Source organism: Pogona vitticeps, chromosome 1 (genome assembly GCF_051106095.1).
Source record: "Pogona vitticeps strain Pit_001003342236 chromosome 1, PviZW2.1, whole genome shotgun sequence".
Lineage (NCBI taxonomy): Eukaryota > Metazoa > Chordata > Lepidosauria > Squamata > Agamidae > Pogona > Pogona vitticeps.
The window spans coordinates 280,099,780-280,171,868 of NC_135783.1; the positions used below are offsets into that span (position 1 = coordinate 280,099,780).

The following is a 72,089-nucleotide window of genomic DNA, read 5'->3' on the forward strand; positions in this document are numbered from 1 at the left end:
CAGTTTTACACATCAGTGTGACATCATTGGTGTAACTTTCAGCAGCAAAGTGCTGAAGTTATGAAGTTGGCACAGGTATTTCTATTACACCCCAGCTATGTTGATTTCTTAACTTGCAGCAATTCACCACAGAAAGTCATGCTGATCCTGTTCACTGGTGGAAACATGTGATGAGATTCCAGACAATATCTTAACAGCTTTATTTCTAATTGAACAAGTTAAAAAAAGAGTAAAGGATGGTCTTTCCCTAACAGCTTGGTTCAGGACATGGTAGAATCAACTCCAGAAGATTCATACGAACATAGACTTGAGCTCTAGAGTTGGGATTATAGAGCCTAAAGAAAACCTGTGTTATACATTCCCAAATGCTGAAATCATTTTCTGAAGGTCCCCCTGCCTTTCAAATGTAGCTGGGTGATAACCAGAGAGAAAACTTTGCTGCTGATGTCAGTCCATTCTTGGTGGATCTTCCCTAATCTTGTACTTTATTTTACCATATTGTATTATTTGTTAAAATATTTTTATTTCATCTTACAGCCAATGAGCTCTCAAGAATGCACAAAATAGTGTTTGAGGTTTTAAAAAAAGCAATTGAAAAACCAACCAGCATGATAACTGGTCCTCTTCACTATGAATGAACAAAAAGAAAGAAAGAAAGAAAGAAAGAAAGAAAGAAAGAAAGAAAGAAAGAAAGAAAGAAAGAAAGAAGAGAAAAGAAAAGAAAAGAGAAGAAAAACAAAGAAGCATCTTCACTGCTGGCCTGAAAGTGGACAGGGATAGAGCTAGCCTGATTATCCTGGAAAAGGAATTCCATAAAAGGGGCAATTCTAGTTGTATTGTTCTTTTCCATTGTAGAGACTAGCTGTTCCCTGATTTAGCCCAAACGTTTATTTTTATTCATTCATTCATTCATTCATTCATTCATTCATTCATTCATTCATTCATTCATTCATTCATTCATTTAACTTCTAGCCCATCCATCTACTGGCAAGCCAGTACCCTGGGCAGGTGAAAGAAACTGAGGGAATCCTCTTGAGCACAAGGACTGGACTGGAGAGCACTTTTACAAAGGTTTCCCAAGAAATTTCTGGGGGGGGGAAAGGTTGTTTTGGAGGCTGCGTCTCACAGCAGAATCTAAACCGCATGTCCAGTGGGCACACTGAATGGAGTACTGTCAAACGTGCAACACCAAAAGTTTTTTTTTCAAGCGCCGACAGTCATAATGGGGTTTCCATCTTAGTAGTCCTGCATGGAATTGCACTAAACTTCTGCATCATTTAATGATCTGATCAGTTAATTTGAAATAAATGCTACAGAAGCTGTAATTATCTAGCAGTTGTTCTAAGAAAGTAATTTGTAAGTGATTTCTCTTTCTTTTAAATATGTCCACCAAATTATTGGACTCATCCTGCATGAAATTATTGTCTTCAGTCACAAAGTTTAGATTATTGTCTGAAAGAGAGTTCCCTCAAAGTTCTCTAAACAGCTCTTCACTAAATATCCTTTTAGAGTCAAAAAGGAAGGCCGTGATTTTGTTGGTATATACTTTAACATGTCTAGAATAGTTGCTGTAAAGAACTGGCTGTGATATTGTTCTCTCAATCCAGCAACTATGGTTTCTTAACTGTGGAGTTTGTCACTGTGAATCATGGTTCAGGGACAGTTGAGGTCAAGAATTGAAGGTGAAAGGTCACCGGAAGCATCCTGCCAATGACAGCTAGAAATGACCTTTATTTGACAAAGCAGAAATAATTTGGAACCTGAAAGAATGGTAGTCAGCCATCTGAACATTTCATTTGGATTGATTTTAATCAGGTTTAAACTATAGCTCCAGTGGTCAATTAAAAAGTCATTTGAAAGTAAAATTAGCAGAACACACAACAAGAGAGATAGAAACTTACAAATAGCATGATTCAAATGTTACTAAAAGCCCCCTAAGATTGCACACTTGCAAGCAAAGAGCAAAAGAGATGGTGGTTCAGATTATTCAGTGTTCCTTTATCTTGTAACAAAAATAATTCATAGGAAGAAAAGCTCCAGGGTAAAAAGGCAAAACTAGATTTGACTATTCCAAGCCAATTCCGAACACCTCTGAGTCAGGATGCCATCACATCATACAATGTGTCTGAGACCTTATGCTCCTCAGAGGGTACTCTCACTAAGAAAGCAGCCATGTTGTTTTGGCTCAAGATATTTTACCATATGGCCTCACCGCCAGTTTCAGTGACCTATGGAGAAATGGGAAGGGACATTTGGGCAGCTAATATAGCTGCAATTATATCGAAACTGGCTTATTCCATAGGAGAGGATATGAAGCTGCCTGAGAAATTACTATTAAAAGACTATACAACATTGGCATACAGACTGCTGTGGCATCTGTAGTTAGTTTCTGTGCCAATAGAGTATACAAAGGCTCTCCCTTGCCTTTTGGAAAGGTGCCCTGTATTTGTCCACCATTACTTGCATAAATTGAGACAACTGCTAATTAAATGCAGATTGAACTTGTTGCAATTGAAAGAGACTTAGGGATGTTATATGGACTAACAGGGTCCAAGTAGATATTGCTCAGCAAGATGCTCTAAGATGGACGATATGGTACATTTTCTAACAGAATGCCATCTGTTATGTGGATTAGAGGGATCAATATCTTACACTCTTAACAACTGGCATCAAGAACAACTCCCTTTATGTACAGTTTTATTTCTGCTAGCTGGTACAGGCTATTGTATATGCTATAGGACCGCTAAATTTGTTAAGAGTCCTGGAAATGCAGAACCTGTTCCTGCTTCACAGTCTCTGCATGTTAATCTTACAACTCGATATTTGCTTGAGAATGCTTGTTTTATTATTACTGTATATGCTTTTCAGATTTATATTTATATGTATTTACATATACACATATTTTAATATGTATTTATGTCAGATATCAACTATTGACTTTTATGAGTGTTTAAATTCTGTTTATGCATACAGCCTGATTGAGTATGAAGCAATAAAGTAAAAATATACAATGTGTGTGATTTTTCAAGTGTCTGCTCATGTGTTACTATTTTTCATTTGCTCTACTTTTAAAATGTATTGCCCTATCTTTTATGACAGTATAATTGTTGAAGAGTTTTGAATTTTGGTTGAAAACCTCTAGCTGTGCAGCAGAAGTGCAAGGATGAAAAAACGCAGCATTAGCTGCATATTTCCCCAGAGCAGACTACCCCTTTTGATTCTCATCAACTGGCACTTAAGAGTCTCAATAGCTCACCCTGAGACAGATCTCAACAGATTCACAGCCTGCCTCCAGCAGATTCTTGCAGGCTACGTTCTAACCACACTAACTGCTAACTGTCAGGAGACTGGAGGGGGAAAAGAGAGAAAGAAAGGCCATTTAGCGGAGAGGCATGGCTCTCTTTCAAAGCTGAGGCAGGGAAGGAACAATTGGCTACTGCTGGGTTAATTGATAGTCATCCCATCTCAGAAAGGTCCCTCCCAGCCAAACTTACTGAAGCCGGCATACGAGGTTGAAATAACTCCAACAATAATCTGCCTTCTGGATCTCACTATTGACTAAAAGACAGGCTATAAATCAAAGCAGTTAGGAAAAGTATATTTGTTTGATAAAACAGAGATCAAGGGCAGCTTGTGGAGCAGAATGAGGGATACCTCTCCCTCAGATTTCAAGGGGTGGGTTCACACAAACACACATCCTGGTCACAAGCTGTGTACGACCGAGAAAAGGCCCCATGCTTAGTACTGCCCTTGTTCTTCCAATGATAATCATAGAATAATTGCATACATTTTATGTAAATAGCTGAATGGAAGTAGAATACAGAATACTTCTGGAGCTCAGGAGGTTGGAGAGATGTGGAATTTGGTTATTCCCTTCTTGGTACAGAGCAAAGCATGGAGAGATCTGTCTCGTCTCGCCCCTTCCCTTGGAAAAGGAAAAATAATCATCCTGGATGCTTCTCAATATTTTTACTTATAGCTCATGCTTGTGGTCTGTCCTTTTCATGTAGTGTGCTGCTATATCTCCATGAGTCTTGCTTGAGAGAGCAGAAAATACAGCACCTAACAAAAGAACAACAGGAAGGAAGGTGTGGTCCCAAGGGCTTTCAGGTGTGTGTGTGTGTGTGTGTGTGTGTGTGTGTGTGTGTGTGTGTGTGTGTGTGAGAGAGAGAGAGAGAGAGAGAACTCTATAGTTAACCACAAAAAGCACCTGGGAAGTACAAACAAAAAGGGCATGCCTCTCACTGTTAATGGAAAAACATGCAAGATTATTGTTCCCCACACCCAATGCAGAATATTTCCCTAGGTAGCATTTACCAAATTATCTCTTGTTCTCAGAGGTAGGTGAGAAGTCTGCATAATTCAAAGAAGAGGAGAATAAATGTCCCAGGTGTAGGTTATTATTAGGATTTGATGTACAAAAGTCCATTCCAATCCAAAGCTTGGATTCTTTATTTCCTCCAGCTAGCTGATTTCTTCAAGGCAAAAGCCAACTATGAGGGATGAAGAAAATCAGCATAGATCTCCTTCTCTTATTCCACCAAAGGAAACCTTGTGCCAGATCAAAAATCTTCCATGGAGAGAAAGGATCCTTCCATCCTGGATCTTGCAAGCAACAAAACCCTTAATCAGGCTAGATTGTTAAAAGGGGGTGGGGAGGAGGGAAGGGAGGAAAGCATGGAAATCTAAAAGCTCATCGTGATCAGTGATTCTCAAACTGAGGTGCCCATATGTTCTTGGACTGTAATTCCCAGATGCCTTCACCACTAGCTGTGCTGGCCAGGATTTCTGGGAGTTGCAGTCCAAGGACATCTGGGGACCCTAGTATGAGAACCACTGATGGAGATAGGCATTCGAACACAATCCCAAAATGGAAGTGAGAGAGCCTCACAGGTATTCCAAGACCTCTGGAAAAACCCTCTGTGAAGAAATCAATTTTATTTTATTCCTAGTTTCAAGATAGCTGCATTTTTTTTAAATTACTGTAAACAACAGAAGAACTACAGACAATCCCAGTTCTTTGAGCATGTATAATACCTTTCATTATTTTTTATTTTTCATCATTATTTGCCATTTAATTTCTATTTTCTTTTTTCAACCTTTAACAAAAGAGTGGGAAGCCTTTGGTCCTCCAGATGTTCTGGCTGAGAACTTTCGTCAGCCACATCCAGCAAGGCGAATGGAAAGGGACTGTGAGGGTGATGAAGGCCAAAGAAGGGAGGGAAGGTTGCATCACTCTGCTGTACTATGTTGTTTGTGTGAAGATGACACATCTTTGGCTTCTGCCTTGGCCTTTCATCAATCATAGTATGTCACTCCAGTTGTGCAGGACTGCTAGTGAGATTTTTTTTTTCATTTCCCCCAATGAAATGAAAGGGGAGGCACACTTCATGGCTGTGCTCTTCTTTCACTTCATTGTCATTCACCAGCTGGGACCAAAGGGAAAAGCAATCAGGGCTTCAACTTTTGATGCCTCCCTAGTCTCCAGCTGTCATCATCTTTCAGCTCTTTTGGGCTGATGCTGATCTTATCTGTTGCAGAGTGACTGAAAGTAATTTGTTTTGGTTGAAAGTAATTTGTTGTGGAGAGTAATTACATGATCTCTTTGGGGTTTTCCTATCTGCTGACCTGAAGCCTCTCTGTGACTTGTTGCTCATTAACATCAATTACCAAAGAGTTCTTCCTCAAAGAAAGGCTTATTAAGGAATATCCTTCTTGTTCCTGTTAGGAAATAATAAACCTTCTGATGTTTAGTCAGGGTCAAATGTACATGATCCCACCAAGACAAAAGGTTGTTTTGATGTTCATTAACACTCCTAAAATTGCAACAGAGCTTGTCCATGCAAGAGGGCAAGTATGTGAATTGTTGATTTCTTGGACTGCATCTACCAGAAAACCACAGCCAGTATGGCTGCTGGCTGTGAGATTCTGGGAGTTGTAGTCCAACACCCACAAACAATTCCCATTCTGCAGTGGGTGCACTTCATAAGGGTATTCTGGAGGGAGGCTTCCTACTGCTTGGATGCAAGTAGCCTTTGATTGTACCACAAAACTAACTTTGGGGACTAGAAATATCAATGAATTTAAAGTAGGGTGGGTTAGTGTGCAATTGGTATAAAATCTGGAATTGAGGAAGAATGATGTAGCTGGAAGGCTATAATTATGAACATGAAAGAAAATAGACAATGCCATGTATTGCAAATGGACATTTATACCGACATAAATATGATCTGCTTTTTGTTTGCACTCTGTATCAGTGGCAGTTTCACCCTAGGAATCAGCAGTTCTTATCAGAAGTTGGAAAATATTACTTTTTTAAAACTACACCATCCAGAATTCCCCAGTGACTTTGGTGCCTGCAGGGGTTTTGGGAACTGTAGTTCAACAACGTTTTCAAATCCTAGTTCCTATTTGTTTTAGTTCAGTAATAAAGTTATCTGTCAGTGTCTGCTGTCTCCTGAAACTTGTGCTGCCAAAACCAGTAACTCAATGCCTAGCTGATTGATTCAGATCTGCACCAAAAGCTACCAGACCATCCCAGGACAATTTTAAAAAGCACCACTGTTGAATGAACTTTTAGTTTGACATGTTTTACTAGGAGTCAGTACAAGCAGATCCTGCATTGGGGCAAATCAGAGTGAAAATATGAAATAGAAACCCAAAAGGAAGGTTTTTAAATCCTACTTTGACTCTGTTGCCATGTTTTTTTAATATCTGAGTTGTCTGGACAAGGGGATGCTGCACCAGTTTTAAGGGTGAAAGGACAGTTGAACAAATATTCAGTGTGGATGAGTTCATAGACATCTATTCTCTCCCCCCCACACACAATATTGCCTTATATTTTGAGGATTTTGAGCCAGTGTTTTTAGGGGGCAGCTTTTGACACAGAGATATCAACACAACAAGCCTTACTACATTGAGCAGATTTCAAAGCAAGTCTTCTTTCTGATCTCATACAAATGATAGTGCAGTTAAGGAGTGGAAAATGTCATGTTATGCAAATGGCAAAGTCATGAGGTTGGGGATAAAAGGGGGAGAAATATGAAAAGAGTACACTTTAAACACTGACAAAAACCTCTGTCATATCAGTTAAATGAAGGAGGCACGAGGGTTCTGGACTTCTCTCTGTATATTAAAAGCATGCATGACAGATTTTGACTATGACTGGATTGCCAAATTATCCCAGTCTAAACAAGGTTGCTTTGAGGTGTGGTATGTCATTTGGGACGTGGTGGCGCTGTGGGCTAAACCGCAGAAGCCTGTGCTGCAGGGTCAGAAGACCAAGCAGTAGTAAGATTGAATCCACGTGACGGAGTGAGCGCCCGTCACTAGTCCCAGCTTCCACCAACCTAGCGGTTCAAAAACATGCAAATGCAAGTAGATCAATAGGGACCACCTCGGTGGGAAGGTAACAGCGTTCCGTGTCTAAGTCGCACTGGCCATGTGACCACAGAGGATTGTCTTCGGACAAAATGCTGGCTCTATGGCTTGGAAACGGGGATGAGCACCGCCCCCTAGAGTCAAACACGACTGGACAAAAATTGTCAAGGGGAACCTTTACCTTTACCTATGTCATTTGGGGCAATTCTTGCATCCACATGCAAGGATGGGGTGGTTTCAAGGCAGGAAACCACACTGCACCTCAAAGCAACCCTATATGGCCCTTTCTCCCTGTAAAGAAAAAAAAAAGAAAACCACCAACTTCCCCTCCTTTCCCCCTCCTGTCTCCTCCTCTGTGGGGGAGGGAGAGGAAGCTATAAATTAAATGAATAATAATCTAAGAGGCATAACAGATAAGCACTGTCTTACAAGGGCTTGAAAAACAAACCACCTCCTTTGCATCCTCTCTTTCCCCCTCTTTGGGAAAGAGAGGAGGCTTTCCATTTCCCAATATCATCAAGTGGCTTAAGCTAAAAAGCCATCTGCTTTGATTCAGTCCCAGCAATGGCATATGCTGGAAACAAACCTTACTGGCGCAATCCTATCTGTACATAAAAAGCTGGTAGCCCCAGACAGGGACCCCCGAACGAGGTCCAGGTAGGCATCAATCAGGGATGAGCTAGTTTGCAATGGCATGTGCATCATGTAGCACATCAGGAAAAGGAGTGAACTGACCTGTCCCCATACTGGACCGAAACACAGGACAAATCCTCACCTGATTGCAGCCTTTATGTCTTTAAAGAGGATTTCCCAAATGACCAGGTGAGCAAGTCGCAGAAGGAAGGAAGGAACGAACGAAGGAACAAAGGAATGAACAAACAAACAATCAAACAAACAAACAAACAAGTAAACAACCAACCAAACAATTTTCCTTAATACAGTCTCCTTAATAGAAACGGGACATTCATATGCATCTCCTGGGAGAGATGAATTTGAATATTGCCATCACAGGTGGCTGGGCCCGTTTGACTCTCCATCCCCCAGAACCTGGCCATCCACTTACCACTTGTGGAAGTAGTTCTGACTGAAGCTTCCTCGCCTCTCTCCATTGCAGATCTCTCCATTAAGAAGCGCAAATTATATAACTTCATATTAAAATGCTAACCCAGTGAATTTTTTTCCTGCTTTCAAGCACAGTCTCCTATGCAGTTCTCAAAAAAAAGCACCATAGCTATGACAGAAAAACATCCATCAATTTGCTTACATATTGTATTCATATTATCCTTCTATTTGTGTTGTTTGTATAAGGAAAGTGTACTTGTATTTGTCATGTGCGCAGAATGTTGTATATCCCACATTGCACTGGGTGTACCACTTACCCTTTTGTACAACAACTCCCAGAGTCCACCACCCAACATGGCCAGGAGATTAACTTTTCGAAGTTTGAGGTGTGTATTGTTGTAGATTTGCACATTGGTCTGGTATCTTGCCATGCAAGCATACTGTTCAACATAAATATGTGTTCCAAGTTAGGAATTGGGACATAAACCACTAAATGAAGGTTCTGGGAATCATGGGACAAGCTGTCCTCCAATACAGTGACTGACAAATTCTTGTATTCCTTAGCTAAGGTTGTCAAGTCATGGTCAACTCAAAGGATTTGTCACAAGGATTTCAATGTTTCAAAGCATTCTGTGGTGTAGTTGCAATTTTGAATGAGTAACCAGCCATGCTAGAATTAAAATGCAGCATGGGAAGCATATTGTGTTATTCTGTCCAAGTATCTGCCTGGTCTTGGCCAGAGGTAAGTATTTTATTTAAAACAAACACATTTACTCAAAAGTAAACAAGTTGGTTCAATAATCTTCGTTAATTTCAGTCAAAATAACAATTTCAGTTGAACCTTCTGTTGAAACGATGCATGATTCATAGAGGAACTGTGCACATTTCTTTCCCGCTTTCTCAAATAATTCTTAGTTTGTGTGTAAATGAAATAAATAGCCTTCAGTTTTCATTCCCCCCTTCCCTCCCCCTCTTCTTTTGGCTATTTATGTGATTGTCTGTGAAAGTGATTGTTTCATGTGTGCCAAAACAAGAATAATAAAGACCTTTGAGGAGTCCAGTTGCGGGCGTGTAAATGGGGTAAAGGAATGTAGAAGCAAAGTGAATAAATGACCTTTCTGAAACAAACATTCTTCCTCAGCCACAATTTTGTCTGCATTAAAGCTGGTTAATAAGCTTATTCCCCTTTGTTGGTTTATTTACAGTTTGTCCCTCAACACTTCCTTACTTGATGAAATATACTTTGCTCAAGGCCCTTTTAAAAAGATGCCATAATCTCTGCAAATGTTCTTTAGGAAGTCCAAGAGAACTTCTGTGGAAGAGTTTGTACAGGCTGACTCTGAACTGTATAGTGTTGGCTTCTGAACTAGATGTTGCATCTTAGCTAGAGCTTGGAAACAGGGTTAGCTGTGCTGACTGGGGGATTCTGGGAATTACAGTCCAAAAAAGTGACATTTCCATGCTCTTATCTTAATCTTTCACATTTGCTCAGTTAGTGTAGGACTAAACTCACAATGCCTTTTCACTCTTCAAGGAGGCCTGCTCTACATCCTCCTTTACTCAGGTTAGCTTACTAAACTTTGCTGAAGTGTTATTACACTATTAGAATTAAACATTTCTGTAAATTTTGAGGAATGGTCGGTGTTTGGGTCCTACAAGTTTATAACCATTTGCATTTCCCCCCATATTCGTGCCATTTAAAAAAAAGGCAAAAACCAGATTCAGCAATGCACAGCTGATGTTATAGACCTGGAGACAGAGTAGGTTGAAATGTCTCCAAAAGGATGCAGGGCGAGCCTGCCCTGATTTGTATGCACATCTGCCCTGATTTGGGTGCAGAGTGGCTTTGGTGCTCCTACATCTCTCCACTTTCAATAGTATTAAAAAGCTTGTTGAGTTTCAGATAAATGTGTCTTGAAATTCCTGTGGTACAAGAGGTAATATTTTTCACTTCTCGGTGGGAAATAAGAATAGTACTGGCCTCTGCGACATATCCGCCTGTTCCATCTGGATGGAACACTAGGTCCCTTTTTCGATCTTCTGTGAAAGGGTTAACAAGATATGGAGTGGGGCATTATGTGAAAGGCAATGAGTAGCAGAGAGCTCCCTTGTCCTCCTGTATGGGTAGAGGCTCTCTGCATGATTGTTGTTTTTCTTGTAATCAAACCCACGATGGAGGGAGCATGGATGCAGTGCTCCCCTTCTTGCATCTTTCACTCACACTTTACTAGAAAGCCTGAAAAGGACTTAAGGTTTTGTCAGCTCCTGGAAGCTAGAAGAGCAGCAAGGGAGGAAGTGCAAAAATAATTCACTCTTGGCCAAAACTGGTAAGCATTTGCTGAGAGTGCTTCAGTTATAGGAAAGGTGGAGGCGCAGGCTTTTAGCCTGGTTTCTACCTGGTTCTTTAATCAGGAACACAGGAACATCAAGAAGCATAATCACATACTCTGACATCGTCCAGAAGGTTTCCCTATCCAGGGGGAATCCCAAAATGTTTTCTCATCCTTGCTATAGGAAATGCCAAACCTCTGCCCATTAAGGTCATCCAAAAAGTACTGTTCTGAATCCTGCATCTATCAGTTGAGTGGCTGTCTTCCAAATATTCTACTGCTGCTACTACTACTAATAGTAGGTCGTAACCCAACGGATTATAATCATAAAGCTGTCAGGATCACAACTAACCTTTACCTTACCAGGGTGAGGGCTGCCAGTAGAGCTTAGTTTGCTCTCTGGATAAGCAAAGCTTCAAATCAGCAGGCGGAACTTTTCCCTATAGTCCGCGATCTATCCGGAATTGGTCTAAGTCAGTGGTTCTTAACCTTTGTTACTCGGATGTTTTTGAACTGCAACTCCCAGAAACCCCAGCCAGCACAGTTGGTGGTGAATGCTTCTGGGAGTTGCAGTCCAAAACTCCTGAGTAACCCAAGGTTAAGAACCAGTGGTCTAAGTGATAGGCCTCCTACTAGTATTTCACCTGACCAATCTGCAGCATTTTTAAAATCTAAAGTGGAGGCCATCCACTGGGAGCTCTCTCCTTTTTTTGAAAACACTAGATCGAGCAGAGACATCCAGCACTCTGCCTTGCCTGATGAGACTTGATATTTTAAAATCTGTGACGCCAGATATGGTGGACAAGGTGCTTGATCGCTGTTGTGTCACAACCTCCTCCCTTGACTCTTGCCCGGCCTGGCTAATCAAAGCAGCCAGGCCTATAACAACCGAATGGGCCCCAGCGATAATTAATGTGTCTCTCCGGGAGGTTCCCTTTGCCCTCAAGGAGACACTCATTAGGCCCATTAGGAAGAAACCAAATTTGGTGGCGGATGATATTGGCAATTATAGGCCTGTTGCCAATGTTTCTTTCCTCAGCAAAGTGGTGGAGAGGGTGGTGGCAGACCAGCTCCAGGCCCTTTTGGATGAAACCAACACCCTGGATCCATTTCAGTTGGGCTTCAGGCTGTGCCATGGTATGGAAATAGCACTGTTTGCACTGTTTAATGACCTGCTGAGGGAGGCAGACAGGGGAAAAATGTCTCTGGTCCTTCTCGATATCTCAGTTGCCTTCGATACTGTCGACCATGGAATCCTCCTGGGGAGGCTTTCGAAGCTGGGAATCGGTGGTCTGGCACTAGCCTGGCTCTGATCCTTCTTGGAGGACCGTCCCCAGAGAGTACAGCTTGGGGAGAGTGTATCGGCCCCATGAAATCTTGATTGTGGGGTCCCACAGGGCTCAATTATCTCCTCAATGCTGTGTATTATCTACATGAGGCTGCTGGGTCAGGTTATCAGGGGTTGTGGGACTTCATGCCATCAGTACGCTGATGACACCCAGCTCTACATCTCCTTTTCTCCATCAACAGTGGATGCAGTTTTGTCCCTTCAGCACTGTCTGGAGGCTGTACTGGGGTAGATGCAAGTGAATGGTCTGAGGCTGAACCCGGACAACACGGAGATCCTGAGGGTGGGTGGCCCTGATATCAGTGGTTTGGGGAACTCCATCTCTTTTTCGGGGGATGATTCTCACCGCAAAGAATTATGTTTGCAGTCTGGGGGTCCATCTTGACCTGGCGCTCACCATGGAGACCCAAGTAGCATCAGTGGTCTGTACCACCTATTTTCATCTTCAGTGGATTGCCCAGCTGCATCCCTATCTTGATGTGGGGGCCCTCACCACTCTGGTCCACTCAAGATTAGACTACTGTAATGCGCTTTACTTGGGGCTACCTTGAGATTGATGTGGAATTCAAATGGTGCAGAATGCGGCAGCCAAACTTCTTACTGGGGTGGGAAAACACCAACATATCTCCCTTACTCTGGCTGCCCTGCATTGGCTGCTCATTTATTTCTGCATTGATTTCAAAATACTAGATGACATATAAACTCCTACACGGTTTAGGACCTCAATATCTGGTGGAATGCCTCCTCCTACCTAGATCTACCTGAATCACTTGCGTTAGTCAAGATGGGTGGCTGAGGGGCCTAAAGCCAAGGGAGCCTCAAAGAGAAAGAACAAGAAAGAACAAGAAAGCATCAGTGGTCTGTACCACCTATTTTCATCTTCAGTGGATTGCCCAGCTGCATCCCTATCTTGATGTGGGGGCCCTCACCACTCTGGTCCACTCAAGATTAGACTACTGTAATGCGCTTTACTTGGGGCTACCTTGAGATTGATGTGGAATTCAAATGGTGCAGAATGCGGCAGCCAAACTTCTTACTGGGGTGGGAAAACACCAACATATCTCCCTTACTCTGGCTGCCCTGCATTGGCTGCTCATTTATTTCTGCATTGATTTCAAAATACTAGATGACATATAAACTCCTACACGGTTTAGGACCTCAATATCTGGTGGAATGCCTCCTCCTACCTAGATCTACCTGAATCACTTGCGTTAGTCAAGATGGGTGGCTGAGGGGCCTAAAGCCAAGGGAGCCTCAAAGAGAAAGAACAAGAAAGCGGGCCTTCTTGGCAATGGCCCCTCACCTCTGGAACAATCTCCCCCCTGAAATTTGTCTGGCTCCCTTGCTGGGTGTTTTTAAGAGCCAACTCAAGACCTGGGTCTTTAAGCAGGACTTCCCTCCTGCCAATACTTAATTTATTGTTATCATTATGGTTTAAATGTTATTGTTTATTTTGTTTTATTATTCTTGTATGTTGTTAGCCACCCAGAGTAGCCAATGGTCTAGATGGGCGGGATATAAATAAAATAAAATGAAATAAATAATACTAATGCTACTAATAATAATAAATAAAAAATTTTAAAAATCTGTTTTTGTACTGGTGTTATGCATCTTGTTCCTAAGTGTATTTGGTGAAAGCATTTGATTAAACCGTTAGCATTTGCCCAAAACTTCTGTGGCATCATATTTTACTGGTTTTAAAATGTGACAGGTTTTTTTTAGCACATTGAATGTTAGCGTTATATTTAGTTATTTGATTTTCAATAAAGGTATTATATCATTATTTACAGCAAGAAGATTTTATGGGCAGAAAAATAGAACATCAGTGAGGATTTGTTATGTCAACTCTTTTTTTTACTACACCAAGCAACAGGATTTCAGCCTGTGATTTGTTGAAAGCAACTTATATCAATTATGACAAGAGATATTAAATTGACTGGCTAGAGATGTTTGCCTTCAGGTTGTGAGTACACTCTCTTTCTTCAACAAAACAAACATGAAACATCATGCAGACCTAATTATGGATTAATAAAATGGCCTTTTGGGATTAGTTTTACACCATAGATTCTGTTTCTAGCCTGCTTGTTAATGCAATCAGCTGAGTGGGTATTTCAGACCTGCCTTCGTCAAACACCATTATTGATACAGGCTGTAACAGTAGTCACTGGTGTGTGGCATGCTGACCCCTATGACATGACAAGGGTATTAACCTTTGTGATCTTGACCCATGTCTGGTGGCAGGGGCCACCACTGCTACTGATTACTCCCTCACAACATGAAATCACAAACAAATTTCATTCTTTTGAGAGAGAGAGAGAGAGAACACGAGAACCACAAAGCAAAGCAAAAATGTCTTCAGGCTTTGGGGAGGTGTGGTTGTGAGACACTCTTCCCTGACATGATTGGGTTGGACCCAGCAGGTGCATTTTCATCTGCAAATAAAATTCATCATCAGAAACATGTGCAGATAAATGGGTGAGCCAGGAAAGATGCCGGCAAAGCTGAAAAGAATCCTCCCCCCACCCCCAAAGATGGGGAGTGAGGAGAGTTCTGCATTTACTACTGGCCATTGAATGGTAGATGCTGGTTGCTTTGCATTTGAAGACATGTTTCTCTACATATCCCACAAAGCAAAAACAAACAAACAAACAAACAAACCCAGGTTACTGCCAACAGGCAAAGTTAAGCACGTAGTGGTTAATTTGCTTTTATATTTCTTAGCTACTTTGATCACTTTTCTCTGTGCGCTGGGGGATGAGATTAAAAGCTAATAAATAAATAGGTTCCTTTCAGCAGATGTGCTAAACATGGTCAAATTTGAAACTGAACAATACTATTTTTTTCTATGAAAGAGTTCAAAACCTATTTAGATTTGGACCTCAAAGCCTCACATAGCCCCTTTGCTGTCTGAGGAAAAGTAATCAGGTTTTGCATTTGTGTTATGCTTTAGACTGATTTCCTCCAAACCTGGAAAACATGTCCCAATGGTCACACTTACTGGGAAAGTGAATACTGTATTAGAATCTAAAACAGGGGAGGAGGTCTGGTTGGGGATGAATGCTTTAATTTGTTGAAATGTTTCATATACCCTGCAAACAATCTTATAAACCAGCTGTCAGAAAGCTTTGCTTACCTAAGTGACTCTACAGAGTTTATTACATATATATAACAGTTACCTCCCTTTCCAGGTATTCCGTGAGGAGCAAATTACAGCTAAAGTGTCCTATTTCTGTAGAAATTTCAGTAAAATTCTGTCTTTTAGAAGGTAGTATTTTGGTGATAAGGGCTTTGAATGTCAGCTAATCAACTCTCCTTGGTCTTTCTGGCTTATACAGAAAGGAAGCAACTTCTCTGTCATCATGGCAACTCTTTCTCACAGCTAGATTCACAATGTTTTGCTGGGACCTGCCTCTCTGGTAGGCATGGGAAAGAAATGCAAAGCTAGCTAATTCACACGTGACTATCCTTTTACAATGTAGTACATAGCTGAACAGTCAAAAAATAAAAATAGAATATATGTAAAGTGAGCACAAAAGACCATAACAAAAACAGAAAATTGCATTATATGTAGGAAGAATGCTTTCAGAAGTACGTATACTGTGAAAACATGAGTAGAATATTGCATATATTCGGAACAATGTTCACATAAGCTTAAAAAAATCATTCACCATCCACTGGTTTTCCCACACTTTTTTTAAAAAAAGATAGTGTTCTCATAATTAAGTCAGACTCAGAAGGCTGACCGCCGAAGAATTGATGCTTTTGAATTGTGGTGCTGGCGGAGGCTCTTGAGAGTCCCCTGGACTGCAAGGAGAACAAATTTATCCATTCTGAAGGAAATCAACCCTGAGTGCTCACTGAAGCTGAGGCTCCAATACTTTGGCCATCTCATGAGAAGAGAAGACTCTCTGGAAAAGACCTTGATGTTAGGAAAGTGTGAGGGCTAGAGGAGAAGGGGACGACAGAGGATGAGATGGTTCGACAGTGTCATTGAAGCAACTAAAATGAATTTGACCAAACTCTGGGAGGCAGTGGAAGATAGAAGGGCCTGGTGTGCTCTGGTCCACGTGGTCACGAAGAGTCGGACAGGACTAAACGACTAAACGACGACTGCATTGTTCTGGTGTTAACATTTTCCCGATAAGTCAGAACGGTACAATAGTTAGAACATCCAGTTAGGACTGCAGAAATTCAGATTCAAATCCTGATAACATCCACTGGTTGACCTTGTGGGCAGTCACACATTCTCAGCCTACCTGACACAATCATCTGAGGATGTAATGTGGAGAAGAAGCTACCTTGGGTCCTGGCAAGGAAATGTGAATAAACAAATTACTGATTCAAAAAGCAAAATGCCCGCAATACCAGTCAATCCACCATCAAACGGATTCCAACTTACAGTGATCTTTCTCAGATTTTTCTAAGAAAAAAGTGGTTTCCTAATCCTTTCTCCTGTGGGTGCTCTGGAAGCACACTGGGGAATTTAATTCCTGACTTCTGGCAGGGTTCTCCAATGGAGTGAGCTATCCAGCTGCTGTAAAAACCTGTTTCCTACTTTGGCACAAAGCAAATTCTGAAATCAATCTCATCATCATCATCATCATCATCATCATCATCATCATCATCATCATCATCATCATCATCATCATCATCCTAGAACTCCATTGCTGGAAGGGACCCTATGAATCATCAAGTTCAGCCCCTGTCAAGGAGGCACAGTGGGAAGCTGAACTCCCTAAACCACTGGTTCTTAACCTTTGTTTCTCAGATGTTTTTGGACTGCAACTCCCAGAAGCCTTCACCATCAGCTCTGCTGGCTGAGGTTTCTGGGAGTTGCAGTTCAAAAACACCTGAGTAACAAAGGTTAATAATAATGGGATTAGAGTGGTGATGAGCAGATGAAGAGTTAATTTTCAGTCTCTGTTGTCTATATGATGTCTTAAAATATAATGGAAGATAGGCAGTCAGTCAAAGAGGGCTCAGTTGGTGTGGGCCAGCCCATAGATTTTATCATTAAGTCTAATTACAAGTGAGTTACCATTCAGGGTTGTAACATTTATATCCCTCCTATTCCCCAGGGCTGCAAAAACAACTCTTTCCTTTAGTCTTTAATGTGCACATATCCCCATGTGATTGATTTGCCTGACAAATAGATTAGCCTGACAGATAAAATCACCCAGAAAGCTTCCTTAGCAATCTTCATGAATCCCCAACCTATGGAATAATATGCTTTTTCTGGATTGCAAAAAAATAATAATAATTTTTCAAAAATTTGAACAGTCACACAAAAACAGCCAGGCAGGTCAGGCAGTGGAGAAGTTCAACAGCCTGTCTCTTTCAGTGATTACTGCATTTTATGGGACTAAGCTTTCAAATGCTTAATTTTGCTCCTTTGAAACTCTTTGAACTTTAAATTTTATTTATTTATTTATTTTATTTATTTTTGCTAACAGGCTTGAGAATATTTGCCTGAGTGGGAAAATGGAGTGTTTGCTACTTATTGTACTATGTCATTAAATTGCTGAAGAATTAAGAAACAAATGATGTGTGAAACTTAGCATCTCCATCTGATGTTAACTTGTTGTTTGCCTATGCAATGAATGTATGCAATTCAATTATCAGGGTTGCACTTACTTTGCAAATAAACAAATCCGTAGCCTTAACCATAGAATATGCTGTAGTCTGGATCAAAGTTTTTACTGAATTTTCTTTGTGTTTAGTGCAAGTGCATTTGTTTTCCAATCCACATAACATTTTCCCATTGATGTCCATGGTACTTACTTCCAAGTAAATGTCCTTCATAGCCTAGTCATGTGTAGCTTATTCTGTATACTAATTGCCTACAACAAATATGTAAAACATCCTTATAATTGCACATGCATCTTTTTAAATTATACCATTTCACCTTTATTGGAAGAATGTAAAAAAATGTAATACAGAGTGCAGTTCTGAAAATGTAGAATTCTGTTTTTAAAATTCTGGTGAAATGAGCATTTGGCAAACAATACACAAAGGTTGTTCTGGGTTTTTCAGGCTCTTTGGCCGTGTTCTGAAGGTTGTTCTTCCTGATGTTTCGCCAGTCTCTGTGGCCGGCATCTTCAGAGGACAGCCCGAAAAACCCAGAACCATTAGATCCCGGCCGTGAAAGCCTTCACGAAATACACAAAGGCATTTAAATTTTTTCCTATTTCTTATGTATAATCCAACCAATATTATATTTCCATAAAAAGCTTAAGGTGACTCATCCAAAAATCAAATATAAAATCCCTCTTTCATATTCTTTTATAATTCAGATTGTATTCTTGCCACATGGTTCCTTCATAATTCATCTTCCTGTAAGTTTATTGGATCTCAAAATTTTGTTTCTCATCCCAAATCCAATTATAATCCTTGAATTATTATTTGATGGGTTATGCAAAGTGTGTACATATAATAATGACTATGCAAGCTTTAAAACTACAAAACCCAAGAGAGAGTGCAACTGGGAGTTACTGTCATTGCACCACAACATTGAGGGCCTGCTTGTATGGATCACATACTTTAAAAAGACAAAACTGTTGAGACAAATTTGGAACCAAACTGACTTTTTCATTTAGCTAACAGCTTCTTGATACAATCCATTATGCAATATTGGAAAACCAGAAATGGCACATTGTGATTACGATTTAGGTTGTCAGTTCTCATGTTTTCACTTTTTTGAGGTCTAATTTTGAAGTCTCAGGTTTTGGACCTGAAATCTTAGGGAATGGGATGTCACATTTTCTGGTTTCAGGGCATGCCATTTTGACATGCTCAGAAGCATCCTTGTCTTTTTCATAATCTTGCATTTTCTAGAGCTGTTACTGTCGGACATACACTTCTCCCTTCAACAACATTGGGGTTAGAGGTGCTGGATCCCTCTGTAGTTGAAAAACTTTCATGCCCGCCAAAATGTAAATATAAATATATAAACAATTGATTAACATACAAACATCTTTCCCAACCTGTGTCAACCTCCCAGCATGCCCCAGAACACACATACCCAGCTCCCACATGAAACCAGCATTAGAGGAGAGGGGGCTGGCCGAGCCACTGCCATCAGACCAGGGGCCACTTCACTGCCAACAACAGGGGCCTTAGGTAAGCCCAAGACCCACCTTTCTCAAACCACTTCCTGGAGACAAATAGCAGCACAGCATTTATTGAATATATATTTATTTATTTATTGGGGGTGGGGAAACCAGTGTATAACCAAACCCATGCTGCTCAGATCTGTGCAATTCAAGGGAGAAGTGTAGTTTTAAAATTCATCATAGAACCCCCATGATGTCTGTCAGACACATAATTGCTAAAACCCTTTCGTGCACCTTGACCTGTGCAATGGAGATGACATAGTCAGCAATGGCCTCTGATTAAAGCCTCCTTTGAAAACATTAAGGTTTGTGCAACTTGTACCCATGGCACCCTGATATCACCAAACAAAGCTTTTAATCAGTGGCAATTTGCCACTGATTACAACATCATTCCTGTTGAACAGATGGAGCTGCACAACAGGATTCCGGCCAACATTTTGCAGAAGTTCCTGAAGGACCCACCTCAGTAATATTAACTGCTAGTCAATGTCACTGCTCATTTAATATAAACGCTCAACACAAATGGTAGTTATATATACATAACTTTAATTGAAAGCAATAATAAAATCCCAGATAGTCAGAAGGCTCAGCATATCCCTGCATTTCATGGGGGTGAGGGGAGGAAGAAGAGGAAGGGACATGTTAGTAACATATACCCATCAACACCAGTTGTGAGTATTCTTAGAACATGTTATTAAGAGCTAGTGGCACTGTCTCAATGCACTGTTATTCGTAATATTACTAGGGGTAAAGATTCTAATTCCATTTTATTTACCCCATATGGCCCAACCATTTTTACACTCTTAAGATTTCCAGACAGTTGTTGTAACAGATAGCTATCCAGTCCGACTGAGTTGAGGCCCACTGTACATTTTTGATTTCTCCTTCTGCTGTGTAGGCCAAGATTGGGTCCTCAATGGCATGTGGCATTTGCTGGATACCCCAAATAAGTGCTTGATGGTCATCTGCCACTGTGCAGATATGACAAGAAGAATGTGGTGCCCAAGCAATGCCGTTCACACACGCTCTGTGATTATTCAGCCTGGCAACAGGTGTACAAGGGACTCTGACATCTAAAATTACCACCTCCATGACATGCATTGCCATTGTTGCAAGGTAATTAGGATCCTGCTTATTCCAGCAAAGACGGAGTAAAGGATGGTGCTGAGGATCTTCACAGATAATAGCACTGTGCTCCAGGTGCCGCAGATCAAACATCCTCACTGATCCATCAGCACCAACAGAAGCAAACACCTCCTGCACGGCTGAATGCAATATCATACACCTCTTTGTCATGAGCAATCAGCTGAGTCTTGACATGGCCTGACATTCACTCTTCCTAAGACCTGACCAGTCTCCAAACCCCAGATAGTGCAAGTTGTGTCAATACTAGAGGTACCAAGTAGATAAGGATCTACTTCATTCCAATCAAAAGATGTCGATGGAGCACAGGAGTCAGAATTCTTATTGTTGTTCAACAAACACTCTGTTCTGGTCTCTGTTTCACCCACTCTCCGCGCACGCAAGTAGTCACCACTGGTTGCCAAAAGGTCTGGATAAACCCCTTTGGTATCTGGGATCCACATGAGCTTCGTACTGGGATATGGATGATCAAAGGTATTTCTGCAGTTGAACTCTGAGCTTTCCTCATCCAGCCCAATGAGTGGGACCTTATTATTGTACTCTTCCACGAAGCCGCCAAGCACCAGCCTGAAGTGCTTGTCGGGCCTGAGGCTCCAGTTCATGGTGTACACAGTCCATGGCGCCTCGTACTTATAGATTATTATTATTATTTATTATTTATTTAATTTATATCCCGCCTATCTAGTCGTGGTGGACTACTCTAGGCGGCCTATCTAGTCGTGGTGGACTACTCTAGATCTCCTTGCGCTTCCCGTGCAGTGACATGGCGGGCAGGAAAGCTCACTCCATCCGCCCCTTCCAACCACCCCTCGCCTTCTCCTCAGACATCCCTCTTTGTGACATCACTAGGACCCCTCGTGGGTTTGAAACTTTCACCCTAAAATCCAGGGAGAGGGAAGCAGCTAATCTGGCAACCCTAATTTAACCTAATAGTAAACCATAATTGCATACAGTATTACCAAGCCATTTTCTATGAATGGTGATTATTTCGATGGTTTCTTCAATACAGGGTACTCAGATGTAATGAACCATTTCCTTCTTCTGGGGATGGCCTGAGACCATGGAGCTTGCACGAAGCTTCACAGATTGGCTTTTGTTCCAGGAGTCATGGAGAATTGAACCTCTGGCAGCCAGGTACAGTACTTAACTCAATGAACTATCCCTCCAATTCATTTCAGCTAGTTTTAATTTCTAATGGAGGGTGTCCATTTAATTCCTGCTTTGTAAATATAGATGCTGGGTGCTGTAGAAATACATTATGATATGATATTGCTGTCAAACATGAAAGATAAACTCTAGATGAGGAGTTGGCAACATCAGATGTTGGACTGCAGCTCCTATCAGTAGAGCGAAAGGTGAGGAATGATGAGATATTTAGCCCACCAACATCTAGGGTTACAGGTTGCCCACCCTTGCCCTAGATAATGTCCAAGAGTATTTAAAAGCTGGATTTGTGTTTTTTTTTCTGTTATATGAGACTCACCTGTCCTAAAAGATCGTCTATGGTCTTTGTTTCTCTACCTCCATTCCTACTGACTGTAATACTTGTTCATTTACACTGTTTCACAAAGCTTTAAAAAGGTGATTTTGGAATGTTTGTACCTATTACCATATTCAGAAAACTGCCTTCTAATCAGACTACTTCTGAAGTACAAATCAGTCCTTCAACAGCTTAAAGCATTCTGAAACGTGTCAAAGTAAAACATTGTGGTTCCCAGCAAATTGCTATTTACCTCTCTCGTTCTCATTCTTTCTCTCTCTCTTTCACTCGATGGGTCCCTGTATTTGTTTCCAGTGGTTCCAAGAAATGTATTTGGGAAGGTTAGCTGATGATCAACACAGCTGCTTAATGTCAAATGATGCACAGCAGGTCATCCTGCAAAGATCATGGGTTTTGGACCCACCTGGGGAAATACTTCTAAGGCCAGTCCCTTGGGGTGGGAAGGCAAGGTCTGAGAATGTTTAGACTCCAGCATTAAAAGCAGAACTCTGGAAAAAGATTATTAGGAGAAGACATGTTATCTTATGGCCCAAAATGATGGATGTTCCATGTGTTCATGGATAAAGCTGAACAAAAAACACTTCCAAGGAGCAGAGCAACTATAATGTGTTCAATAAAGATATGGCAGATGTGTGGAACTGTATGCTTAGTGTACTTTGATGTTCTCTCTTTTTCTTCCTTGCAAAAAGCAGAGAAAACAATTTGAGGATTCTCCTTGAAATCGTAGTCTTCTCAGCAGGCTGGTTTTTGTAAAACCTTTTGGAAATCTTGATACTGGTTTGAGGTTAAATTTTTGAAGTCTTAATAACAACTAAGGGGTTTCTCTAACTGATACTGTAGTTGTAATCCTTTTTTAGTAATTTAAATTTTGAGATTGTGGGGTTCATGTTGAAAGGTAACATTTAACTGTCAGTTTAGAAAATCTAGAAACACTTTTATTTCTCCAAATATTTACCATAAACAGTTCTCTGCTAGGATTCCCATTGACTGTTATTCTGCATTCACCTACATTGGCTGGAAGCTCAAACTATTGGCCTATCTGTGTTGCATTTTCCCCTTTTCAGTAAACCTTTAGAGTACCCTGTGTCTCAAATGGAAAAGCCCATCCAGTAAACACATATTTACTCACAGCTACAAAATAGTCCTGCTGATCCACAGATGGGCCCGTACCACAGAAAGTACTGCTGTATTTGAGGGTTTATTTATTTTTATTCATTTCATTTTATCTATTCTCTTTTATGCCCCCTTTCTTCTTGGTGGCCAGACTCAAGGCAGCTCACAGATCATTAAAACAAACCAAAAATTTCAAACAAGATCCTTGAATAATTAAACATTATTAAAGTTACTAAACATGGAAATTTTTTAAATCATCTTAACAAGTATCAAAAGATTAAACACACTGGTGACAAACACAGGGGATCTAGCTATTTTAAAATTAAATAAAAGTTTGCCTTAAAAACAAAAACATTTTAAAATAAACTCCAAAAGGAAAGGAGGGAGGGAGCCCCATAAGGGAGAGCATTCTACAACCTGGGGGCAGCTATCCAGAAGGCCTTCTCTCAGGTCCCTGTCAGACATTCCTTTTGTAAACAATAAAACAGAATGAAACAAAATTCATCCTTATCATGTCATCACATATCCCATTAATAAATGATGCACTCTGAATATGTCAGCTGCCTCTGCTCTGTCGAAGGTGGTATGTAACCTCTATCTGCATCGTTTGAACCAGAATGACTGTAGTTCACATAGAAGACATTACTTGATCCTGCAGTCATACACATTGAGCCCCTACAACAACACATTGCCAATTTAGTGAGCAGCTGTCTGCTATCTTTCCTTTCTCTCTTTCTCTTTCATGGTGATGTGGGGTGCATTATTTCCCACTAAAAGAGGGTAACAACTAAAGGGATGAGAGCAGCCAAAGCACAGCCACTTTACCCCTCTCTGGGAATCTTCCAGCTACTTGCAAAGACATGGCTGTGTTTGAAGGGAAAGAGTCTTGTGGTACCTTTAAAATGAGAACATTTATTTTAGCAGGAGCTTTTGTGGATTACAATCCATTCCTTCAGCAGCCTAGAATCTCAGGAAATAGACTAGAAGCCACAAAGGCTCTTGATGCCTATGTAACTCTTGATGGAAAAAGACAGGAAGAATATAAAAGTGCTCCTATTCACCTAAGGAGACACCATGGGTGGGCCATTTGTGCCATAAAACTCTCAACCAGGTTGGTCACTTGTCCAGTTCAGGAGAGACAAAATGCTTGTCTCTCACCAGTTATTTACAACAGGTCACTGCAGCTGTTTTGCACATCCAGTCTGCTAGGATTGTGCTGTATAACATGCATGCAGCTTGCATCTGCCTCGTGTCAGTCAGGATGACAACATTGGTATATACCATTTCCCCAGTTCTTCATTTCCCCTCCCATTGAAAAATTATGTCTAACTAGAAGTTCCCACCATTGCCCACATCAGGCTCCATCAGCCACAAATGTATAAGATTTTAAAATACAAATTTATTCTTGCCATTTTACTCCCTTATTGTGCACTAGGTGACACAAGAAATTCATGCCATACAAGCCCATCCATTATGTGTCTCATAACAAAGTTCTCAAAGTTACCTTTTAAAACTGGTAGTTTCAGTTATTGTTCTGAGAGATCAGAAATTATCAAGTTACTACAACAATTAAAATCTTTAAAATGTAACATGGTTATTAACAACCTTTTTTTTCCCAATATCTTAGGAAACATTTACATGTTATAAGCCACCAGTCTATGGCACAAAACACAGTCTTTTCAAATCCACCTCTTCCTTGCCTCAACTTCCCCAACGGAACAAAAAGCATAGCATGAGGCAACACATCACTCCTCCACCATTTAAGAACTACTGTACAAAAATACTAAAAATCTACAGTTATGCCACAACAGGTTGAGACTATCCCTCACTGCAGTGTAATAAATTTATACCTCCATTATTGAGGAAAGGAACTAAGTACAAATAACTAGTTACTTTCATATACAATATGTCTTTGCGTGTACAGATATCTAGATTGAGATTGAGATCTAGACCTAGATACTGTATATAGAAAAGCAAGGGGCATGGCAGAAGTCTTTTAAGCAAAGTCAGCAAGACAATGAATGGGATTCTGTCTGCTGGACTGTATTCTTAAGCACATTTTGGCCATGTTTATAGCTTTAAAAAACCCAAGAACCTTTCTCTTATATGCTTTATGTAGTGCTGTTTCAATTGTTCTTTACACTTTGACTTGGCTGTCTATATGGCAACATCTGAAAACTGCAAGCTGCTTAGTGACAACCCCCACTCCCATCACCCAAAGATAGGCTCTGACAAAATCTATGAAGGAATACAATTTAATGAATGCCCAAGTATGCTAAGCAACTCATCTGTTGACACAGATCCGTGGAATACTCACTGTGCTAAGAGAAACATATAACTCTCCAACAGGGCAGTAAGTTGGTACATCTGACCAGCAACCCATGTAAAATCTGCATGTCTACCAAGGTCTTGCTTGCTAAAATCATGTCCCATCAAATGTTGGCCTACGTCACTTTCACAGATGACTGAAAACTAGTGAACTTAGACACAATCCATTGTTTGAATTTCTCAAGGGTCTTTAGAGCAGTGGTTCCTAACATTGGGTCCCCAGATGTTCTCGGAGTAAAACTCCCAGGAGCCTTCACCAGTAAATACGCTGGCCAGGATTTCTGCAAGTCGTAGTCCAAAAATGCCTGGGCCTCACTAGTCTAGGGAGTAGTTGCAGATCCTGGGTGCAAGTCTATAGCTGCCTTTAGAGTTCATGCAAGCTCAAGAGCAACAGCTCACAAACAGGATGAGTAAACAGAGGCCTTTTGCTTGGCACTAGAAAAGACAAGAGAGGGTGAGGCTGTGTGTCTGAGCTGTTCAGAGGTTTGTTTGTGTTTGTAGCTTTTTGTTGGATTGCACCTGTGGACCAAAGCTCACAGTGGTAGGAGGAGAGAGACAATTCATTCAGAGAGGACATGAGCTAAGACCCAGCAGCTGCCAGGTTTATAACTACACTTAGAGTCCCTAAATGCTCATGAACTTGTGACCAGGGTGAGTAAACAGGGATGTTTTGTGGAGGAGGCCTCGAATGTTGTTCCAGCACCAAGAAAAGACAGACAAATGTCTATGAATGTTTCACAATGACCTGCAGAACTTGTGGTATGTTTTTCTTGCATCATCATCATCATCATCATCATCATCATCATCATCATCATCATCATCATCAACACCTCATTGCAAATGTCCAAAGATTGCACAGACAGATTACAAAGCTAGACATGATATGATGGAAATATGAGTACTCTGGTCACTATGCGAAAAATATAACTATATATAGCTCCAAAAACCTGTGGGAACATTAGGTAGAGAAGATTTCAGAAAATGAGGAAGTCAAGATCTTGTGGGATTTTTGGATCCAAACGGATAAGACACCTTTAGCATAACACTCCAGATATATTAGAAACAGAACGAAAAAATGTCCGGATCATTGACATTGCAATTCCAGGGGATGCCAGAGTTGAAAATAAAGAATTAGAAAAACTAGCCAAGTACAGAGACCTGGCAATCAAAACATCTGACCTCTAGAAGAAACACACTTCAGTGGTCCCCATAGTCGTTGGGGTTTTGGGAACAATATCAAGAAATTTCACACAGTATTATAAGCAGTTGCAGATTTCAGAAATAACATCAACAGAGCTGCAAAAAAATGGCAATACTACGAACAGTATATATGTTACGTGAATATTTAGCAAAAACCTAAAAGTTTTTTTGGTAAAACCTTGTATCTGTTATATAATATCAGCCAATGTTTATATAATTTTAATTGATTGTGCCTAGTATTTTTAACAACAAAACAACAAAACAAACAAACAAACAAACACCACCACCACCACCACCACCACCACCACCACCACCACCACCACCACCACCACCACCACCACCACCAACAACAACAACAACAACAACAACAACAACAACAACAACAACAACAACAATAATAATAATAATAATAATAATAATAATAATAATAATAATAATAATAATAATAATAATAATAATAATAATAATAATAATAATAATAATAATGTGATCATAAGTCAGTTCAGTTTACTGCTCTCTTCTTCTGGGGGCACCCTGGGACTCTGCAGCTTGCCCAGGGCCACACAGGCTAGCTCTACTCACAGGAAGCACAGGGGGAATCAAACTACCCACCTCCGGTGCCACACCCAGATACTTAAAACACTGAGCTATCCAGCCAGGTTTCTTGCCTAGAGATATAGAAACGTACACCTATAGCAAGCATGAGCTTGTTGCCCTGCTAGAAGAAAAGATACAGCAGCTTGAGGCTCATCTAACCATAATTTGACTCATCAGAGAAAAGGAAGATCAAAATCCTCTTGCACAAATATGTAAAAATTATAACTTCTAGAGGTGAAGTGCTTGTAAGTTAAGAAATCTCCACAGGCATTATCTGTTATATGCCAGGTAGTGTTTGTACTGCAGAGAACACTTTTAAGTAGAGCATTATGGAATATTATGTAGGTGGAAAGATTCCTGCCTCTAATCAAATCATGAGGAGATATGTGGTACTGGTAGGTGATCTGTTTGTAGATCTGGCAAAATGTCTTCGAAGATGTGTTGTCTTCTTGGCACAAAGATCTAGAAAACGAAAAAGAGCATCATTCCTCCCTTCTGATTCAGGCATGAACAAATGATGCTACCAGACACAGACTTTAACATATTGCAATTGACTACAAGATGTGAAGTGGAAAGGCAAAGCATCTTGGGATACATTCCTCCTTCCTGGCAAAGGTCATGGTGAAGAAGAAGAGGCAAGAATACAGGAAGAGAACAAGTGGCTGTGCAGGTGGTATCATTGAGATAGATTTGGCTCTTTGGACTACAGGCTGTGTTTCCATGACGAAGGACTCTCGATAAGTGATGAGTCTGTCAGATCAGGGAGTTCTGACTCCTGAAAATCTCCCTAAGAGGCCTTTGGAATTGGATAGGTCTCTAAAAATTCAAGGGACGTGGTGGAGCTGCGGGCTAAACCGCAGAAGCCTGTGCTGCAGGGTCAAAAGACCAAGCAATCGTAAGATCGAAACCATGTGACGGAGTGAGCTCCCGTCGCTTGTCCCAGCTCCAGCCAACCTAGCGGTTCGAAAGCATGTAAATGCAAGTAGATCAATAGGAACCATTTCAGTGGGAAGGTAACAGCATTCCGTGACCACAGAAGATTGCCTTCGAACAAAAAACGCTGGCTCTATGGCTTGGAAACGGGGATGAGCACCGCCCCCTAGAGTCGAACACGACTGGACAAAAATTGTCAAGGGGAACCTTTACCTTTACCTTTACCTAAAAAAATCACAAGCCTGTACTCATTATAGCTGGCATTTATCCCAGAGGAATATTCTGCACCTGTACAATTTATTTCCTTCTTCTGAATATCCTTTAACTTATTTGCTGCACGCAAGACAGATAAGCTGAATGTCTGAGAGAATCTCTACTTTTCTTCTTTTTATTGAACAGGCAAATACAAGCAGATATCACTTTAACAAAATCTAAGAATATTCTAACAAAAGCTGATATGGTGCTTAAGAGTGGAATAATAAGACTGTAACAAAGGCTTACAAATACTTATTACGCAATAAAAATTGTTACAAAAGCATACTCTCTAACTTATTAAAAAACTCTCAGTCAAGTCACATCTATGTAAATATCTTAACAGACTTTTAGACTAGAATATAAGCTATTATAAAAACACATCAGCATATACTGAAATGTCTCCCTCCCCTGCAGAGTTTTCTCACCTCTAAGAGGGCTCTCCTGACATCCTTTTCTCCTTGCCCTGGCTATATCTTCTGACCATTATTTATATCCTTATCTTCCTCTCATCAACTACTGTCACACAGACCCAGTTCCCCTGTGTTCTTCCACACAACCCAGGTTCACTTTCGGGTATGACATTTAATTTTCAACCCTTTTTCGCTGCCACCAGAGGATATATTCCCCATTCTATTAAATATGACTCTTCAATCAGTGTTATTCAATAAAACAATGTTTATTTAAGTGTTTATTAGTAAATCATGTAAAGTACATCATGGATGGTCTTAGGTCTTAGGCATAATTTCATTCAAGAAATTTTGCTTTGGTAACATTCATATTTGTTTATATATATAATCATGTTAACCAAGGTATTTATTCACTTCTTTTCACTTCTAATTCTTTCCAATCATAACCATAAACCATACAATATCGGTACTTTCTATGTCTTATTCCCTATCTCTCCATTATTCTTCTCTAACACAAGGCTGGTCCTAACTGCCTAAACTCCTTTTCTCTAACTCCAGTCCCTAACTCATCCCTAACTCTTCCCTAATTGCTACCTAACTGATCTTTAACTGTCTTCCATTCTTCTTATATGTCCTTAGTGTTGCCTTTTCTGTACAACCATTGGCTCCTGAATCAGGGTTCCATTGTGATGGACAGGAGTGGTTACTGACCTGTCCATCACAACTACCAACAAACTCTTTTCTAGGACTTGCAAGTTATAGGGGTCTGATGCACCAGCAGAATTTTTTAAATAGGAATTTCTATTGCTTTTGCACTTCCTGTAACATATAATGTCTGTAATTCAGAATTTAGCAAACTGCAATGGGAGTTTGACATTGACAAAATCCTTTGCAAGTGCCAAGGAAAACCGGCAACTTCACCTAGATGTCAGTGTACTCTACAACATGTACTATGGAAGATGTGTTCTTAGCTGCTACAAATGTCCTTGATGTTGTCTGTTATTGAGTAGAAATTATCTGATATATTTATTAATTGTTTGATGATGCTTTTAGCACCAATAAAGAAAGAAAGAAAGAGTTTCTCAAAAACAAGTCCTGCCGGAATAATCTTATCTCATTTTTTGGATATAAACAGCAAATTGGTAAAAGAGGGAAATGCTGTGGATTTATTGTACCTAGACTTCAGCGAAGTTTTTGACACCAGGCTGGTAAAATGTGGGCTAGACAATGCTACCACTCAATGAGTATGTGGCTGGTTGATGTGTCAGATCAGATGGCTGATGCACGACTCTCGTAGAATTCTTACAGAATTTTAAAGACCTCTGGGGGGGAGGGAGATCAGAAGCTTGTGTTCATCACAGTTGGCATTTATCCCAATAAAGGGTTGATTCCAGAATGAAACCAAACAATCTTTATCAAATTCATCAGAGTCTTTTCATTGTTGCAATAATTTCAGGCAATATCAACTTTTAGAAATCTATGTTTTATTTACAGTATCTACATTGCTTCTATGTTCCACATACACAAAATATTTAAAAAGTAACACGTCAAAATGCATTCAAGACAGTCTTGCAGCTATGAGGAAAGCTGTAGGCACAAATACTTTTAGAATCCTTCCTTTGAACTTGTGAAAAGCTGTAGGAGTTAAAACTAAAGTTATAGGTAGAACTTAAATAATGTTTGAAGCCAAAATACAGGAGCAAACGTACAAGAAAATATCAAAAGGAATGTTTTAAGTTATATTCCAAAAATACAAGAGCATATAGTATAATAAGGCAGAGAATACATTTCTAGAACACGTCAGTGAAAAGTAAAAGCATCGTAAATCTAAGTAATTTTTGTTGTAATTAAAAAGCATATACAAATACTATATTAAAAATAAAAACATATTAAAGAAAATAACTTTCTTAGCCTCTAAGCATATTATTAGACACAAACAGAAAAATACTTTAACTCAACTCCAGTCAAAATAATTAGTCTACAGAGGAAAATCCATGTTGATTGTTATTGTCAGCATCTGGAAACAGCTTACTGTCACTCTGCTGCATGATTATTGTTCTTTGATGTCTGGCTTCAAAAGTAGCATGGAGTTGTGATGATGTAATGAATGCCTTGTGTGTGTGTGTTTCCTATCGCCACATATTTATAACTCTTTAAAATGTTTTCACTTCCTTCCCCTCTGAAAACACTCTTATCTGCAAAGTGTGCACATTCAAAGGTCTTGGATATCCAACAAAATTTTTAATGGAAAATTCTATTGTGTCCACACTCTTTGTGTCTCTATGGATTTGCAATTTTCTATCCGTTAGCTGCCATTACAGTGGTGCCCCGGGATCGCTAATGCGGAGGCATAGCGTCGGCCCCAATGGGCAAAACTTGCATAGCTTACCGATCTTCGCTTTGCGACGCCCGCAGATCAGCTGTTTGGCGGTTTCAAAATGGCCGCCGGACACCCAAAACGGCCACGCGCAGTGTTTTCGCGCCCTCCCCTCGCTTACCGAGGGCACGAAAATGGCTGCCGGACCCTGGCAACTTCGCTAAATGGTGAGTTTTGTGCCCATTTGGGCTTCCCTGTTCCGTTTAGCGAAGTTTTCACATAGCGAAGGTTAATCCGGAACGGATTAACCTCGCTATGCGGGGCACCACTGTATTATGTTCTTTTTTATTGTTTTCATTATCAATTTTACAGCCGTCTATAACTCTACAAATTTGTAATTCTAAGCCTTTATACTAAGAAGATCTTATTGCATTAAGATTTTAGGATATCAGACCATTGCAAACTCAGACAATTATGATCACCAGTAGGTTGTATTATTGGATTGTCAAATGCCATTTTTATATTTTCATATTTCCATCAAAAACAGTTCTACTCATTACATCATCCAATCTTCCATTCTAAAACTATATAAAAGTTTTCAAACCAGTGTTATCATATCATTGAATGTGTTCTTAGAATTAGCTAAAAAGTGATATGTTATTTTGAAAACAACTATAATGTATACTATTGTTTCAAGCTGTACTTTTAAATGCAGTTTCATTTCGACTTGCAACCTTTTCTACACTCCCTTTAATATTTTTTTAACATCTCATAAACTCAAAATTTTAAATATTGAGAGATGGGTCATAACTAAAAAGTGTTCATCAATAGTTGCTTACCATCCTGGAGAGGAATTGATGGGGGGGGCAATATTGGAGGCATTTTTGGTCTATTTCCTTTTTAGTTAGCAGAGCATAAAGTATAAAAACACAAACAGGTACATCACAAATGAAACATGAAAGAGAATAGCTAAAAATCCCAGCTTCCTTCCAGCCTCCTTTTAGCTACTTCCCAATGAATCAAGGTCTTTACATACAAAAATTACTCTACAAATAGCTTAAGTAAAGGAAAAATACTTTTACTTACAGTTGATCTTAAGTTACAGTCAGAAAAGCAAAAGGTTAAAGAAAGGGGAATGGATCTCTCAGCCATCTGGAAGAGCGAGAAATCCATGCAACTATATGGTCCAAAGGTCAGGAAGCAGAGAGGGGCAACTAATAAATGGGTCAAACAAACAGGAAGAGGGAGTGTGAGCTTGCCTCAAGCCCAGGGAGAAAAGGACCTTTGCTAATTGGTCAATTACATGGCTGTGAAGCCCCCTTCCTCTTGCTGAAACCTAGTGTTAGTGCATGCAAGATTGTTACCATCCCAGTAGTGGACAGTGGGGACAGTGCTCTTCAACATCTTCATCAATGACTTGGATGAGAGGATTGTGAGACTGCTCATCAGATTTGCAGATGAAGCCAAGGTGGGAGGAGCAGCTTTAGAAGACAGAATCAGACAGGACTCACTGTGGCCTTGAGGAACTGGAGAACGAGACCAAACCAAATAAAACAAGTTTCAAAAAGCAAAAGCTAAAATTCTATATTTAACTGATAAAAGCAAATGCACAAAAATATAGGGTGGGTGACATTTGACTTGTCTGTCATAGACATGAAAAGAGTCTGGGGTCTTAGTAGACCACAAACAAAGCTTTAGTCAATAGTGTGATGCAACAACAAAAGGAAGAAAAGGAAGTCGAGGAGCCATAGGCTGCATCAACAGAAACATAATGTCCAGGTCAGGAAAGGTAATAGGACCATTCTATTCTCTATTCTGCTTTGGACAGTTCTCACTTGAGACACTGCATCATACTGTTTAAAAAGGATATCAGCAAGCTGGAACGTGTCCAGTAGACAGTGACCAGGATGGTAAACAATCTAGAAACAAACTGCTCCAAAGAACACATGAGGGAGCTAGGCATGTAGCCTAGAAAACAGAAAGTGACATAATCGCTCAATATTTGTAGAGTTGTCACATACAAGATGGAGCAAGTTTGTTTTGTGTGGCTCCAGAGGGTGGGACCCAAAGCAATGGATGCAAATTACAGGACAGGAGACTTTGAGTAAACTTTAAGGATAACTTCCTACTCAGAAGGTGATGAATTCTCCTTCATTTCAGATTTTTAAACAGAATTTGGATGGCTATCTGTGGAAAGGTCCCTGAGGGTCACAGTGTCAGATTCACCTTCATGACCTCCGCACCAACCACCCCCAAAATGCTATCCCCACCTTAACCCTGGCAGGTGGCCATATCACAGACAGGGAAGCCAACAACACTGCTAGGATTGCTTATCACAATGGAGCACAAGGAAGCCATGGGAGGCACTCATCCTGAGTATCTAAAAGGCAAATGACCATCTAGAAGGAAAGAGACTTAGTGAGAGAGACAGAGTTAGAAGGATCTGGAAAAGGAGGGAGATTCTAAGGATATAAAGGGGGAAGGAGAAAGCAGAAAGCTGAAGAGCAGGCAGCAACAGACAACTGAGAAGGAAGAGCAGGAGGAAGGGGAGGTAGGAGGAAAGGGCAGACCTGGGTAGAAGCTGTGGAGTGGTGCTATCCCAACCACTTGAAGAGGTTATGTGAGCCGTAGGTCTGAGCTGGCAAAGAGACACCACAGCCCGGAGGAAACAATCAGCAACCTCCTGCCCATCCTACTCCAACAATGTCTATTCCAGCATAGCTGTAGTGGCGGAAGAGGCAAAGACAGTTTAATCCTCTCCAACAACTTGAAACTGAGAGGTGGGCCATCCAGCAGATGATATCTCCTTCTTTGAGCAGAGGGCAACAGCAAGGGCAGTTTTGAGTCCTTAGAGAGGGTGAAGTAACCACTCCCCATCTCTGGACATTAGGGCTGCCCAAAATCAGACAATCTGGGTGAACTAAAGGAAGGCTTAAGAAATTAGAGTAGTTTGGAGTTACTGCAATGGTTTAGTAAAATAAAAATTGTATTAAAAAGGAGTGTCAACCCCTACCCTTATGTCCATACCTGTGGGACCTTTTGATACCCACCTTCTCCATGGAAGATCTGGGGACATGCACATCATCTCTCCAGGATGCTTTAACTGTGGGTTTTCTGCTTCATCAGGGGTTGATTGATGACCATTGGTGTTCCTTGCAGCTCCAGAAGTCTACGATCATATGAGCATAGCTCCTCTTTTATCTTTATTCATATTGGTTTAATACATTGCATATTGCAATCCATTCAGTTTCTCTTCCACTCTTATTTCTATATCCAGGTAGCTATTCAAGGTGTCTTCCCCACACAAACTGAAATGGATTGGTACAGCCCTACAACTATCCAAATTGTACCAGGTCTGGCTCCTGCTATTGAGCAAAGTGAGGTGGATGCCTCAGACAACAAAATGTGGGATGTTTACTTAGTTATTACTGTATTTTTACTGCCAGAGAGGGGCTTATAGAATTTACTGCCTCATGTACCAAAATAACTTGACTGGCTTTGGTGCTATGCACCATGGGTGTAGCAGGGTGCCATTTGCTCTTCTGTGTCAAACACTCAAATGTCTTGAGCGAGCCCTGAATTCCACCTTTCAACCATCTCTTCTATGACTGCAGCAGGAACAAGCATCAATCATGTTGTGAAATACCTCAAGGTATAGAACCAGCCTGTCAGATCTAGGCATTGAAGGCAATGACAAAGCAAACTAAGTGTATGTGTGTGTGTGTGTGTGTGTGTGTGTGTGTGTGAGAGAGAGAGAGAGAGAGAAGATGTAATTGCATTCCTTAATGTTTCATGCCAATACAGTCCTGTGAATACTTAGCACTAAAGAAGTGGAACTTTCTTCTGAGGAAACACACATAGGAAAGGCTATTAATCATTTTGTGAGCTAACTGGGCAAGAATATGCATATATGCATACTTTTTTTAGATAAGAGAAGGTGCAATTACACTTCAAAAAGTCTTTCTATCTTTGCCTGAAGTTTTCATAAGTAGTTTAAACACTGTTTGCTCACAGTTCAGGCAGGGAGAAGGACATTTATCAACTTTTTTAAGATACCAGGGTGAAAAGACGAAGATTCAGCCATGCATCGCCATTCTAGCAGAAGTGACGTCTGAACAAACCTATCCATTCTAAAGGAAATCAAGCCTGAGTGCTCACTGGAAGGACAGATCCTGAAGCTGAGGCTCTAATACTTTGGCCATCTCATGAGAAGAGCAGACTTCCTGGAAAAGACCCTGATGTTGGGAAAGTGTGAAGGCAAGAGGAGAAGGGAACGACAGAGGATGACATCGTTGGACAGTGTCATAGAAGCGACCAACATGAATTTGACCCAACTCCGGGAGGCAGTGGAAGACAGGAGGGCCTGGCGTGCTGTGGTCCATGGGGTCACGAAGAGTCGGACATGACTAAATGACTGAACAACAACAAACATTTTCAAATGGAAGACTTTTGTTTCTCTGTGATACAGTTTTGAATAACTCCAAGCACCATGCCACATACATTGTAAACATTTATCTATTTATTATGCATTTAAATGTGCACAGCACATACACCACATTATTGAACAGTACCTGTATAAAACTACAGACAAATCTGGAAAATGGTGAAAGCATGTATCATGTAACATTGATATCAACATTTTACAATATTAATTGATAATTACAACATAAACTAGCTCTGAATACATCAAGGCAAGGCAAGGCTGTCTAATGGGAACAGATGTGCAGTCAAAACTGGTGCAGAAGGAAAACCATTTAGACCCAATATGTTTTTACGAAGCATTTCAATGATTGTGATCATTTCAATTTTGGTAATCTAGAAGTACACTTAGCTTTTGGAAGCATACACCCACATTAGAGAGCGAGCGAGCGGATGGTAGAGAAATATGTCAAACTGCACAGAGTTTGGGATCCACCATCAACAACATATCTAGGACTGGATTGCAAGATCACATTTCCAGCACTTGGAAAAGTTACTGGCCACTGGTCTATTCAGAATTGGCTCATGGCTTTTCTCTCCCCTTTGCCTACATTTCTCAGATAATATTTGAAAATATTTCCCAGAAACCCAAGAGAAAAAAATGGAATGGGGAAATCATCATTACTCTTCCAGTCTTCCCCCTGTCCAAATGAAAAATGCCACAGGGGCAGGCTGGTGCACAGATTTAACTTTTCACTGGATGTGATCTTTTGTAGCATGACGATAACTTTTTCATTCTGAGTCAGGGATGAGGACTACTACTTTCCTGACCCTATGAAAGCTTGCCTACAACTCATGACTCCCTACCTATTCTCAAGGGCAAGGTGTTTTCTTTTGTGGGACATTCAGAGAAAGAAAGAAAAAAAATCTACTTCTACTTCATTGACTATGCAAAAACCTTGGACTGTGTGGACCACAGCAAAATATGGCAAGTTCTTAAAGAAATGGGAGTGCCTGACCACCTTATCTATCTCCTGAGGAACCTATACGTAGGACAGGAAGCAAGAGTTAGAACTGGATATGGAACAACTGATTGGTTCAAAATTGGGAAAGGAGTATGACAAGGCTGCATATTGTCCCCCTGGTGGTTTAACTTATATGCAGAATACATCATGCGAAAGGCCAGACTGGAGGAATCCCAAGCAGGAATTAAGATTGCCGGAAGAAATATCAATAACCTCAGATATGCAGCTGATACCACTCTGATGGCAGAAAGTGAGAAGGAATTAAAGAACCTCTTAATGAGGGTGAAAGAGGAGAGTGCCAAAAATGGTCTGAAGCTCAACATCAAAAAACCTAAGATCATGGTCACTAGCCTCATCACCTTCTGGCAAACAGAAGGGAAGATATGGAGGCAGTGACAGATTTTACCTTCTTGGGCTCCATGATCACTGCAGATGGTGACAGCAGCCACAAAATTAAAAGACACCTGCTTCTTGGGAGGAAAGCAATGAGAAATCTAGACAGCATCTTAAAAAGCAGAGACATCACTTTGCCAACAAAGCTATAGTTTTTCCAGTAGTGATGTATGGAAGTGAGAACTGGACCATAAAGAAGGCTGACCGCCGAAGAATTGATGCTTTTGAATTGTGGTGCTAGAGAAGACTCCTGAGAGTCTCCTGCACTGCAAGGAGAACAGACCTATCTATTTTGAAGGAAATCAACCCTGAGTGTTCATTGGAAGGACAGATCCTAAAGCTGAGACTCCAGTACTTTGGCCATCTGATGAGAAGAGAAGACTCCCTGGAAAAGTCCCTGATGTTGGGAAAGTGTGAAGGCAAGAGGAGAAGGGGACAACAGAGGACGATATGGTTGGACAGTGTCACAGAAGCGACCAACATGAATTTGACCCAACTCCGGGAGGCAGTGGAAGACAAGAGGACCTGGCGTGCTCTGTTCTACGGGGTCAGACACAACTTATTGACTAAACAACAACAACAGAGAAAGAACTGGCTACAGTAAGGTTGGAGCAATCTCATTTTGAGACAAACCCAAATTCAAGATGATTCTACACTCTGTTTGTGATGAGGTAAACTGGAAGCTTCCATGTCAGGAAATGTCCTATTCAGAACTTCTCAAATTCTGAAATTGCCTCTGTCAATAGAGGTGAGTAGCTTGACCTCAGGGTTATCCATTATGTCCCATATGTATGGAAAACCACTCAGAAACACAATAATGATAAAATTATGTGTAGCTAGAGAGAATAATGTATATTATTTAATCCAGGAATGTACAAAACCAAAAGCTGAACTCAAGTTTTTGTAGCACTGGAATTTTGCTGATTATTGAATTTACAGAATATGTAAGCATTGTCCAAGAACAGAACTTGGGAGTTGATTTTTTTAAAGTAATGTATTATGTAGCCCATTCCAAATCCCAAAAGATACTCATTAATAGCACTGCTGAGCAACGTACTACCTTATTCATTGTATTGCTCATTAAAATATTCTTTAAAAAAAAAAAGATTTTATAACAGAATCAAATAAAAATTAAAAAAAAAATCCGTTCACAATATCTCTGTAAATATCGCCAAATGCCCTGCAAAGTTCCTAGGAAATGGTGTTCATTAATCCTTCCAAAAAGAAATGTTATTTCCACTCGTTCTGTTGCTTTTGAAATGTGACTTCACTATATCCTTGTTGCCTAAAAAGGAGTAAGCTACAAGTAACAAAGTTATTAAGTTACTTGCAAGTCATTACTTCCAGGCCTTGCCTAAAATTATATCATAACTATTCTAGTATAGCTCTATTATTCTCAACAGGACTACTAATACCGGCGTTGGAAAAGGATATATTTGTATCAACATGTATTCTATGATGATAATTCCTGAAATCACTTCAACCTTTGATTTGGTAACACATTTAAAAATTGAATCAGAGGTTGAGCTATTTTATATAGAGAGAAGGATTCTGGCAGGATTAGGGGTCCTTGACTGACTTTTCTTGCCACCGCAAGGCATGCGCAGTCTGGTAAACATGACCAGGCAAACATGGTCAGGAACTTCTAGCCGGGGGAAAAATGCCTCTTATACTTTGCAGAAACCCTGTGGCTTAGTGTAGTGAGTTGCAAGTAGAGTAGACCCACTGAACCAGTGGAACCTATGGAGGAGCTGACTTGCCAGATCCCCACTGATTCGATAAGTCTATTCTAGTCATGATTTACTACACTAAGCAACAGGGTTTCAGTCTAAATGCAATAATCTGCAAATGACCCAAGATCATGAGCCAGAGTGCATAGCTTCTACCATGGAACTTATTGTCCTCATAAACAAGTGTTGCATCTTAGAACTGGAGTTGATAAACTCACAAACTGTTTGCATTAAATTGCTGCGGATGGGGGAAAAATACTTTTTTTGGACCAGAAACCCAAGAATCCCCAAAAGAAGAGAGGGCCAGGGGTGATCTCCAGGGGGCCTTACATTTAACAAGATGTTTCCCTTTAGAATTGCCCTGACCATTTGTTCGCTTGTTTATTTATTTGAGAACCCATTTTCCACACCAACCTGGGGTCCTGAACACCTCATCAATAGCTGATAGATAACATAGTTGACTGGCTCCACTATCTGCGAGGCGCATCCAAAATGTGACTGTGCTAACTGGGGAATTCCGACAGTCCAAAAACCTAACTTTTCCATACGCTGCTAAATTATTTGAAATTTCCTAACTAAGGCTAAATTGGCACAACCCTTGAGAGTGGATAGGGTATGAGAATGGGTGTTTTGTTTCATCTCTTGCCATTTGCCTGAGGTGATAAAGGAAAGCAAGATCCACAGTAGCAATCCCACACATTCAAGTAATCAATGGATAGCTGCAACTGTTGTATGATAAACATACACTAGTACAGTACTTCGTTTTGACATCGCTAACACTAAACATTTGCCATGGCATTTCTGTATGAGGCATGGCTGCATTAAAAAAAACCCTGAGGGACACTATACTCTATTTTGCTCTGTGGCACCCATGCCAGATTTCGATGTAGTGCTAAATGATGGCTCCCTGTTACATCCACAAGCATCCATGAGCCTGTGGCTTTCAGGTTCAACCCATGAACCTGAAGAGAGGGAAGGAGGCTCGCGTCCTCCTTCCCTCTCCTTCTCTAAGTGGTTACAGGGAGATGATTCCTTTAAAACTAGCTGGTTTCACTGATGTATAGTTTAAAACACAGGTGGGCAGCCCTGGGGAATCTGGGGGCCAATTCCCGGCCTCCCATGACTCACCAGGGACTTCAGTAATTCCCCCTGCCACACCATGGGGAAAGCAAAATCAGGAGCAGCTAGTTTAATCCTGCTTCTCTAAAGATACTCTTAGAAAAACATCTAAAAGTGGGTCTGTATTGCTGCATGTTATGCATGGAAGGGGAATCACTGTTCCATTACTCCATTGGTGGGGTGGCGGGGGGATGGCGGCAGCAGGGAGGATCCAGCAGAAGTCTGGGACTATGAAACAATTAGCGGAGGGGGGACTGTATGCTTCTGATCCCTGGCTTAAACAAACCATGTTTTGTGACAAAACATCAGTCCATCTTATATTATAGTTTACACAGTATGCTAACAGGAATTTCCCAGGATTTCAGATGGCAGTCTTTCAAAAGCCCTCTTGAAAAAGCCAGGGATCTAACTGGGAATCTTCTGCTGATAAATAATATGATCTACCACTGGACTTCAGTACTTTCCAGTGAGTTTCCTTAAGTTTAAATCTCACAGGGAACTCTGTGTAGCTGAGAAGCAAAGGCAAAATCTTTCAGAGTCCTTGTAGGCACACCAGATGAGAGGGGTGTGTGAGTCCAGATCTTGTGCAAGCTCAGGCATGTAACATTAAACCATGGCTTAGAGTTACATCCTCAAAGGTCCAGTTCCTCTCTGTGAACATGCACACAGAGAAACACATCCCTGCACTTCACTTCAGATCAGTTCTCTACATTGAACCACCCTGTAATCATTCACATTTTTCCCAAAGAAAGGGTTACTATCATTCTTTCCATGTCCTACGATGGGGGAAACACTGCTACATGTCTTTAGCTAACAGAATTTTAAAGAAGCAGAGCCTTAGGGGGGTGGGGTGGGGAAATAGGCACCATCACAATACTGCTGTGTGATTTATCTCACCCTAGCATTCTTCACTGGCCCAAAGTGTAATCTATAGTAGGGGCAGGCAACTATGTTTTGGGCCGACAATACCTGTTGTAGTGACCAGCATAGCAAGTGATCAGAGATGACTGCAGTTGCTGTTGGAGCTTAGAAAAGTTGGGTTTTTGTTTTGTTTGTTTTTGGCATTGCAACTCCAGAATCCTCCAGCCACCATGGACAATGGTGATCATCTGTTTTGAAGTTTTAAAAATGGAGGGCTTTCCCACAAGATTTGAGGTGCTGCCTTCCTCCCCTTATTATAACATGATAGTCAACCTGATTTTATCTTGCAATATCATTATACAGTCATAAAGACCACATGGATCTTGACATCCTACTACTGGCCCATAGCAAATCATAGCAATGGATTAGTGAGAAACATCCATATGGGCATTTTCTAGTTCTGCATTTCCTGGAAAATGGGAGGCTTCAATCCTGGCATCATATCCTTGTATCATTATCTGCTTTCCTGTCCGTGCAGGGAAAAGCTACCTTTCCCATGCTCAGAGCAGGTCTAACCCTGGCCTCCTTCTGAATCATTTCAGTGAGGATTGGTCCTTTGGGACGTGGCCTTTCTGGGCAACCCCCAAAATGGAACAATATTGGAAAGGGATCATAAGAAGAAGAAGAGCTTTTTTGTAAAAATATAAATGCCACCGGCTGGAACAAAAAATGGCTCTAGCCAGCATCAGCATTGCTTCTGAGAGGGAAGGACAGCAGTAGGAACCATAGCTCCATTGGCTGTTCCAAATGCTTTTAAAATGTGCAAGATACCAAGGGGAAATGACAGGCCTCCCCACTATGGTATCTCCTTTCGGAACTTATTTTACAGGTTGAAGAAATGACATCTCCCCTTTTGCCACCTCCAAATGGAGAAGTGAACTGGAAGCAACCATGTTAGGACACTTTATGGAGGAACCATAACTGCCTGTTGGAGCACATGCTTTTTATGTAGAGCCCCTAGCTTCAATGCCAGGCTTCCCTGAGTTAGGGAGAAGGAAACAGGAAAGGCTTCTTTCCATAAGTTAAACAATACTGGCCTGTCAGTTTGACAATACTGGGCTGGGTGGTTCTGATTTGGAATAACAGAGCTTCCTGTGTCCCTGTCATATGAACTGGGGCAGAGCAGAGAAAACTCAACAGATACAGGATTTGAGAATGTTCTTCTTCTTCTTCTTCTTTTTTAAACCTCAGCTCCCAGAATCCAGCCAACCTTGGCGGCCGCAGGAAGCTCAGAATTTTAATCCCCCCCCCAAAAAAAGGAACTTTCCCATGCTCTGCATAGATACCATGGGACTCAGATGTTGTCAGCTGCACTGAACAAGTGCAGTGGGCTCAATATTAAATGAATAAATGAAGCACTTCAGGGTTATGTATTTTACTCCAAAGAAATCTCATGGAAGACAGTGGATGAAGTTTGAGGACTGTGGTCTAAAGCAGTGGCCCTCAACCTTGGGCCTCCAGATGTTCTTGGACTTCAACTCCCAGAAATCCTAGCCAGCAGAGGTGGTGGTGAAGGCTTCTGGGAGTTGTAGTCCAAGAACATCTGGAGGCCCAAGGTTGGGGAACACTGGTCTAAAGGAATTCCTACGGAGCTCACGTCTTTGACAGCCTCAGTTTGTCCACTTCAGCAGTTAATCTTCATGTCAGCAAGCTGGACTGCAACAGTAGCATATGGTCATATTTATGCTATCACTTTGATGGAGCAACTACCCAGAACCTGGAAATTTTACTTTGGGGTCATAATAATACCCAGTGGCTGTCTTGGCTTGGGGGAGTCTGAGTGCAATAATGGAAAAAATGTAATTTTTCTAAGCTCTGCAAATATTTGTCCAATCCTAAACTCTCGAGTAGAGCTGCCAAGGCTTAAATTGAAAGCTTTATGGCATGACCTAACTAATAAAATATATTAAGCTTTCTAGATGTTGTTTTCTAGAAATCTGCTGGATGAACTTAAGCATTCTGCTTCAAAAGTCATGCTTTAAAAAGGGGGGAATCTCTTGGTGCTTAGCAAAAGCTTCAGCCTTTCCTTTTGTCCCCCTCTCCACCCCCTGCCATCATTCTTAAACCTGTCTGTTCATTCTTTGCTTTAAAGACATGGTTTACATTCACAAAATATATAAAGAAAAATATAGGGTTACTGGGTGACCATATAGTGCTGCAGCCTGACAGCTGTCTGCAAATATTTTCACCATGATTATCCTTACTAAAAGTAAATCACCGGGTAAAGATAGCACAAACGTGACAAGGCTCAAATTGGATGCAACCAACACTATCTGGAATACATTTGGCTACATATGGAGAAAAGTGGGGATTTCAGATGCCCCTTCCCATACTGGAATTATAATACTGAATGAGCAGGAAGGGAGGGGGAGAAATCTTCCATGCAGATTTTGTTAGGAAACTGGCTTTTAAAAAAAGAGTGAGGTAGACAGGAATCATTTTAATGTCAGGGAATGAAATGCTAAGGCTGCAACCCATAAGCCATTTACATCACAGTAATTCAAGTCAAGTCAGTAGAGCTGCAAAGGAGTGCACCTACAGCTATACAGTAAACGGGCAGAGCAATCCCTTAGCTCCTTTGTACTGGCTGGGGGCCCTAGTGCAAAGTTATGCAATGTTTTTCTGTCCATCATCCAAAAGTGAGTGGGGTAGCTGGAGGTTCCCCTCTTTCTCCATTGAATTCAATGGATGGGGCTTTCCTTATGCTTGCTCTGTGGTCATTTGCAAGTTGCAGTATCATGGGTGTGGTTAGGGCCTGAAGGGACATATAACTGGGCACCAGTCTGCCTCACCTCTGCCCGGCTAACTCCCTGCTTGTGTATTCAGTTCATTTCGAGGCTTGCATGATCAGAGCCATATTGACACAGCAAATATGTCAGTTTTGGGATGTGAAGGCATCTCTGTGTGGTGTTACCATCAGCATTTCAGTGGCAAAATTAGACTTAGTTCCATCATTGTGGCAGGCCTTCTGTCATATCCTACACCACTTCATCTGAATGATCGCTCCCCAACTACCAATGGGAGCACCAAAGCTCCAGCGATGGGTTTCAGCCTTCCATTGAAACATAGACATATTTTAGAGGGTTATGGATTGCAGCTTTGAAGGCAGCAGCATGGTTACTTCTTCTAAATTAGGGATGGACAAAGTATCCCCCTCCATCAGCCCTCCGTTGCATAGGCAGTGATGAAGAACACTGAAAATTGTAGTCCTACAGCATCTGGAGGACCAGATTCTACTATTGTCTCAAAAGTCATCCATTGACTTTAATAAGCTGGCTGTGTCTTAGATCAAGGTGGCAACTTGTGGTCCACCAGATGCAGCTTCCATTATCTTCAGCCACATAAATTTCAGCTGCCCTGGCTAGAGTTGAGAGGGATTGTGGTCAGACAACCTCTGGAGAGCCACAGGTTGTCCCCCTTTGTTCCAGGGTCTGATCATCTTCAACAAAACACAAACGGTACATTTTTGATCATGTGTTCTTCACACGTTGCCAGAATAATGCAAGGTGGGGCAGATGGGTTGGTGTTATCACATTTAAAATATTTTCATTCCAAAAATAAAATGCCACTAGTTAGTAGGTTTGGACTGGCCTGGACAATGTGAAAACCTGGGGATGGGAGGAGAAAAGAAGAAATGAACACCTACTGTCTAGGCTAGACCAGGTTGTCAAAAAAGTAGTTTGTCCAAGTTTTTTTTAATCAAAAATTACAGTAATACTGCTATAGAGATCCTGAATATTTACTACGTAAGTTTATGCTAATGACACCATTCACCAAAAGTAGCTCCTGCATAGCCTTCAATTCTTTCAGAAGGAGCTTTTACACACATTGCTTGGTGAATCAAGTCCAAAATACTCCAAAGAGATTGACTGCAGGAAAGTTCAGAGTTCAGCAGTAGCAGATCTAAAAACAGCTTTTCAGGGTGGTACTTCAACACTGCACTTTTTGTACCAGAAGTAAACTGATATCCTTTCAGTGAAACAGCAGTGCTGCACAAAAGGAGGTCAGACATTGTATGTTGCTACAAGCTGGCATCAGAACTGAGGAAGGTTTGCCCAGTCCTTCCCCCTCCCCTCCCTGAAAGACTTAATACTTTATCTGGCTGTTATCATTAGTTTTCTTTAAATGAAGGGAGAAAAAGAACCGTTTCATATCTATTGACAGACACTGTACAACACAAAGAACAGTGCAAAACATTGTAAATATCGGAATCGGAATTCACGTTAAAAAACAACACATAATAGCAGCACACCGGTGATAACTTACCCCAAAAAAGTTAAATAAACCACAATGCACAACAGTCCTAAGCTGTTGCATTGTGCAGCAAATAGCTTAAGTTGGAGGTTTGTTTTCTGTGGGATGTTTCTTTTCCTTTCTTTCTCTCTTTTTTTTTAGGAATTAGAAAAAAAAAATCAGAACTATAAATAAGTTTCTGGCAATATATACAGAATTAAATAATTTAAATATCTTACATCTACTCTTGCATAAAACTCTCAAAGAAAAGTGCACCATAGATTCCGCCTCTTGCTTTCCGTTCTCCAGACTCGGCCTTGCTTCCTCCCCCTTCCCTGAGGTAGGCCTGAAGGGATGACGCTCAAATCCTAGGAAGAAAATGTGTCACTGTCATGGTAGGAGAAACTTTGTTTCCTTTCTTCGTTCTTCCATTTTTGCTCAGGGCAATGTACATCCCTGGATAGATCTGCGACTCGTAAGCGTTGTAGTTGTTTGGCAGCAGGATTTCTTTGAATTTGCACTCATCATTGAAATGACTCTGGAAATGAGATGGAAATGGGGGAGGGGAGAGAGACGGTGGGACATAATTCGTGTGTAGAAAACAAAGTTGTAGACAGGTACAGGAAAGAAGGACCTTAGCAGTGAACCTGTTTCAAGTCTATCACCCACGTTAGGCTTTAAACAGCACTAGAGGTGACCCTTTTCCAGTGTGGAGAACTCATTAGACTACAGTGGCCCAGAAGAAAACAAGCTGAAAATGTGCTCTAGAAATCCATTTTGATCCAACTACCATCTACTCCTTTGGTATGGTACCTGGTCCTTAGTTCTCTTGTTTCCCTAATCACATCTAGGACAGTGCAAAGCATGCTAAACAAACAAACACCCGTGCTTTTTTTATCCTGTTCATACTGGTATTCCAAGCCTATTATCTATTACCAACGTGTGTTTTTTAACACCTTTGTCTACTACTAATAGAAGTGTAAAAGCTAATGGTTAATTATGCTCCAGTGTGCATGTGACCCTAAAATGTGGGAATCATGTCGGTTCCCTTCAGAATTCACAAAGAACAAGCACTTCAAATGGGATGGGCCACCTGCGTCCTCAGTACAAGAAGATGTGTCTGTGCTTGGTGCCTTTAGCACAAGGATGAGGCACAGGGAACCCTCCGAATGTTGTTGGACAATAACTCCCATGTTCTTTCATTACTGGTTATGTTGATTAGGGATTGTGGGAGTTGCAGTCTGACAGTGCTTGGAAGGCCACACATTTTCTGGGCCTGGCTTTGCACAAAATCAACACCGAGTTCAAATGAAGTTCCAGATTTTGATGGCTTCTTTGGAGCCAGGAGTAGACAATACATTCTTAGCCTTCCGAAACCCATGCTCTTTGTGTGTGTCTGAGTATAAAACACCCACCATCTTTGATGACTGGGGATGACGGGGATTGCAGTCCAACACCCTTGACACATTGGGAAAAACTGTTCCATCTCTTCTATTTATATCTCATATTCAGTAGCACACACTACCCTCAATAAACCATGAGAAATTTCTGCTACCTTCTAGTGGTAACCCACTGTCTTGGTAGATCTTCCAAGTATCAGCTGGTTGGGGCCTGAATTAGAAGCTTTCCTCTAGGGAGTCTGCTATCCAAATGTCTGGTGAACCGGATATTTAATTGCAGCAATCTATGGCAAGACTGATAGATTCTTAATTCATGTGTTAAACTGAATGAGTTAAGCCCTCAAAAGTGTGAATGTAAGTACTCATATGTAGGGAAAGTCTCCTCTTACATTTACAACAGAAAAGCCTCTAGGATATTTCCAAGCATGGAAAATCCTCAGGCAGCTGCCTTGAAAACTAAGGGGGAGGGAAGCCTACTTATATTATGGTAAAGAGCTGAAGAAAGCAGATCATGGGCTCACTGTTCACTCAGATGATCATGAAATGTGTCTTGCTATATTTTAGCATATACTGTACATCCAATAGGTTCATAAATAACAACTGAAATATACTATTCAGAGGGGACTTGAAGGGTTGGTCTCTTTGTTGGCAATAATAATATTTGTCTTTCATCCCTTTAAAGGAAGAGATTGAATTCTATCCCCAGCATAGATTTCCTCTTAGATAGCTGTTGGGCATTGTATCCAGTGGACAGAAGGACTGTGGCCGAAACTGGGGAAGAGGGGATAGAGATCCTTCTCTCTCTTTCTTCTATTTGCCTTTCTCCCCTTCCCTCTCTCTGGTTGCCTTTCCATCTTCCATTCTCCCTCTGTCTCCCAACCTTTCTTCCTTTCTCTCTCTCTCTCCCTTGCCACCTGCTCCTCCACACCTTTTCTCTTCCATCTTTCCTTAATGCCATTATCCACACAACAGTCAGGAACTTTAAAAATATTGATCAAGGGAGAAATGCACTTGAGTGCTGGCAAGAGGGTGGCCCCAGTGTCAGTTGTCTCAATAGGGAAGCATGATTATGAGAACTCTGTTTGTGTTCCTAGTACAGCGGTGCCTCGCTAGACAGTTACCCCGCATGAAAGTTTTTTCGCTAGACATTGACGTTTTGCGATTGCTATAGCAATTTGCAAAACAGTGATTCCTATGGGGGAAATTCGCTGGACAATGTTTGGTTCCTGCTTCGCAAACCAATTTTCACTAGACGACGATTTTGACAGGTTCCTCCGCGCTCGCAAAACAGGTGTTTTTGGGACCTAAGCTTCGCACGACAGCAATTTAAACAGCTGATTGGCAGTTTGCAAAGCGGCTTTCCTATGGCCGATCTTCACTAGACAATGACGATTCTTCCCCATTGGAATGCATTAAGCAGGTTTCAATGCATTCCAATGGGGAAATGCTTTTTGCTAGACAATGATTTCGCTAAACAGCGATTTCAGTGGAACGGATTATCATCGTCTAGTGAGGCACCACTGTATTTTACCCAAATATAATTATTGCTGGGTTCAGCTGGAACAGAGAGGACATTAACATTCAAAAGCATTGAATGTGGGTAAGGGGATTAATAGTTGCAGAATGGCCTAGGGAAAGAATCGTGCTGCCCATGACTAACAGGTAGACTCTGTATTTTAATCTGTAGAATCTGCCTTTTTCTACCTATATTTTCTGTATTTTATTTGCATTTCCTATCTGGGTTTTTTTATCTGTAGCAGATAAAATGCTCCCCTGCTGACTGTTGCCACCTCTTCAAAATGACCTGGTCCTCTGACTTGAGGAGACGCCTGGCTCCATGGTACTGCTGCTCATAAATTCCTCTAACCTGCTTTTAAAGCTTTCTAAGCCCAGTGGCCACCAACACCACATCCTGCAGTGCTACATTCCATATGAGAATGTGTAATCCATAATACATATCATTTCAGCTTCATCTGGAGAACGTACTTTCTTGGGTTACAGCCTAAGCATATGATCTGTGAAACACTTGAATGGACATAGGCACATTTCAGTTGTATTAAGTGTCAGTACAAGTAGCCTTTTGAGGATTGCACTGTTAAAGAACTAACCAGTGGGTTGGATTCAGACTTATTCATACTCAGGGTAGACCATGGAAGTCACTAGTCCAAGTTCATTATAATCTTGGTACAAATCAGTATGAAACTAAGACACAGACGCCTAAGATCAAAGAAAGGTGCACAGGATCAAAGAAAGCTGCACAATATGGCTGCACCCGTTCCTTGCAATGTTTCCTCATGGGAACTGTCTCAAGTCCTCTAGTAATGATACTTCTTTTTCCAATGCAGCATAGCCAAGCTGGTCAAATTTGTCTAATCAGATATGGATTAGTACAGCTGTCTGATATTTTGGACTTAACTGAAGGTGTGGTGTTGGGAAACATGATGATGAATACCTAAAATTCAAAATTTACTCATGGGGGGTAGCACTGTCGACAACTATTAGCCATGATCACTGTTCCTTCTAAGCTGCATCAGCACTGCACACCCGAAAGCCAGTGTTGGTGTTTATTTGGTTCTAGTCATGGCTGAAACCCCACACGTGTGGGATAAGGCCACGGCCAAGCACTGGTGGAAACTTAGAGGAAACATTGACCATAATGCTCTATGAAATTTCCAGCATGCCAGAAAAGAACTTGCTGTGCATTATCACCAAATGAATTTCTCTAGGGTATGGCGAGAGAGGAAAGACTATTTTTTTGGGTGTTTCTCATAGGGAATGATTTCCCTCTTGAGACTGGGTAAACCTCTGATGTGAGTGTTTTCAACAACTAAAGACCCACCTTTTTGCCCAGGCATATTCCTGATTATTTTCTTAGTTATTGATGTTGTCTGCTACCACTGCTTTTGATTAATTGCTTTGGATATGTTATTTTTATTATTGTTTTAATTTAGTTATTTTTAATTTAGTTTTATTTTACCTGTGAACTGCCTTGAGAGTTTTAAAATTAAAAGTAATATGCAAATATTTGCAAACAAATGGCTACATTCTGAAACCTAGCAGAAATGGGGTGGCTTTGATCAGCAGTGAAGAACTACAGTGGTGCCCCGCATGACGACAATAATTTGTTCTGAGAAAATTGCTGTTTAGCGAAATCATCATCATGCGAAAACCCTTTCCCCACTGGAATGCATTGAAACCCATTTAATGCGTTCCAATGGGGAAAATACCTCATCGTCCAGCGAAGATCACCCATAGGGAAGCCATTTTGCGAGCACCGATCAGCTATAAAAATGGCTTTCCTGCGAAGCATGGGTCCAGAAAACACAGCAGCCATTTTGCGAAGCCGACGATCAATTGTAGAAATCATCGTCTTGCGAACAAACGGTCTGCGAAGCATGGACCTAATCAACGTCCAGCGAAAATTGCCCATTGAAATCACTGTTTTGCAAATTGCTATAGCGATTGTAAAACGTCATCGTTATGCGGATTCATCGTTTAGCGGGGTCGTATAGCGAGGTACCACTGTGTTAGGAAAATAAAGTTGGTGCAGAAGAAAACTGATACAAGGTATCAGTACAAAGTAATTGATGGCAAACTAGTATTGCTACCAGAAATGAGGTGACATCACACTCAGTTGTAAGCCAAACCATGGGGAGAAATCTCATACTATAGTTTTATAATGACAACCTTCGGCCAACATTGCCAACGGTGGGGCAGACATCCAGGGCCTAACATGGTAGAATGCGTAGAAGGACCTCCATTGTAAGCAGGCTTGGCTTACGATATTTTGAAGTGAAGTAATGCACATGATGATCAGAACAAGACCATTAAGTCAAGTGTCTAAAATTACTTAACTGCACCACTGCCCTTGACACTCTTAGATTTATCCCTGCTTACTGGTGGGCAAGTCAGCGTGAAAGCGATCCCTTTCCAGAAGGGCTGAAAGCCCTGCCCACACCAGCTTATACTATATAAACAGGGAGGCCACAACAGAAGGACAGCTGGAAATGGTCATAAACAAGACCTGCATTATTTTTAGTAACCAAGTGGGCTTCAATAAATGAAATGCCATTTAGCTATTTGTTCCCAAGTTTGGGTGCATTTTAAAAAAAGTCTTCCTCCAAAAAAACTCATTTCTTCCAGAAGAGATAACTATATTCATATTTGGACTAATTGGATTTTGGACTTTAGCTGTGGGATACTGATTTGCTTTGCCCCTTACTAAAATGATGAGCAAAAACCATGAAGTGCAATTGATCAGCAAAATCCAGTACAGTGTTTTTGCCAGACATTTGATAATTGATGGACACTTTCTTTCTGAATTAAAAAGTGGAAACATATTTTTCAAGGCACTATTTGATGAGGAAGAGCACAGACAAATCTGATAGGGATGGTGACAAAAGTTGGTGAAACTATTCTCTGTTCTTTCTCATTGGCAATTGGCAATTTTAATACCTACATTGGACTTCTGACCTACCAAAGATATACATGTTAATAGTTTGTGCTGAAGATAGATCAAGTGTTGTAGGGGTGAATTCTGAAATGCAGGTGCTCACGACGACAATCTTTAGAACAATGCCCCCAAGCAGATGTCAAACATGAGAACAGCTGTGTTGAACTATAGCAGCAAACCAATTCCAGTAGTTTTCATCTTCACCAAGGCAGTATGTCATTTGGGGTGATCGTTGCTCCCATATGCAAGGATCAAGCACACCACACCTCAAAGTGACCCTGTTTAGCATAATCTCTAGACTGATTTTCTTTCTCTTTAAAAATAAAATAAAATTAAAAATCTGTCTCCCCTTCCATGTGTTGCTTAAGATGCACAATGAGCTTGAGAAATGGAAAGCTTCCTTCCTGCTCACCTGCAGAGGAGAACGGGGAGGTAATATTCCATTTTAAAAAATTGTTGCTATCTGATAACAGCCCATCAGCGCCTGCAGAGTAGAGTGGAGAGGAAGTTTTCCATTAATTTTTAGAAGCCCTTTCAAAACATTACTGATGCATTAGCAATAGGTTTTTGTTTTTTTTTTAAAAAGGAAACTTCCTCTCCCTTCTCCTCTGCAGGCAAATGGGAAGGAACCGTTCCATGCCTCAAGATCTCTACGTGGCTTTAGCAAAAGGGCAGCTTAAACCGGCCACTTTGGTTCAGTCCCAGACATCACACATGCTAGGACCAAACCAAAATGGAACAATTGGAAATGAGGTGATATCATATACCAAAAGAGCTGTAGGCCCTGACATGGGCCCAAAGATGTATGGGTTGGCATCCACCAGGGATGGGCTGGTTCATGATGGCATACACATTGTTGCCAGGAAAAGAAGCTGGACCAAACCATGGGACAAATGCCCATCTGATCATACCCTTAAACTCTAATTTTGTCTTCTGATGCTTTCTGCACACCATGTAGAGGCTGAAGATTTAGTGGCTACAGTATCATAGCTTTCTTCCCCCCCCCCCAACCCCCTGTGCTCTCTCCCTGCCATGTTCCACGAGTAACATAAAGCCTCAAGAAACTTTTTGATGACCACCATACTTTCCCTTTGCTTTCTAATATTTAAGTCAGTGTTAATAAAGTTGTTCTCCTACTGTTGATTTTAGGATGTATGACAGTAAGAAATCCCTGCCCTTAAAGGAGTCAATCTCCTATGTTTCTGGAGGAGTCCTTGGCATATATACCTTGTCTGAGGACAGGTAGTTTTTGGATTTATGCATCAGGACGATAGGTCCAAGCATCCTTGATGCATCATTTAGCAGAATTGAGTTGAAAGGAGATAAGATCAAAGCAGCAAATCCTATCATGTTGCAGTGTGCATGCATACATGTACATAAATTGAGTTTATAGGAAGTAAGCAGTGCTATCAGATGCATGCTTATTTGCAAGTAAACCCTGATGGATTAAATGCAACTGATAATCCCAACAACCATAGTGGTCAACTGAACCAAATGCTTATTTAGCAAGTTCCATTCATTTGATGATTTTTCTCTAGTTGGAACTGGTAGGTGGAATTAGCCTACTGTGTCCAATGGAGCTTACTCCCAAATGTATGTTTGGATTTCAGCCCTAATGTTTTAATTAACAATTATTTTACAACACAATGAGACCTGGATTTTCTTGTATTTTGCAAAATGTGTGCAAATGTCTGCTAGACGCTTTAGGTGTAGTCCATTGACTTGACAAACCAAATGATGCTTGTCATAGTCAACACACATTTGTATATTAAGCATATTTCTTGATTAAAGTGCAGGATGTCTTCCAGTGATGATGGAGAGGGGTTAGGACAATTGTATTGGTCTATAGCAGAGCAAACAACAATGATGTTTTGTGGCAGCTTGAAGACTAATAAGCTTGAACTGGTGTAAATATTTGTGGACTGCAGCCCACTTCAGCAGTATGAAATGTAACCTCCATTTGGCAGTGAGAAAGGTGCTATCCTTTCCTCCATCCATTCGCCATGTCCTAAACAGCCCTCATTCCTAGATAATCAGACATTTAGGCTTGCTCAATAAGAAAGCCTGATCAAGGGATTAGAATATTTGTTCATTAAGATAGCCCCCTAGAATTTTCCAGGAATTCAAAGTGATGTTCATTAAATTAAAAAAATACATTGGTTCTTATTTTATATATTCTGAGAATATTCTTGATATGAGATTGAATTTAGCACACACATTTAAAGACATTTAACTGAGCAGTTTTAGAATTGCTACTTACCGATCCATATAGTTTGCCTTTACTGTTCATGGCCACAAAGAGTCCACTTTTAACACCAAAGATGCTCACCACTCCTCTTTCCACTGGAGAAATCTCCAGCAGACCTGCAAGAGAGGAACAACACTTTGGGAACCTGCTAAGCCGTATGTATGAATCACAATGCACTTTCTTTTAAACCACATCATGAAGAATGCTCGCTGGAATGAGCATTGAGTGAACCAGTAGAGCAGCTGTTCCGGCGTGCAAACGTAGTTGCAATTCTGAATGCACAAGGTTATTGTAAGGATAAAATAATGGCTGAGAGGGATTGCTGAATACACTACTGCATAAGCCAATTCATTTTTAATAATAATTATTCTATGCTATCAAGTAGATTCTGATTTAGGTGGCCCTTTCCAGGGTTTTCTAGGTACAGAGTACTCAGAAGTGGTTTTCTGTTCCCCTCTTCTGGAAGCACCCTAAGACTGTGCAGTTTGCCCAAAGCCACATAGGCTGGCTCTTCTGCCAGGACATCCAGTGAGGAATTGAAGTCACAACCTCTGGGTCCACTTAGCCCCACTGAGCTATCCAAAATAAAGTGTTGGAGAACCTTCAGCTCCTAAACACCTCTCACATTTTACTCCTTTGAGCATGTAACATGAGTATGCTGCACTCCACGAGTTATTTAACTTCAAAACAGTTCCACTGACCTCTTTGGGCTACACTGGAAGAATTCCTTTAGGAATAAAAATAATTAGAATATTTTGGTTTAACATTAAGTCATTGTAGGGCTGGTTTGCATCACTAACCAACTTGATGCCATGCAACCCCACCCAGCATCTTGCCCAGAAATTATGGGGGTAACAGTCTAATGCCTTTGAAGAGCATCCCCATGTTGAGGAAGCCCGGTCTATGTATCATTGGCACCGCATGAAAGTCAATTCCTGTTGCCCTATTCTGTGGTTATTTTCAAACAGTGAACTATTTCTATGGACCATGATTGGCATGATTCTCTCCAGTGGGGTTATGTGTGATGGAGTGCAGAAACAAGCTGGCCCATTACTTTTTGCAGCCTGAGAAGAGAAGAGGCAGAAGAGAAAAGGATTGCCCTTATGCTTATCCTGCACAGAAAGGGCTCAGACTGCATTTGAATGGTACTTGAGTTCTGTCAGCAGGGTAGTGCCCACTACCCCCACAAAGCAGCTGGTGAGCATGTGACTCAGGACAAGCTATGAGTTTCACACAGCTTTGTCCCTCAGCACAATGGTGAGAGCCTTGGGAAGAACAACTGACGGAGCTAGTGTAGCCTCATAGCATCTGCTGTTGAGATGCTCACCTCAATGTGCCTGATAGTAGGGCCGGCCCTAGTGCACAATCTGGTTGCTACACTGGACCATGCTTGGTGGTGGTGCAGCCTCAGTTTCAGCAGCATCCAAATCAGGGTATGGGCGAATGGGGTTTCTGGCTGCTGAACCTACACTTGGAGCCACTACTGTCCAGCATTCCTCTTGGGTTGGAGAAGAACCCCCCCCCCAGTTATCCCAGAGTGATCTGGTAGCTTCTCCCCAAGCCTGCCCCTATACACACACTGCATGTGATGCCAGTAAGTTCTTCTCAGCTAGTTCCATAGATATGAAAAGGAATGGCTTGTGATGACACAGGCAAACTGGCTCATCTTTATAGTCCCACTTTTCCCCATGAAGTTAGGTACTTTGCAGATCACAGCTGCGAAGGCAACTATTTAAAAGCAACCTTAGCCGGTGACTGTCAGGCGTCAAGTATCTAACCCTGATCAGGGCTTGTGAAAGTCCTTTCATAGCTGTTTTGTCTGCTTGGACATTCAGCCCCTGCTTGTGTACACTGGAGTTCTGCAGTCTCTCGTCCCACATCCGTTGATACCAGATATGCACCTTAACACTTGAGTCCTTCCATTTATTTAGGGACTCACTGGCAGCCAGATATAATTATTATGTTTAGGATTTTCCTGTTTGTTTTGTTTCCAAGTTAGGAATGATCCCCCCCACATTGTGCAGCTTAAAATAAGTAACAATATGTTTCAGGACACACGAGAGATTTGTCATGGTGCTCTCTTTAACCCCTCCCTCCTCCCTAGTCCTATTGTTTCAGTTGGATAGTAGTTAGAATTAGAGCCACGGGGCCATGGGGTTAAGTCACTAACAGATGCTTTTTCTGGTAGAGTATCCCAGCTTCTCTGCATGGTTGCTGTGGGATCTGGAATCCCAAATTAACTATTTATAAACCTGTTGCAGAAGCTGGGAGGGGCTGTAGGAATAACTGCTCACTGCAGGTCTTGGGCCATTCAGGTGCTGTATTAGTGGGGAAAGAAACCTTTTTTCCCCCTATCTTCTTTTTAATTAACAGAAGAGGGTTTGCTTCAAATTCATGTATCAGTTGCTCAGGAGAGTTCATGCTGATCAAAGTGGGGGTGGGGTATTTTTCTTTCCTTCTCTTGGATGAAATCAGGTGAGGATTTTCTCTGACTGGCCTCCATAAGTTAAACATCCAGCCCGATGAAAACTGCCAAGCAAAGAGTTATGAATTACTACTTAAAAAAAAAAAGTAAATCACTGCCCTCAGGTAGCAAAAGTTACCACTGCCTAGCTTAGCCAGTGTATACCAATGTCTATGTAGCAAATACATCGTGAATGATTCCCAAGGTGCATTATCTGTCTTAAATCTTTGCATTCATGAGGATTAGTGACATTTTCAAATGGGATTAAATTTTTTTGCCTTTTAACATGACTACGGGACTTTAATTTCAAGCTCACTAATTGCAGTGGGTTTACTCTGAATTTGAGTCGTCTTGTTCCAATCCAAAATTCCTTCTTAAAACCTCCTAACGGATACTTTAAACATTCCAATTCTCTTTAGACCAAACGACAGGAAAGAAGGGAAAGCAGCCCCCAGAAAGCATCATATCGCCCACTGTGGAGGGGACGGACCTTTCTACACAGGAAAGCATCGTGAAATCGGCACGCAAATCCTCGTGTCTGTTGATCTTGCCTATTAGCAGTTGGTGGCAGGTACGCTCGACAGGGAAGCAGCCACCACGACAAGCCCTCACCTGTCAACCGGCATGAAGAGCGCACACGCACACACACACACACACACACACACACACACACACACACACACACACACACACACACACACACGCACGCACGCACACACACACACACACACACACACACACACACACACACACACACACACACACGTGTGCCTCCCTCCCTTCCTGCAGAACTGCTTCCCAGGTAGGGCAACCTGTCGGCACGAAACGGCCTGCGAGTCCAGGGACGCCGCCACCGAGAGGTGGCCAAAGGCAGTCTGGCTTGAGGATCGCGGGGCCTGAAGCCGCCTCCTCCTCCTCTTGAGGAGGCCGGATTTCTTCTGAGGGCTTTCGAAGCTAACGCCAGGAAAGACAGAGTCACGTCGATGCTGCGCCCCCCCCCCCCCCCCGTACGCCTAACGCCTTCCCATTCTTTCAAGCGCACTTTCCGGACGGCTTGGCAACCTTTCCTTGGAAGTTGGCAAGGGAACCAACTTCTAGGTAAACGCCCTCAGGAGGGACAGGGTGTTCTGCCCTCCAGCCCCTTCCGTCCCCCAGCCTCTCCGTCCAGGGAACACTAGAAGTTCACTTCGCCCCGGCTGGACGGAAGGAAGGCAGGAAGGCAGGCAGGCAGGAAGGCAGGAAAGGACCGGAGGAGGTGAAGAAATAGCTTTCGCGGCGCGCCGGAGCTGCCGCCTCCCTTCGCCCCGCTCGGAAGGCAACCTGAGCGAGGGGTCGCCCTGGAGGGCTGCCGCGGGGCGAGCGCGGGGGGGGGCGGCGGTACCGACGGGGCCCGGCGACTTACTGTATCGATTTTCGTTGTGGATCCCGTTGATCCGGCTGTCTGGCAGGACCTGGATGTGAAACCCGATGCCGACGTTGCAGTAGAGGCGCCGCAGCCGCTTGATGCCCAGCAGATAGTCGCCGTCGCGGCTGAAGTCCTTCTTTTCGCCGGGCAGGCGGGCCATCGAGCGCGAGAAGAGCGTCTCCCAGCGCCACTCCAGCGTGTCGTTGCCGTGGTGGTGGTGGCTGTGGTGGTGGTGGGGCGGGTGGTGGTACGGCGGCGGGTGCTGGTGGGGCTGGCCGAAGGCGGGCAGGGAGCGCCCGGGCGCCGGCAGCCAAGGCGCCAGCAGTGCCAGCAGCAGGACTGGCCAGCGGGCCGGCGAGGGGCCAGTCATCCTGAGCCGCAGCGCCGGGCAGCCCCGCACACGTGGTTCCACCGAGGGAGGCGAGCGCTCTAAAAATATACCCTCGCCGCAACGCCGGGCGCCCACTTCGCTCGGACTCGGAGCGCGCAGGAGGGGAGAGAAAGAAGAGCAAGAGCAAGAGAGCGAGAGAGCGCGAGAGAGAGAAGGGCAGGAGAGGAAAAAGAAGGAAAAGCAGCAGCCGCAGCAGCAGCGGGAGAAATAAAAGGAGAAGGAAAACGCGGGGGGGGGGGGGAGAGGGAAAGCCGCCTCCCGAGAGCAGGGTGCGATGGGTGGAGAAGGCAGGGGGGAGCCCAAACAGCTCAGCCCCCCAAAGGATCGGAGGCGCTCCGGTCAGGCTGCATGGGATTGGAATCCTGAGTGAGCCCTGCCGGGGGATGGGGATGGTGGTGGTGGTGGTGGGGGCACAGAAGCTGGATGGAGTTGTTTCGGACGGTGCGGTGGGGGGAGGAGAGAAGAGAGTGATGGACTCAGCTGAAGCTTCTCCTGAACTTGATCTCCCCCCCCCCCAGGTCCAGAGGGCTCCTCTCAAGTGGGGACCACCTTCTCCAGCTGCTCAGCCCTTGCCCTTCGCCCCCCTAAAGCACCAACATTTATATATCCATGTGCTTGGTCCCGGTTACATCACCACCTACTGTTGCAAAGGCAGTTTGAGCTGAACGCGAAGTGATCACCCCTGAGATGATCGGGATGAGGGTGATCTACTTCGCGTAGGTCTAAGCAGAAGTGAGGGGCTGGGGGGGGAGGGGAGAGAGAATCCAGCTGTTGCAAAAAAATCACACACATACAAAACCAAAGTCCCCGTTTTAACCTAGGAATTTTTAACATCAGTTCTGGCTTTCGGAGCCCGCAATTTCTCCTGCGTTTTATCCTTGTTTGCTAAGCGGGTGTGCCAATGTTGGTCCTTGTTCGAGGCACAAAATCCAAAGAATGCCCAAGGCACCTTACCACCCTCCTCCTCCTCCTCTTCTTCTTCTCCTCTACCTCCTCCTCTTCCTCCCAACAATGTCTTACTTTGTGAAAATCTGTGGAATTTTCAGTTTTTGCTGTTTCCAAGAAATATGTGTTTTTTTAAAGAGATTGCAAGGGGGGAGGAATCCTAAAATCATTGTTGCATGGGAGGTTAGAGGGTTTTTAAAAAGCAAAACAAAAAAATAAACACACACACACGAAAATACTTGCAGAAAATTGAAAAGAAATGTCAAATGTGTGGATGTTTTGTATTCATGCGCTGTGTGAGGCAAAACAAAACTACAATAATGTAAAAAGGCTTCTTACTTAAAACGAGGGCGGGAGTTAGGAGAAAGTGAAAGTCTAGAAACTATAGGGTTGCACTCAGATAACGCTCCGTACGCACTTTTTACTTAGAAGTCAGTTCCATCGAACTCAGTGGGGATTGCTTCTGAGTAGACATGTCTAGGATTGCACTGTAAGAAAAGAAGCGGGGGAAGCATCCGAGAGTCTCTGAGAGGATAAGAAGGCAAATTCTCTAGCGATCATACGGATACGTTGGAATGGGATCTTAAAGATACTTTTGGTATCTGATCGTTTTAAGTTACACAGACGCTTCTTCAAGTGTCAGGCTGACAGCCCAATGAAGGAGCTGTTCTCTGGTTACATAGATGCTCCTTGGAGTCATTTTTCTGCCTATATGTTTATATATAGTGTATACAGAATATATATACTATTATTCCGACAGCACGATCCCAAACGTGATTTTTTGGAAATATGTCTGACCGGTTTTTTCCCAGGAAAGAACGCTCAGGGAGATTTTTTTTTTTTCTGGCGACAAAAGGTAACTTCCTTAATTACAGCAAGAAGAGAAACTTGCTATTTGTCCTAGGCTTCTTTCTCAGGTCCGCCAAAGTCGGAGGATATGTTCGGGAAATGACGTGATCTTTTTTTTTTTTTTAAACCGGAATGATATCTGTCTTGGGTTTCCTATTGGGCTCCTTGAACCGCTTTGGACCTCGGGCAATTTGTTTCATTTTTAATGTGACAGGTTTCCCAGGGTGTCTGTCTGATTGCAGCCAGCTGGAGGCCAGAGGTTGCAAAGTGACCAGGGGAGCATGGGACATAGGATCCGAGCTTGAGCCCGGATAAAGCCGTGCCCTTTTCCCTATTTCCTCATCAAAATTAGATTATAATCTGTGGAAAAATAAAGGAATTGTTTCTCATTCATTGGATGCCACGCACTGAGATGTGTTCAGGTACAAAAAATTGGGAATAAGAGTGCGACTCTACTTTTAAACCCCTCCACCAAAAAGACAGAGAGAGAGATAGCCGTGTGGTCCTTTACAACATCATGCAGCCTTTAAAAAAAGGTTGTTGAAACTACCTTGAAGGGTTGTTGTAAGAGATACAATTTATGTGAACATCCCCAACTTCTGTAAATTTTTCTAACGGTTCTCACAATCCATGGAATTTCATTCCAAGGCCCACTAAGTTTCCTCTGAAACCTACGTGATCCATGTAGCCACCGGAAATATCTCCCCCGCACTTGTAAAGTCTTTCAATTTCACGAGCTATCGGTCAAGGTGGGAGATGCGTCTGATCTGAGGACGGGAGAACAACTCCCCACCGCATACTCCTATATACCTCTTTCCTTCGGTTTCCCTTGTAAACCTGATGTCAGTGGGCAGATGATTACTAGGGAAATGCTTCTGACTGTTAATGGGGCTTCTGATCAGACAGGAGCAGGAGTGCATCCTTAATAGCACCGGGGCTGGATCCCTCATTATGCTTTCTGGGGAGTAAGTTCAGTGAAACCACATCGACGGTCTTGCTTATATACCGCTTTTCCAGATGCATAAAAACGCGCATCGTCGTCGTCAGATATAAAAAGCAAAGGGGAGATTTCTTCCTACGGATGTTTATTTAATTGATTTCTCTTAAAACGCTGGAGGCCGCTGGAAAAAGGATCTTCCGATTTCGCACTTAGGTGAGCTGTCATCTGACACCCCTCGGCAATTCCTTTCCTCCTCTGGCGTCCAGGCTGGACCAGCGGGAAACCTGACTGGCGTGAAAAGGACGAAATTCCGCTGGAGGCTGGAGAGAGAGTCTGAGTCACTCACTCGGAGGACGCAGCAGCCGGCCTTCTGCTGTCCGTTCATTCATTCATTCATTCCGGAGCATCAAGAATTGTTCTGACGCTCCCACCTGTGGTTGCTCAGCTCAGCGAACGAAGGATGAAGCTAATCTCTCAATCTATTCTGAGGCTTGCTGGTGTGTTTAATGTTATCTTTTTTTAAAAAAACAGTTGGCTCTAGTGTTAATCATTTTTTGGAGCTATTTTTAAATATCATCATGACAGAACTGACTTAGAGCAGCATTAGTAGGGTTTTCAAGGTAAGTGAAATATACAAGCAGGGGTTTCACCGGTTCCATTCCCCTCTGTGAGTTTCCATGACTAAAGTGGGATTTGAACCCATGTTTCCTCAGGCTGAGTCTTTCACTCTATCCAGAAAACCACACTGGATATCAACAAAATCAAAGGGATTATTATTGTACCCAGTAACAGACTGGAATTCACAAGACGGCAGTACTAGAGCCATGTTATTTTTTTGTCAAAGAAGGATTAAAGCAAGATGCCAAAAGCATTTCAATATAAGAAAATGTAAAGTAATGCACATTGAGGCAAAAAATCAGAACTTTATTTATCAGCTGATGGGTTCTGAGCTGTCCCTGATGGATCAGGAAAGAGATCTTGGTGTGCTGGTGGACAGCTCGATCAAAGGGTCAACCCAGTGTGCGGTGGCAGTGAAAGAAGGCCAATTCCATGCTAGGTATCATTAAAAAGGGGATTGAAAATAAAATAGCTAACATTATAATGCCATTGTACAAAATGCTGGTAAGGCTGCATATGCAGTATTGTGTACAGTTCTGGTCGCTGCACCGCAAAAAAGACATAGTGGAACTAGAAAAGGTGCAGAAGGGGGGTGACTAAAATGATGACTGGGCTGAGGTACCTCCCTTATGAGGAAAGACTACAGCCTTTGGGTTCTTTAGTCTAGAGAAAAGGCATCTGAGAGGGGACATAATTGAGACGTATAAAATGATGCAGGGGATGAATCAAATAGATAGTTTACTTTACTTTTCCCTCTTACACAATATTATAGAACATCCACTCCAATTGAGTGTTGGGAGAGTGAGACCAGAAGAAAAGATTTCTTTACCCAGCTTGTTGTAGTATGTTAGTCTTTCCACAAGATGTGGTGATGGCCTCTGGCCTAGATGCCTTTAAAAAAGGATTGGACAGATTTCTGGAGGAAAAGTCCATCGCAGGTTACAAGCCATGATGGGGGTGTATAATCTCCAGGCTTAAAAGAAAGGCACTTCAAAATGCCAGATGCAGGGGAGGGTTATCAGGATACAGGTATCTAGTGGTCTTGTGTGCTCCCAGAGGTATCTGGTGAGGCCACTGAGAGATACAGGGAGCTGGACTAGATGGGCCCTTGGCCTGATCCAGCAGGGCTCTTCTTATGTTCTTAACATTCTAAAGTAGATGGGCCATCTGAACCTTGAGAAATTTCTGACAGGCCATTTGGGTCAGTGGAAGGAAGGTAACACTGATAAAACCACTCCTTAAATATCTCACTTGCCTTGAGAATCCTATTAGGGTGCTAAAAGTTGGTTGTGATTAGACAGCACATCACACAAAATATTATAACTAAGTCTCTTAGCCCCTAATCCCGGAAGTGTCTCTCTCCCAAATCCCCTGCTTGAACTACAAGTCACCTATGCTAAGACCCAGTGGGCAGAACCTGATGTAGAAATGGTGTAACTGGTGTACTCAAATATTCTGGCTGGCTGTTGTTCTCTCAGACAGATCCAGAAGAACATGAAAGGGGGATGGAAGTCATCTCAACAAGGAGCATGAAAGCCAGCTAGGAAAATGTAAAAACCTCCTACACAAATCCCCTTCTGTGTACAAAGTCTCTCAACAGGCTTTTGACTTAGATCTATTTCATTTATTTATTAGATTTATACCCTGCACCATCCGGCAGCCAGGCCACTCTGAGTGGCTAACAACAAGACAAACAACACAGTATTAAAAACAATAAGAATAAAATAATACAAACGTTCAACAGATACAATAACTAGTAGGATAAATTAGAACAGATGGCTATAAAGATGGTAGAAAGGATGATGAATGGGTGGCAAAAAGGATGATAAAAGGGAAGCAGAGATATCAGCAACTCAGGGAAAGCCTGATGGAAGAGCTAAGTTTTCAATGCTCGTTTAAACCCATCCAATGAGGGTGCCAGGCGTATCTCCATGGGCAGGTTGTTCCAGAGGTGGGGGGGGGAGGACCACCAAGAAACCCGGCTTCTTGTTCTTCCCTCCAGGCCTCCTTTGGGGTCAAGGCTTTCAACTGCCCTGCCTGTGAAGAACAGGTATTACAGACAGATCTGGCTGAGAGCAAGAGTTCTGCTAGATACTGAGGTCCTAAACTGTTTAGGGCTTTGAATGTTGTCATCATAACCTTGAGGTTGATGCAGAAACAAACTGGTAGCCAATGAAGGGTGGCCAGAATGGGGGAGAAGTGCTGAAATTTCTGCACCTCAGTTATTAATTTAGCTGCTGAATTCTGAGCCAGTTGTAGTCTCCGCATCAACCTCAAGGGTAGTCCCATGTAGAGAGCACTGCAGTAGTCTATTCGTGAGATTACGAGTACATGAATCAAAGTTGTGAGTGCCCCTACATCTAGATAGGGACACAGCTGGGCAATCCTCCGAAGATGGAAATGGGCTGCCCAGACCACAGATATCACATGAATTTCCATGGTGAGATACAGGTCCAGACAGATGCCCAAGCTGCGAACCTCACTCTTCGTGAAAAGAGTCACTCCCCCAAAGGAGAAGGAGTTTCCCAACCCACTTACACCAGGGCCACCCATGTGCAAGATTTCTATCTTGTCCAAATTCAGCCTCAGTCCATTTCCCCTCATTCACCCCAGAACAGTCCTCAAGGGATGGAACAGCATCCACTGCAGTTGGAGAAAAGGAGAGGTAGAGCTGGGTGTCATCAGCATACTAATGACACCGGTCCCCACAACTCTGGATGACCTCACCCAATGACCTCATATAATTAAATACCATTGGCAAGATGATCGACCCCTGCGGAACCCCACAATTGAGGACCTACAGCGTGGAAGTCATCTCACCAAGCTGCACTCTCTGGGGATGGTCCCCCAAAATGGAACAAAGCCATGCCAAAGCAAGGCCACCAATCCCCAGCTCGGAGAGCTACCCCAGGAGGATACTGTGGTTGATGATATCAAAGGCCACTGAGATATTGAGGAGGACCAACAAGGACGTATTGCCCCTGTCAGCCTCCCTCAGGAGGTCATCCTGCAGGATGACCAATGCTGTTTCCATACCATGCCGTGGCCTGAAGCCCAACTAGAACGGATCAAGGGCATCAGTTTCCTCCAGGAGTGCATGGAGGTGATCAGCCACCACCCTCTTGACCACTTTATTGAAGGAAGAAATTCCCAATTTTGTCCATCACAAAAGTAGGTTTCTTTCGAATGGGCCTAATGAGTGTCTCCTTGAGGGCAGGGGGAACCCTGCCCTCCTGGAGAGACCCATTAATTATTGCAGTGGCCCATTCTGTTGTTACAGGCCTGGCTGCTTTGATGAGCCAAGCCGAGCAAGGGTCTAAGGAGGAGGAGGTGCCACGACAGCGCCCAAGCACCCTGTTTGGCGCCAAAATTTATACTTGAAATTTTGATCCAAGCCTGTAAAGAAATGATAATTGATATGCAGGCATCCCTAGTGATCAGTTTAGAAGCAAAGGCATTGATCTCTCCATAGACTTGCCACGAAGCAGAGTCCAAAAAATTCAGGCACCCATCTTAAACCGTCTCTGCTAACCAAAAGGGCAGTTTTCATGACCTGGCCTTTTCCAGCTGGTGCTTCCACCATTAACAAATGGGTCTTGTGTGTCCATTCAATGCCAGATTGCTTTCCCAAGTGTTGAATTGAGATACTGAGATAGCTCACAATGAAACATTCAAAGTTCCTGGGAAAATCCCTCCCCCTCTCCCCCCCTCTCTGTGAGGATTGCTTCTAAATACAGAAACCCTGAGGGAGCAGGCAGATGACATCATCATCCAGGCAAGTAAAATGTGATGTCACTCCACCTCATGCGCCCTGGGCCCATTACCACACTAGATTATGACGGCCACCTGCATTCACTTCCATCGCTTCCCTATGTGCTTCCCCACAGTGGCCAACCTGAGGTATCGGGTTGGCCACTGGGGGAAAGCAGTCTGTGAAGGAAAGTGCTGTTGGGCCCCAGTGGTTGCCCTTTCTTCTAAGCTTAAGCATCCCAAATCCTGTTTAATTTTACTTGATAGGTAAGTCGATCTACCTTTCTGATCATCCTGTTTCCTTTTCCTGTACTTATTCAGCTCTTTCACATCCTTCTTAAGGGGAGGCAACCAGGAGCATACACGGGGCCGGTGATTAAAGCTCTCCAAAAGCATTGCAGGCACCAAAGCACAACTGCAAAACCAGGTGAAAGACTCCCTGATCTGTTCATTATCAGAGTGGTGCCCAAGTATTCAGATGGGTGACAATGGCAGGCATTGGCAGAAACTGTATTGACAATCACTAACCCTAAGTGTCACATGACCAGAGCAAGGAAATTCTTGGGTGACACATACCCATTGACCATGGATTACTTCCACCTCTAGCCATGAGCATGGATTACTTCCACCTTTAGCCTAGATTGTTTTGGGTTTGGGTATATTTTAATGACCAGATAAATCTGTGGAAAAGAGATCTACCTAGTGTTATGATACATCCAGAAATAGCAAGTCTGGAGCTTTGTGAGCCTCATGACAGGGTCTTCTTGGTGGCTGCTTCCAGGTTTTGGAATTCTGAAGGAAACTAGGGCAATCTCCCCCTTTCTATCCTTCTACTGTCAGACAAAGAGATTTTTATTTAGACCTTTGGCAAAGGGAGTTTAAATGGTGTCAATTCTTTACTATTTTAATGGAAGATGTCACAATGATATTTAATATTTTAGTTTCTTCTGCATTTGTTTTTTTTTTCAGTTATGCTTATAAATTTCATTTTATGAGCTGCCTTGGATCCCACGAGGGAGAAAGATAGGATTCAAATTAAATACCTGCATATATAAGTACATAGATACTCTTTGAAAGTGTCTCTTCATTGAAGGGATAACCATAACAAGTCAGTTGTAAAGGTAAAGGTTCCCCTTGACAATTTTTTTTTGTCCAGTCATGTTCGATTCTAGGGGGCAGTACTCATCCCTGTTTGCAAGCCGTAGAGCCAGCGTTTGTCTGAAGACAGTTTCCGTGGTCACATGGGCAGTGCAACTAGACATGGAACGCCGTTACCTTCCCACTGAAGTGGTCCCTATTTATCTACTCGTATTTGCATGCTTTTGAACCTCTAGGTTGGCGGGAGCTGGGACAAGCAACAGGAGCTCATTCCATCATGTGGATTCGATCTTACAGCTGAAGATCTATAGACCTTACAGCAGAGAGGCTTCTGCGGTTTAACCCACAGCGCCACCACGTCCCACAGTTTTAAAGGTACAGAACCATAAAAGAAGTAATCAGGGGTTCTGAGGTTGCCCATCTATGCTTAGCACCTGGACAGCAGACTAAGCAGGCCTGCAGGCATCTACCATGTCATGAGAGGAACTTCTATGACTCTGCTATCCATCCCACAACCCTTCCCAAGCAACACTCTTCCTGCCCCTGCTGTTACTACCATCCATGAAGTAGTTACTGCCAGAGCATCCCCTTCTATCAGAGTTGCTGCTCAGAGAGGTCATTAGCCAGCAAAGAAGTGAGCAAAAAGAGACATGAAGGTTTTCCAAAGAGCAAAGCAAGTCAAACAAGATACAGAAGGAGGAGATGGATTGCTTGCTACAGTGGCCACAGTTGTGACATCCTGACTTGTGATGAGGGAGGCTGATGTGGTGGCTCTTGGGAAGAACTGGAAGAACCACACACACAAAAAGGGCTCCTGGGTTGTGTGTTGCCTATCCTGATTTAAATTATGCTAACAATTTCTCAGTTTCATCTTTCTGACTCTCTATTAGCACCAGCAAATATTCTGTGTATGTATGTGTATGGTTTTTCTACAGTAATCTGTTAATGTCCACACTATTTATGTCCTCCCTTTCCTTGAAAAAGGTCAAGGGATTTAACAAGTAAGAGCAAGGATAATATAAATTACCACAAAATACAGTAACTAGAAATGCCCAAACCAACACCTCCCTTCACTCCTCAAATTCTCACTCTCTCTGTGTGTGTGAGTGCATGCGTGTGTGTGCACATGCACATGTGTGTGTAATTGCCCTAGAGACTCAAGTAGGCAAACCCACCAAAGCCAGATGGTTCAACTTTGCTACAGAAAAAAACCTTTGTACTTGCAGGAGAAGTCTATCAATGCAGCAGACAAAGTTAGCTTATCTGAGCAGAAAGTTCTAGATCATCAGTGCAGCCACAGAAGAATCTCTCTTCCTCATTCTGAACTCAAACCCAACATGAGCTTAGCTCTAACAAGAGAATTCCTGCTGATGCCTCCATCGATACTTTGAATCAGACACAGAAGCAAATAGCCAGTATTGTGGAAACTCAGTCAGACCACAAGCATTATGGCAAGATCCAAAGCCACCGATATCACCTTCTGTCACTGTTTGAACTTTGAGCAGGAAATAAAAATGAGAATCTGAGTCATAATGGCTGAAATTTAGTAGTGAGCTCCAACAAGAAGAGACCCATTGAATCAGAGGGGATTTGGTGAGTGAGTGGCACTGTATGTTCCATTGATTCAATGGGCCCACTCTAATTGTAACTTACTACTGGAATCAGTCATTGAATCAAGTCATCTAACCCAATGTAATCCATTTACAATTATACCTGTTTTCCTGGCTAATTGCCTGGACAGGCCAGATATTACATCTAAACCATGTGTTTTACCACTGACTATTACCCTCCTTTCCTGCCAACCTAGTAGTTCGAAAGCATGCAAATGCAAGTAGATAAATAGGTACCACCTCAGTGGGAAGGTAATGGCGTTCCATGTCTAGTCCCGCTGGCCACGTGACCATGAAAACTGTCTTCAGACAAACGCTGGCTCTATGGCTTGGAAACGGGGATAATCACCGCACCCTAAAGTCAGACACAACTGGACTAAATAAATGTCAAGGGGAAACTTTACCTTATTATTACCCTCCTTGTCTTATCAAGCATCTATAGTTCCTCTTTCACTTCCCCAAGATGGAGAAAAGTTTATCACACCTCCCCATCTATACATGTGGCCTTCTTCATCAAAGTGAATGGCAAGGACTTGTGTACATAGTAGCTCTTTCTTCACAAAGTCTGGGACTGTGGAACATGATGAATAGATGTGGTTCACCAACATCATGGAAGAGGCATGAGTAACTTCTTCTCGATCTCTATGGTATGACCATGAACTTGAAGTCTTCTTTTAAGCATTACTTCTCTCGCTCACTCTCTTCTCTATCATTACACAGAGGTATATAGTATATTATACACACAAACACATAATTACAATACCAATAATGTTGATTTCGTTTTATAAACTCTGCTAAATGGATATGAAATGGACATAATTCATAGACTCTGAATCTGAAGGAAGACCTTGTCCCTTTCATCCTTTGATCTTCCTCCGTGAGTAGTGGAGCAAAGACAGTAAATGAATCGACTTTTCATTAAGTATATTGTTGGACAGTGTTGTGTGCCCTCCCCACCGCCACCCTGGTATTTGTATGTAACTAGGTCAATACAAACAAGCAGGCCTATTCCTCGGCTTGCGCCTCACAGGCCCCTTGTTGCACACGCCTCTTTTGATGATTATCCTTTCAGAAGCTACTGGCCAGCAGCAGTCAGTTGAAGAGACTCGTCTGCTGAAGCTTTCTCACGTTTACGTCTGGCTGATTCTCTATGTCAAAGTGGTACAGCTGGGAGTGGAGCACTGGCTGGAATGCAGACCAGTATTGGGGGCCCAAGCCTGGAATGGGGAGCGAGAGTCGCCGGGAAACCCCCTGAGCGCCTAGGCCTCCGGCAGCCGGGCTGCCTACAAATGCACTCCCACATTCATGCCGATGCCGACAATCGGGCTAGATGGACACACAAACTCCTTTCTTCCTCTCTTTCACGCTACTGCCCTATTTGATCTCTGTGTTCCTTTGTTGCCCACTGTTGTTAATGCCTGGCCCTGATCAAAACCTTATTCCTTGAGATGACATTGCACTGGAATATATCGGGCAGGGGCAGTGAAGTATAGCAGTGGCCAGCGACAATAGGGCATTGAACAAACAGAGAGCAATAAGATGGACCAAACTTGTTTAGATATATACAAAGCTTTAATGGGATGGTTTCCCCCCAACACACTTTTTTTGGGGGGTGGGGGTAATGCATGTAGACCATCTCCGTAGCTATTACCTCATTCTCTGTCTTGATGAAATCGAACTTGTGCTGTCAAATGCCTCTTTGATCAATTAATGTTGTGGAAGAGTAGTCCATCTCAGTGGATTTCAAAGCCTTGTCTGCAACTCTAGTGGCTCTTCTAAATGATGTTTACACTCTCATTAGGCAGAACTCTACTTTAATGTTCTTTTGGCTGAGGGATTCTGTAATGTGACATTCAGGCCATTTTGAATACAGTATTCTTAATTGATGCCAAAGAAGTTTAAACACCTGTTATGGCTCAAGTGACCACAATGGGTGTGAAGCACAAATACTAGGTTAAACGTTTATGGTCTATCCTATCAAAATAAGTCTTATGGAGTTCAGTTAATTTTACTCTTAAGTAAGAGTGTAAGTAGGTTGGCTTATGATCTTAAAAGCTTCAGCGTATGAATGGAATGGAATTCTTACTATTTATGTGTTCAGATGGAATTCTTACTAGGTAAGTGTCTACAGGGTTGCAGCTTTTATCAGGAAACGTGGATGACAGGATCATTTTGTCCGGCTATGACACTGAGGTAGTTTCTGTCTGTTCTCATATCATTTTAAGTGGATCATTTTAAGTGGATCTTTAAGTGGACTACACCAGTGTAGTCACACCAACCATAAGAAAGTTTTCACTAACCCTTGTTAGAATGATAGCTTCCCCAGACTGACCTCAAACAATGTGCTTGTTTTTAACATATCCTGATCCTCTTCATCAGGTTCTGTGTGACAAAAAGCAAGTGAGAGTGGACCGAGGAGTAAATTGTGTGTTTCACTCCATCCATCCTAGTGACAGTCATGGGTGCAACCCATCATAGCACTTTGCTGAGTGTAATCTGACTATCTGTTGCAGCCTTCTCTCACACTCCATCCAAAGACTCTGACAACACAAGTTTCATGACTCCATCTTTCTCCCTCCACTCCATTTGAACCTTCATAACATCTTGCCCAGTAAAGAGATATGGAAGTGTCAAAAGCTTCTCTCCCCCCCCCCCATATTTTTAAAGTTTACCTCATACACATATGAGAGGCAGCACTGTGTAGTGGATGGAGTACTAGAATCAGGAGAACTGGGTTCAAATCCCCACTCAGCCATGGGGTGGTGATAGCACAAGTAAAACCACCCCTTAAATATCTCACATTCCTCAGAAACCCTATTGGTGTTGCCAAAAGTTAGATTTGGCTTGACAGTGTGTAATACACAATACACGTATTGTACTAATAAGGATTTGGCATTTTTGATGGGGTCAATGGTGTAGTTATGTTGCTTGTGAAGAAAAGGGCTAAAAATGAAATGTTTCTATATTGAATTTTTTTGTAACCTCACTCTGAATACATTTACTTGAGCCAGGCTTAAAAATGTAAGGAATTCTTTTGGTGAAGAACAGAAGTGTGATGAAGCAGGATGGATTTGGTAACCCAATTTACCTGTGATCATTCTGTGTCTAACAAGTTTTGTCATTGTTATTGAGCCCATTCTAGTTTGTTTTTCTGTCACAAGAATACTAAAGCTAGCCAACAAAACAAAACATATTTTATATTATAGTGAAATATATTTATATTTTCAAATTTAATTTTATGGGGTTTTTTAAAAATGTAATCTACAAACAAAATCCAGAAATCAAGACAGGATAATACCTTCAAAATGTCCATCTGGATGAAGAGTTCTGAGGACTCAGAATCTCACCTTTTGTTGTCAATTTAGTGGTCTGATAATGGTACTACCTGATTGCAATTTGGGATTTTGTTATGCATCATGTCACTTAGATAAATAAACATCTTGTTATGTAATGTAGGCGGGGTATAAATCAAATAAATAAATAAATAAATAAATAAATAAATAAATAAATAAATAAATAAATAAATAAATAAATAATGTAGAACACAGCAGGCACCACATGACAGGCAAAACAAAAATCAGACACCAACTATCACTCTTGAAAAAAGTAAATGCTCCTATGAGTCTCGTGGCGCAGTGGTTAAACCACTGTACTGCAGCCCAAACTATGCTCACAACCTGGGGTTCAATCCCAGGTAGCTGGCTCCAGGTTGACTCAGCCTTCTATCCTTCCAAGGTGGGTAAAATGAGTACCCAGCTTGCTGGGGGGGGGCAATGTGTAGCCTGTATAATTAACTTGTAAACCACCCAGAGAGTGCTTGAAGCCGCACGCTTTGCTTTGCTTTATGAGTGGTACAAAAAGTATTCAGGAATGTACGTTAGCTGTCCAGTTGCCACAGAACATTTTAAGCTAGAGATAAAAAGCGAACTTTGGTTTGAATAGGAACTGATGTTTTTGCTTTCAACATTTCTATATTCAGTATTTCCTGAAAATGTGAGCTGTGGTGTTTCACATTTAACAGACATATCCTTATATATTGCAGATATATTCCTTTGTGATATTACATTGCACAAATACTGAAACAGATGTCCTGTGTTCTGAGTGGGGGCACTCTGTGTGTTAAGTGCTGCAAAGTCATGTTCAGTTTATAGTGACCTTAATAGGGTTTTCAGTGTGAGATGTACTTACCGCCAATTCCGGGACTCTAATGACAGATCTCTACTTCTAAGATACTTTGACCTTAAAAAACAACTCCAACAACTTATCCAGAAAAAGAAAGAAGACCTTTCATTTTCCCAGTGGGAACAGCTATACCAAGCCACAATCCATAATAAATCTAAACTCTTCTGGTCTATAATATCTGGGTCCTCTCACAAAGCTGATCCAGAGGCTTCCACAGTTTCATCACTGGAGTGGCTTCGACACTTCTCAGCTCTCTTCTATGAAAGACAAACTGATGTTCCAAACTTTTTAGATCCCCCATTGACCGCCTTACCCAACTGGCCCCTGACCACACCCGACGAAGTCCGTGAGTTAATTTCTCAACCCAAAATGGAAAAGCCCCTGGCCCCGATGCCATCTCAGCTGAAATGCTAAAGCATGGCTCGGACTTTTGGGCCCCCCTTCTTGCTTCCACCTTTTCAGTGGCTGACCAAACTGGCTTAATGCCAGAAGCATGGACGAATGCCATTATAACTCCCATCTTCAAGAAGGGAGACCGTTCACTCCCCTCCAGCTATAGGCCAATTAGTCTCTTGTCCATCATCGGGAAACTCTATGCAAAGCATCTAATGGCCAAACTTGCCTCCTGGATGGTACAGTCCAAAATCCCTGGGCCTGAACAAATCGGGTTCACTAAAGGGAAGTCAACTACAGACCACTGTCTGGTTCTCTATCATCTGGCCAACAAATATTCACAGAAGCCAAATTGCAAACTCTACACTGCTTTCCTGGATCTGAAGGGAGCTTTTGATTCTATTGACAGAGATCTTCTCTGGACCAAACTAAACAAACTGAACATTGATCCAAGGCTGCTCTTCCTCATTAAAAGAC

General features: G+C 42.1%; 1 protein-coding gene and 1 pseudogene across 1 annotated transcript; both read right to left on the reverse strand.

Moving 5' to 3' along the window:
- Nucleotides 1-19,766: 19,766 nt before the first annotated feature.
- LOC110073518 (DDB1- and CUL4-associated factor 7 pseudogene) lies at nt 19,767-21,902 on the reverse strand (annotated as a pseudogene).
- Nucleotides 21,903-37,960: 16,058 nt separating this feature from the next.
- Nucleotides 37,961-57,284, reverse strand: FGF4 (fibroblast growth factor 4). Its single transcript, XM_072982928.2, is given in 5 exon segments — nt 37,961-45,404; nt 52,980-53,083; nt 56,834-57,042; nt 57,077-57,116; nt 57,119-57,284. Coding segments are annotated over 5 exon segments (618 nt in total). The 5' UTR covers nt 57,207-57,284; the 3' UTR covers nt 37,961-45,227.
- Between the last annotated feature and the right edge of the window lie 14,805 nt (nt 57,285-72,089).